Source organism: Wyeomyia smithii, chromosome 2 (assembly GCF_029784165.1).
Source record: "Wyeomyia smithii strain HCP4-BCI-WySm-NY-G18 chromosome 2, ASM2978416v1, whole genome shotgun sequence".
Lineage (NCBI taxonomy): Eukaryota > Metazoa > Arthropoda > Insecta > Diptera > Culicidae > Wyeomyia > Wyeomyia smithii.
This window is the reverse complement of record NC_073695.1, coordinates 105,540,028-105,592,095: the sequence shown is the minus strand read 5'-3', so window position 1 is coordinate 105,592,095 and position 52,068 is coordinate 105,540,028. Positions and strand designations below refer to the sequence as shown.

The 52,068-nt window shown below is 39.1% G+C and overlaps 3 protein-coding genes across 6 annotated transcripts; 2 read left to right on the top strand and 1 right to left on the bottom strand.

Moving 5' to 3' along the window:
- Positions 1 to 1,156: 1,156 nt before the first annotated feature.
- On the bottom strand, positions 1,157 to 3,507 carry LOC129722018 (F-box only protein 28). The gene is made up of 2 exons (XM_055675199.1): positions 3,261 to 3,507; positions 1,157 to 3,192 (listed from the first exon to the last, which is right to left on the bottom strand). Exons 1-2 carry the CDS (start codon positions 3,375 to 3,377, stop codon positions 2,131 to 2,133), a joined length of 1,179 nt encoding a protein of 392 aa, XP_055531174.1. The 5' UTR covers positions 3,378 to 3,507; the 3' UTR covers positions 1,157 to 2,130.
- Positions 3,508 to 12,064: 8,557 nt separating this feature from the next.
- On the top strand, positions 12,065 to 13,302 carry LOC129722629 (probable prefoldin subunit 2). Its single transcript, XM_055676230.1, has 2 exons — positions 12,065 to 12,432; positions 12,630 to 13,302. Exons 1-2 carry the CDS (start codon positions 12,269 to 12,271, stop codon positions 12,943 to 12,945), a joined length of 480 nt encoding a protein of 159 aa, XP_055532205.1. The 5' UTR covers positions 12,065 to 12,268; the 3' UTR covers positions 12,946 to 13,302.
- Positions 13,303 to 19,344: 6,042 nt separating this feature from the next.
- On the top strand, positions 19,345 to 51,494 carry LOC129723524 (ubiquitin carboxyl-terminal hydrolase 47). 4 transcript variants are annotated; one of them, XM_055677799.1, is made up of 15 exons: positions 19,345 to 19,935; positions 35,495 to 35,710; positions 45,698 to 45,805; positions 45,911 to 46,785; positions 46,852 to 47,122; positions 47,185 to 47,391; positions 47,851 to 48,018; positions 48,086 to 48,364; positions 48,426 to 48,873; positions 48,932 to 49,341; positions 49,397 to 49,548; positions 49,638 to 49,962; positions 50,023 to 50,152; positions 50,212 to 50,407; positions 50,464 to 51,494. In XM_055677799.1, the coding sequence occupies exons 2-15, from the start codon at positions 35,513 to 35,515 to the stop codon at positions 50,612 to 50,614; spliced, it is 3,918 nt and encodes a 1,305-aa protein (XP_055533774.1). In that variant the 5' UTR covers positions 19,345 to 19,935; positions 35,495 to 35,512; the 3' UTR covers positions 50,615 to 51,494. The 4 variants fall into 4 exon arrangements, with proteins under 4 accessions (XP_055533774.1, XP_055533776.1, XP_055533773.1 ...); XM_055677801.1 differs by having other exon boundaries at positions 35,492 to 35,710; XM_055677798.1 differs by lacking the exon at positions 19,345 to 19,935 and adding an exon at positions 20,302 to 20,343 and having other exon boundaries at positions 35,492 to 35,710.
- The last annotated feature ends 574 nt before the right edge of the window (positions 51,495 to 52,068 follow it).

The window sequence follows — 52,068 nt, the reverse complement described above, 5'->3', positions numbered from 1 at the left end:
TTTTTTTACTGCAAACGGTACGTTATAATCGACAGCAGGTTTTTCTTTAAAGTCAACATTTGCACATACCGCAGTATGAATATAGATTCGGAGCAATACCTAATAGCTACTGTGGGATTGTGCAGGAAGAAGCGCATCGACTGGAGGCAGCACTACCTACGGAAGAGCAACTTGGCGCTGCTAAACTTGAAGATGGTTGGAGGAGCATTCAATCCGCCATAGGTAGCACTGCTGTAGCGCTTCTACATATAAGGGCTCCGAATCTTAGGAACGACTAGTTTGACAGTGAATGCAAACAGTTATTCGAGGAGAAGAACGCAGCACGGGCAAGAAAGCTGCAACACCGTACGAAAGTGGACATGACAGCCAAAACTCAGTTCCGAAGGGAGGATCGCAAATAGGAGGACCGATATCGCGTAGCAATGGAAACGCTGTACCAAACTAACGACACTCGGAAATTCTTCGAGAGGCTGAACAGCTCCCGCTACGTGCCGCAAACCGATATGTGCAGGAGTTCGGACGGTAACCTTCTTACGGATGAGTGTGAGATGATCGAGAAACTAGAAGCAGCACTTCGATGAGCATGTGAACGACGATGCAGTAGAGCGCAGGGACGGTATGGCAGTTGATCTTAGTGCGCAAACAGAAACCAACAAGATTCCAGCTTTTGATCTCCGAGGCTGACTGGAAAACAATAAAGCTGCTGGAGTGGACAGACTTAAATTTCAGAATCGCAATGAAGAAAATTTGCATAGCACAGTGGAAACACTAAAATATGAAACCTACCAAATGCGTCGACTTCTGGTTCGGGTACAGAATAAACCAATAAACAATTGTTATAGTTCAGGTAAACAAGCAAGCTAGTTATAGTTCAGACAAACAAGCTCAGGTTATGTTATATTATGATGACAATTCATTAAAGAATAGTTATGAAAGTATTTTCATATCAAAGTTTCTCTAATTCAAAGAAGTCATCAATTCACCGAGACGAGAGAATCTTGTTGCGAAGGCCGTTCACAAAACTTGGATGGTTTCTTTACTTAGTTTTGTTGCTCTTAGGAAAAAATTTCCCACTTATTCAACTTTCAAAGTAAATTTATGAAAATAAAAAAGGAGTTACTAATGGAAGAAAAACATTCAAGAAAAAAATACAAGGTTTTTAAAGTCTAATTACAATTTTTATTTTATATATGATCATGAAGCTACACTTAGCTTAGCAAAAATTAATATTAAGTATAAGTATTTAGTATACCTTTGTTACAATTTTCAATCTGAGTAGCACAGAACCGATATCGACCGACTATACCTTACATATTCGATGATATGGTTTTCAACAATGACTGAATCAAAGAAAAACTGAAAAAAAAATCAGAAACAACTTCCGATATTGTTGAAAAAAAAAATACATTAACTGTTTTAACATTAGTCATTGTTGTTTTCGTACAAATCACATTCGTACGAGAGTATCGGAAATTCGCATTCCCATTTTCATTCGAATCAGCTTGAACGTTCGGATTCCCCTTTATCAAGCCCGTTTTCCAGTTCGTTCCAGTCGATCTTTTCGTACGAATATGGAATCGGCCAGTAAACATGAACAATGACAATCAGCTATGAACCCCAATTCAGTAATTGCATCAATTAATAATTTCCAATCACTGGAATAGCGATCAGAAAACTAATTACATTTATTTAAAAAAAAAGTTTTTTTTTTAAACAGATACGACCTTTAACTGTTTTCTTTTGATTTCTGATCAATTTGCTAAACCGATACAACGGGACCTGCAGTGTAATCGGTGGAATTGCCATTGAGATTGTGAAAGGGACAAATTTTCCAACTTACTTGTATTCTAAGCTGTATAAAATCATACCTACAGAATTTTCGTTAGTTTAACCCTCTAGTGCCCAATACCGCCATTTGGCGGGCTTCAGTCGAAGTTTTGAAAAGCTTCAATATGTACTTAAAAAGTGTTTATAATGATTCATAGTGATTTTACCGAAGCCCGTTTATAAATAAACTTGGGCACTAGAGGGTTAAAATGAGAGAAAAAAAACTGATAGATACAATTTTGTATGCTACTCTGCACAATGCAATGAAAAAGAGAGATGAGAGTTGAGTATTCGCGAGTTACTTCAATTGAGTTTTGATTTTTTTGCACTGATTATAGGTTCGTTATCGGCGGAAACCGATGCGGCTAGTGGCATTTGTGAAGCTGAAGATCCGCAACCATGCGCTTCTGTTTCGGCCAAAACTCGTTTGAGTATTATAGTGGCCGAGCGTGGTTTAATATTTCGGGTCACTAATGACCTGACGGGAGATTTTGCAGATTCGACTGACGGGTCTGCCAACTCCGAACTAGAGGGCGTTGAACCGAAACTAATTTGATTGATGTTCGCAATCAGTTCGCGATTTTTTGCTTCCGACTCTTCTAAACGCCGACGAAGATCTTTGATTTCCAGACAATTGCGCATAACTTGGGATCGCATTTGTTTCATTTGATTTTTGCAGCCTTGCATATCCGATAAAATCTTTTTAATGGAAAGCCTCATTTTGCGCGACTTATGACTTATGCGAGCGATTGACGCATTATTAATCCGGCTAGCACTGCAAGCCGACGAGGAACTTTTATGACAGTACAGCTGCTGCGATGGTCCACTTTTATGCGATGAAATTGGTGTTAGCGTTGGAAGAATTAATTTCTCTCCGTTCACATCACAAGGTAGAACAACTTCATTCTGAATAAAACCCGGAGTCGGGAACGGCAGATGACTTCCACTCGAATGATGCACTCCCATTATTCGCTTTAACCGATGAGCAATATTTTCGTCAAAATGTTCAATTGCCATTGAAGAAATATCTCTCAACTCCTGCAAAACTTCATGCGCCCTTAGAGGTTTCGAAGTGCCCTCAATTAACTTTAAAATGTTAAACACTTCATCAATTACTTTCCCGGGAATGAAACAGCACAAATCTTTATCAATATACTTCGAATAAGTCATCGACAACATTGAGATTCTCGTTTCAATGCAGGTAAGAATATCTGAATGCTTTGCTAGGGGATGATTCCTTCGCTCTGATTCTCGCCGAGGTAATTGCGACTTGATGGTCTTCAGATTGGCATTGTGCCTTTTGATCATTTTCATAAAGCCACGGTTAAGCAGCGATTGGCAAACGCGGTCTATTTTTCTGCAAATCTAAAACAGACCAAACATTAGATTAGATCACCATCAAGCAGGTAGAATGGAAAACAAATCTGACTCACAATTCGCTTCTTTGCAATTTCGTCGTAACTGAGATACTCAAACACTTGTTCAATCATGCAGTCCGGCAGATCGAGAAAATTCATTCCAACCTGAGACTCTTCGGCGCTATTAGCCATTCTGGTGGACGCGGAAGACCCGGTGATAGGTGTTAAAAAGCAAACTGCAAAGATTATGTGAAGAATTCGAGAAAATTTGTCGCACTGACAAGAAAAACAAAAATTTTTCACTTTGATAATGATGATGGTTAAGTTTTGACGTTTACTGAATAATCAACAAACATGGTTGGCTAAAAAAAGAATTTATGCACCATTCAGACATTACGTAACACAAATGAAAGAAGGCGGATAAATTCTTTTACCCGAAAAAAAGATGTTTCTATTTGTGGCGATTTTGTAGAAAACTCAAGGTTTTGTTTAGATGAATTGTTGTCTATTTCTTTTAAAACAAAACGCGCCAAATTTGCCGCAGACATCGTCGCCATACAAACTGTATGGCGATGATTCGTAGAGCAACATGTCAAAAGGATGTATCTGCTTTGATCGATTTTTGATCGATCGGTTTCTTTCAACCACCACGGCTTATCAAACACGTTTCATGATATGTCCTTTACACCATTTGATAGCGGAGAATCTGATCTAGCTTTTTAAATAAAAACCACGTTGGGAATAGTTACTTTAGCTGAACTATTAAAAAACAAATGAAAAGTCAATCAAGAAAATCGATGAAAGTAGATAGATCCTTTTGACATGTTACTCTACATTTGATAGCGGAGAATCTAATCTAAGCTTTTTAAATAAAAACCACGTTGGGAATAGTTACTTTAGCTGAACTATTAAACAAATGAAAAGTCAATCAAGAAAATCGACGAAAGCCAAAGTAACTATTCCCAACGTGGTTTTTATTTAAAAAGCTAGATTAGATTCTCCGCTATCAAATGGGTAAAGGGCATATCATGAAACGTGTTTAATAAGCCGTGGCGGTTGAAAGAAACCGATCGATCAAAAAATCGATCAAAGCAGATAGATCCTTTTGACATGTTGCTCTACATTTCTGCGTCGATTTGACGTATTTTTTAAACTATATGGCGTGGCGACGAATTCTGTGTCGAATTTGGCGTGATTTGTTTAAAAAATCACAGGAGGGTTGTGTGCAAAGCCACGACCGCAAGGTTGAAGTAGAATACATTTACAAGAAAGATAACCCGGCTGCTTGCGTGTCAGTCATTTCTAAATCGGATTTGTTTCGTATATACCGCTTGTTAAGCACAGTATCAACAAATCGTAATAAACATCATACTGCTGTGCATTTGCAGCAGCATTAAACCTCAGTTGCAGTTTATTAATAACCATTTATTATGCTCTTCCAAATACATTTAGTAGCCTTGAAAAAGGGCGATTGCTGCAATTGCAACTTTCATTCAACTATTGCATAAATGCTTCATGGTCAGATATACCAGCTGCAACTACTACGCTATACATAGCCATGCCACAGTTGTGGCCGCTATACGCTACCATTGGTATCCGCTGCTCCTGCATCAGCTGGCCTAGCTGCTATCGTTGCTGAGATCCGCTGCAACTGGTGCGCTATCCATTGCTATGCACAGTGGGGAATCGCTGGCCATCAGCCAAAAAAAAATTTTTTCTCGTTAGCTGTTTCATGATATCATGATCCATAATTTGGGCGCAATATCATGAAATCTGAATTTTTTATGTCTTTTCAAAGCTTGGCGAACTGACGTTTTTTGTCTTTTTGTTTGAAAAAAGTACATTACTTTGAAACGCTCTGTAGCTTCAAGGATAGCTTGGATTTTTTTGACGTCAAAGGAAAAGTTGTTGTAAATATTGTGCAAAACAAACCCTTTTCATTAGATATTGTAAAATTTGGTTATAGTAGGCCTGACACAAAAAAAATTTAAAAAACCTGATTTTTGGTAGAAAGTTGCCGCAGTTTGCCACGGTTGTGACTACATTCAAAATTTAGGTAAAACAAAGAACAGTCGTCGCACTCCGCATCTTTTCGTATTCATTTAGAACGTTGTGTCATTCCAGTGTCTTGGTTTTCAAATTCATAAATTTGTTGAATTTTATTATGGAGCCTTCAATTTCAGCGGCACCACCTAATTCACTGTCTAGTAAGTTGTCAAGTCATGGTGTTATACATGTATTTAAATGTCCTCTTTCAACCATAGAACCCTGATTAGGAAGATAACATATATATGAAACAATGAAACATCGAAAATCACTAGAAGAAATGAAAATTGCAGCGAGACATTTTTCTGCTGATAAGTATAATGAATTTCAAATTTTCTGGAAACAATTCAACACAAGATTCAAGCGATCACAGCGGAAGATGATGATGATGATGACTTTTTCAATTTGAAATTAGTTTGTATTACTTATGTTGCTTTAGTTTATTTAAAAAATATATATATATTTAAAATTTGTTTAGTTCGATGGGTCGTCCATAAATAACGTTTTTTTTTCAATGACGCCCGGTGGCACTACTTGTGGTCAAAGATCATATAATTCTATAAAAAGGAAGAAAGTGCCAAAAAATATTAAAAATTGGGTTTCGTGCTTTATGGATGGCCCCAAACAAAAAATGGATGCCAAATTCGTGTTCAGCGCCCCAAAATTATGTAAATACCAAGTTTTGGTCGCATTTATCGAACCTTTTTTTGCTTTGCCAGCCTTTGTATGGAGTCGCCCCACTGTGCTATGCCACAGCTGTGGCCGCAATCCACTTTCGCTGGTATCCACTGCACTGCTAGTGCTGCTGCTAAGGATGGACGACTACTGTTGTCGCTTTCTAGAACTTTTATGAGCGGCTTCGCCTGAAACAGGCTCTTATATAGGCCAAATAGCATATTTTAAACTGCAAGGTATATGATTATGTCGACCGTGCTTGGGAAGCAATCTTATAACGACCAATCAAAGTCTAATTTTCCGTTTTGACAAGGCTTAACTGTTTTCAATAGTACAACAGTTTGAATAATAAAATTACAATTATCTTCATTTTGGAAGAATCTTAGAAGATTTTCCAATCTATTGCTGCAAGAACGAAGGAAATCCATCGAATACTAACCGATTTATTAGCATTTGAAATTGGACATATTTTTCACTTTTTTCGGTTTTAGATTTTTATTTCACATCCCTATGTAGCCGAACTTCCTGAGAGAAGTATTCTACTTCAAAAAGGTGGAGCAAGATGGGTCACCTAAGCCAAATTTTCAATATCTCGTAACTAAAGATAGTTTCGGTCTACCTTTCGGATGACTATTTTGAAAAAGTTGTTTTTTTTTGCCCTGTAAAATAGGCGGTGCATGATGGATCATTTGAGGGGTAAGATGGGTCACCCTCTCAAACAGCACAAAATTATGATTAAATCTCAATGATATTTTTACGGATAGCAAGAAAACTGCCTTCTCTTCATAGATAACAAAAATATGAATCATCCCGTCCATGTTATACCGCCGAAAGGGTTAAATTTTCCTTGACGATTGCTTTCTGCAGTATTTGGTATTTTGGAGTATTTTGGAGAACTTCTATACTATCAGCTTATTGAAACAGTGAAAGTTTCTTTTTCCGGAGTGACAACACCGTTTGCCAAGCCTTAAAACTAAAACGTTAACGAAGAAAAATCAGCTGTCGAGGCGAACTATACTAACTCGTCTTTGGTGACCCATGCTGCCCAAATCATTAATTTAGTTTGTGTGTTTAGATTGTGATATTCATGATTATTTTACAATTATTTATTTTAAATAGCATATTACTTAGTACATCATGAGCAAAACTGCTTCTGCAATAAAAGATTACTTCAAATTATATAGCGTACGACGAGAGAACACGTTTTTTCAAAAGTGTGAATCGCGTAAAGAAACTTAGCAATTTATTATTTATTAAAAACATGCAATAGGCAAATATGAACAATGAACACGTGATACATAGTCGAAAACACGTTACGCGTCATGGAAAATTAGTGTCACCACAAAAAAAGTTATTTCACACTCAAAAACGGCACTGACCCATCTTGCCCCACCTTACCCTATACAGTGAATTGTAGCTGAATAAGCGCTTCAGCATTTGTATCATATCCCTTGAACACGATGGAACACGTTTTGTCAAAAAGACGGCCCTCTATAATTGGGTTTTTTACTCTACAAAAAGAAAAAAATATTTTCGCCAAATAGTTTTTTACTTTATTACTTTATTTTTCTTAGCAATTTCGGTGATCGAACTCGATGATTTTTATGACAATGTCAGCAAAATATAAATACTCTAGAGTCCAGACCTACATCGTTCCACTCTCTCATGCTGTATTACTGATCATTTATCAGTATCCACTATTTATCCAGCTGACCAACTGAGTACCCAATCCGACTCTTTTACCAAACTTTAAATTCGATTTCCTTTGTTTGATAGAGTCATGATAGAGCCCCCCATTCTATTTTCTAATTATACAACTTTTACCAAAATTTCGTAGTTATAAATCTGAACAATAGATTTACAACCGCCTGTGTTTCTTTTTTGCCCCCTTTCAGTTTAAGTAGTAGGAAAGTAATTTTAGGTAGATAATCAGTTTAATCAAAAAGCACATCAGACAGACCGGCGGCGCTTAGCTGCTGATAGATTATGATTGATTAACGCCTTACGCGCTGTAGACAACTAATGCAATAACAGGCTGTTATATTGTCTGTATCGCTGCCTTATCAGCAAACAGGTCTTACGCCTAGATTAGAGATTCCGGCAGTTCTACGCGCATCGATTGTTGAAAATAACGGTACATGCAGTGGCAGGCGTAGAAACGATATGAACTGTGATATTCGCTCTGTTACGCATCGGAATGAAGAGTTGATTTTTAATGACAGATTTATTGTGAAGCGTGAATTAAGTGATTACAAAAACCTGTCACTCGTTCCATTAGGTTTTTTTTTTCGAAACCATTATAAACAGTAGGTACAGATCACACTAAATGTTTTGATGTCAGAAAATCGACCTCATACTTTTATTCTGACTCATTTATAGGTACCCTACTTACGGGTTTGTCTGGATGTTAGGAGTGGAGAATACTCAAGTGGTTCTCTGAAGTAGTTGCGTATTTTGTTATCAGATTCAGTTTTACCGTTCTATTCACAACTTGAAGAATTTTTTATAAAGAGATTCCTGCTTTTGTTGTATGAGTTAATATGAAGCAAACCTGAGGCAGGCTTCAAAACGCTTACGAAATTTGGAGATAATAATACGAATAAATCGTCAATACTTTTCAATCTCATGCAGCTCGGTGGGAACATTTACTTTTGATAGGCAGCCAACTGCTGATCCGGTGGCAATATGCCCAGGATATTACCAGTAAAGGGAAGAACCACTTTGCAATTGAAGTACCATTGGAGCATGAATAGGGTGAACAAGAACACATCTGCAATTCATATGAATACCGCATGATAACAATATAATACTGCGTATAGTACACTTACGAATTGTCACCCGCTCCCAACTTTCAACCATGTATAGCTCGGTTATCATTAGATACCGAAACCACCAGTAGTTGATAAAGCTCAAAACCTTGTCCAACAGTTGAATCATTTCAGACGGGAACTAATTTGTTTAAAATCTTCCAATAATAAATTGCCTCTTCGGTGACCTTTCTTCTGACTCAACTTGAAGTCTCCAATTGCAGAAAATAGAACGATTGTGGAAAGCACCGCAAAATATAAATTTAATAAGCTTATAAACATCCACACTTTCACCTCTCCGGTAGCGGGTCTTTCCACTCAGTGACTGGACTGGTCTACGAAATAAACATTGAGAACAATGTTGCCATGAGTAGAAATTTTGAGTTTCGCTGCTTCGACGCCATTAGCAAACAACGTCCCATTCATTTGGGACCACGAAGCTGATAGAGAAGCTTTTAAGGCTGCTCACACTCACGTTAACTCTCATATATAGATTGTCATAAATATGCGTGATGCTGATGACGAAATCAAAAATGTTTCTTTCCTTTACTCTCTTATGCGAAAAACAAAACAAATATCAGCAGCTTCGTAGTCCCAAATCAAAGACAGAGTACAGAGGATGCAAATTGCAAAGCACTCAAAACACAGTCATTTCAATCCAAGGGGATGGCAGCCCTATCTAAACTCTACACGTTTGACAGTAGCCAACATATCGGGGCTTTATTTAAAGATAAAGCCCCGAGGCAGGCGCCCAGCAAAAGTTCCATATACTTTTCACTTTAGTCGGGAAGACTCTTCACTCATTCAACATAGAAAGAGATAGCATGTTGCCATTCCCCTGTTTCAATTCGGTTTATTCGCGTTAAAAGATATTTTGAAGGCTGTTCGCACCTACGTGAACTCTCGTATGTAATTGTCAAAATGTGCGTGATGACAAAAGCAAAAATATTTCCTTCTTTCTTTTTCGCACGCAGAAACCAAAATATCAGCAAAACCGTCAACGCCAATTAGCGAACCTATACATTGACAAGACAACGGATAACGGCAATGCAAAATGATACAACTCGCCCGTTTTGATGTTGACAGTTGCCTTAACGGTGAGTGTCTTGTCATTTCTCTAATGTATAGGTTCGCTAGTTTCAATCGAAACAATATGCGTATTCATCGTAACGGCAATGCAATCTCTCAGTTTTGGTTACTCGTTATATAGTTATAGTTATGCAAGGAATAGAGATTGGAATGAGGAGTCAATCCAAAAGCGCAATATATGGTATGGCATTTCCGAACTAATTGATTATTTTAGGAACTCACATTTTTGGCAACTGAATATTGTGCAGAAACGTGTTTTTAAGTTTATACAAAATATATTTAATTCATTCCAAAGTTAGCTCGAGACAGTATTATAATACTAAAAAAACTAGCAACACTGACGTCAATTCTCGTCTACACGCTCGTAAATAATAACTCATAAACTGAGCAACTCTGACTCAGTTTAGAACGATGTTCGTAGACGTCAAAAAATGAGTAGAAGTCCTTTTTGATTTTGAGTAACTTTGACTCACTTTTTGGGTTCCCTTCATATAACTTCTCTCTGAGTAACGTCGCATATAACGACGTCCATTTTGAAAGGTGATTATGATGTGCTTCAGTTTGTAACATATGTTTTTCAATTGTGTGCGCCTCAGATAGCATTGGCCAAAATCTGCAAAAGTATCGATACTCGAGCATCGAAAATTTTTCTTCGGTCGTATCGATACCCGGTTGATATCGAACGCGTAGCATCGATATCAGCTGTATCGATATTCTACCTGCTACTTAAAACAGGTCTATGAAAAGAGGCAATATTTTTTATCTTCATTACGGTCAGTCCGAGATGGCAGATGTTTTTGAAAAAGTTTGCAACTGCTCGAAGAACTGACAAAATCTGCTTGAAATTTGAAAAATAATCTGGCAGTGATTTGAAAAAAAAATGCGTTTGCTTAGGCAAAAGTCTGCAGAAATCTGCAAAGATTTCGAAAAAGTCTGCGCAAGTATAAAGAAACTCTGACAAAAACACAGAAATTAGGGAAAAACTGCAATTATTTGCGAATCAAAAATCTGAGTTTGGCAGACAAATCTGCACATTTGGTATCCTTGCGGTCAATAGACCTAATGGGACCACGGTGGGAATTATATGTCTCATACAAATCAGTGCAATAGCATAAGCGCGTCTGTGGCCTGATTTAAAATTTCGGGCAGCACAAAAGTTCTGGCGTTTTATTCTTTATTGTGTGCCTTCCTGCAAAAAAAAAACTAATACGAGTCCCTGCAGTGTTGAGGAGATGACTCATTGAAGAAAGAAGATACAATTTAACAATGTTAAGAAAATTTTAAATAGGGAACAAGAAACATTCTGCAGTGCTTCAAAACGGTACATGACATCGACCTAATTCAAGTTAAGCTTCCGTTTTATGTTTAGGCATACCCGTTTTACAAAGAAATCACAATTTCTGGTGAAAATGTTGCATTTTTGTCTTTAAACTGATCACTCTCCTATTCAAACATAGCAAAAAGATTTCAGAACGGTTGTTTTAGTAATCTTTTCAACTCAATTTACTAATATTTTACGCGTTTTCATAAAAATTTGAGACGAAACCCCCGCATAAAAAGACTGCTGTATAATTATTGGAATACTAAGCCATTCACCACAAAATGCTCGTCAGGTGAGTGACGCGGGGATTCCGGTTTTGCTCTGCATAGACAGTATTGTCAATTGCAAAACAATTTTTCTCGCAAGAGGCATGAAAACCATCTTAGAAGTGCGCGGGTATATGCAATCTGTTGGTTACTTTTACAAAAAGAGTTAAATTTCCACGCAGCTTGTTTAAGACATTCAGGCAATTGGTCGTATCCGTAAATTCTCCGATCTTATAGTTTCCCTCCAGTATCGAAAAAATATCGGGGCGAAAGTATCGTTCCAGCTAAATATCAGCGTCAGTTGCATCGATAAAAAATACCGATATTCAGGCCCCTCGGTATCGATACCAAAGGTATCGATACGGTATCGGCCAATGCTACTCAGAAGGCATCATAACTGTTTACTATTATTACATAAGGTAAAATTATTGATGAATATGTGGTATCGTTTATTGGTCGTGGCGGATTTCTAGCCAGTAATGAAACTGAGCTGTACCCAAAAAATGAGTAATGTCGTACTCAAATTTTGAGTAATAATGACTCTTTTTTAAAGACGCCTAGCGTTACTCAGTTTTGAGTATTTGTGGAGTTACTCAATTTTAGAGTTGTTCCACTTTTTACGAAAATGCGTCAAATGTTACTCATTTTAGAGTTATTACTTACGAGCGTGTATGATTTCATGATTCACATTTCGTTTGACGTTTTTTCATTACCCGAAACGGAAAGCACACCGAAAACATAAAAATAAGTTCCACAATTTTCACGAATTCAGCCGAAATAAAAGTAAAATAAGTGAATTTTTTAAGTTCGGATTATTGACCAAGCGCTATCCGGCCTACACCAACTGTGATCACTCTCCCGCACCAACGAATCAAAGTTATGGCCACAGCACAACAAACTACGTCCAGCGGCAGCGGCGGTGGAAAATCGAAGGATAAAAAGACTCAGGAAGAAATTTATGCCGAGTTTCAACAGCTGCGAAATCAACAGCGAAATTTGATTAACAATCTCAACACTCTCGAGTTGGACCTCAAAGAACACAAGTAAGCACTCGGGAAAATATTTAAATGCCGTTCTTCATAGCTTTGCAGGAAGACGTCGAATTGTTGCAGGAGGCAATTTGTAAATTCTGGCATAACCTCAAAGCATTTTCAATGCCAAGCTATTTTTGACCATTGACAAAAGTTTCCATATTGGGAAGCCAAATAAATGTTTTTTTTTTCCTATGATTCTTTTTTAGAACTGTAATTGATACACTGAAAACGGTAGAATCTGGACGGAAGTGCTTCCGGCTAATTGGCGGTGTCTTATGTGAGCAGACAGTGGAAGTAGTAATGCCGCAATTAGTCTTGAACAAAGAGCAACTCGAAAAACTAATCGAAAACGGCAAAGAACAAATTACTAAGAAAGGATTGGAGATTAACCAGTACAAGGATGAGCACAACATCAAAATACGCGGCCAGGATACGACACCTGCGGCTGCAAGCGAAAAGGAAAACATCGAGGACAAGTCCGCTGCGTCTGGGAACCGAAACGTCCTAGTAGGAAATCTGTAGTGTACGCATTATGTCAAATTAGTGCACCATAAAACCAAAACTTCCGCGATCGGCGTTTGTTTTTGGCAGTGAGACTGTCCTGTTGGTTGCAGTAACTTTTCTTCTCTACACAATCTGAAATCGGGTTTGATGAGGAGAAATGGCCAGATCACAGTTGCATAGGGCATCAATTTTAAGTAAATATTTATCGAACTATCTAACCAAATAGAATTCAACGTTTCTATATAGGTTTAGCAACCACAGAAAATCCAGATAATTACTATGTATGCTGCTGAAAATTTAATTTCAACTCCCAGCTTCGCTTGTCATGTTTTAGGTTGTTGTTTAAAGCATTGAATTTGAGTTTACTGGCAGTAATTACATCGTGTTCAGCTTAATGTTAAGTGAATATCACGATATACCTGATACCTCTATTCTACATTTTAATTATCGAATTTCTTTCAATATTTCGTTCAGAATTGCTCTTCTGATTTAAACGTTTGTAGTACACAACAATCATAAAAAAAATAATTCTGAATCAATTACTCCTAATCAAAATACATGTGAATCAATGAAAAACTGAATGTAGGATAAAATTACGATTCACTAAAGCAGCATCCAGAAATTACGTAACGCTCATAGGAGGGGGGGGGAGTATCCTCGAGCGTTACGATTTGTTACATAGGGGAGGGGGGGAGGTAAGATCAGCGTTACGTAACAAAAAATCTCTGAGGAGACTCTCTAAAAACGGGCAGTTTTGTTAAGCAAATTCTTCTACAGCGTTACGTAATTTTTATGGGGGGCAGGTGTTGGCGTTACGTTTCGTTACATATGGGGGGTGGGGGTAAAAAATTGGATTTTTTGCGTTACATGATTTATGGATGTCGCCTAAGATATAACGTCGCGAAGACACTGCTGCATTCAATATCTACTTTTATTTTTTAAGCTAATTTTTAAAATTAAATGTTACTTCAGTTAAACATTTATGAGCTAATATTTTAACTATAAAGTTCATATTTTGCGTTTAACAGAAAACATCGCTGCTGTACTACATTTTAATGATTTTGGCCTAATAATATTCCAATCTTTCTTTGACGTAGAACTACGTTTTTCTTTAGCCTACCACATAGGGATGTAAAAAGGAAAACTATTAACGAAAAGGGGACGAAATATGTCCCTTTTTAAATGCTTATAAATCGGTTTGTTTTCAACCGATTTCCTTCATTTTTGCAGCAATTGTTTGGAAAATTATACACGCATCTACCCAAATGTAGAAAATTGTTGATTGATTATGCAAACTATTGTACTATTGATAATTGTCAAGCCTTGTTTAAACGAAAATTACGTCCTCTGATTGGCCGTTATATGATTGCTTCCAAAGCACGGTCGACAGAATCATATACCTTGCAATTGAAAACATGCTGTTTGGCCTATATAAGAGCCTGTTTCAGCCGGAGCCGCTCATAATAGTTCTGGACAGCGACAAGTTGTCAACAGCAGTCGTCCTTCCTTAGCAGCAGCTCTAGCGCTGTGGTTGGTCACCACGTCTCAGGAGCAGCGCGGTTCTTCTCAGCGTGTGTCGCCAGACTGCCATTATTCCCCCGTGTTAGGGCAGCATGAAGATCGTCATCACCAAATCCAATTTTGAACAGCAAATGCCTTTTTTCAAGGCAAATAAACAAGTCATTGAAAGTTAATAATATTTGACAACGTAAGCAAGCATTCTGTGCGGATTCTAGCAGTTACGTCTGTCGCGGCCGTCTAATTTACAGAAGGTGAAATAGCTTCCACAGTGCATGTTGTTCGTGTATCTTAACTCCCCCACTGTTGGGGCAGCACAAAGGTTGCGATCAGCAACCGATTTTGAACAGCAAAATGCCTTTTTTCAAGGCAAATAAACAAGTAATTGAAGGGTGAAAATTTCCTAGCATCAACACAAGCAAACATTCTTCGCGGGATCCTAGCGATCAAATTCTGTTGTAGTTTATTTAGTTAATACCCCCACTGTTGGGACAGCACAAAGGCTGCGATCAACATAACCGATTTTGAATAACAAACTGCCCTGTTAGAACGCATTCACAAAAACAGTTAGTTCAACTATGCAGAGCTAATATGAAGTCGATTCAATCAATCAGCATTAACAGAATTTCGTCGTCTCCCAGCTGCCAAGTTGCAACATGATGCAACACGCAACAACGAGCAAACGAAATTTAATTATCCAGATTTTCCATGAATGATCCAGATTTTATCCAGATTTTATTTTCTCTGTTCCGCAAAAAGGTCATCACTTCAAATTTGGCACGAAATTTTGTAATTTTGTCACCTCAAATTTTACGTACCCCAAGACTTTTATCCGAAGAATTTACCTTTCACCCCACGAAATGACGTCCAGATTTTTTCCAGATTTTTTTGCCTTTTCCAGATTTTTAAAAAAATGACCTGGCAACGCTGGTTGCGCTAGTAGCTGGGTTTTCAAATTTGCATTCGGATTGAACATACTACTTGAACGGTTGGTCACATGTCTCTGTAGCAGTTCGTTACCTCTTAACGTGTGTGGTCAGAGTGCCGTTATTCCCCCATCAGCATATCCGATTTGGAAAAGCAAAATGCCTTTTTCAAGGCAAATAAACAATCAAATTTTGTCGCGGCCTTCTATTTTACTGAATGTGAAAACAGCTTTCAAAGTGCGTGTTGTCAGAGTGCCTTATTCATCACTATCAGAACAGCACAAAGGCTGCGATCAGCAATCGATTTGGAACAGCAAAATGCCTTTTTCAAGGCAAATAAACAAGTAATTGAAGGTAAATAATTTTCTGGCATCAACACAAGCAGACATTCTGTGCGGGATCCTAGCAATCGAATTCTGTTGTAGTTGTCTAATTTTTACTCTATTTAGTTAGTTCCCCCACTGTTGTGGCAGCACAAAGGCTGCGATCAGCATTACCAATTTTGAACAACAAACTGCCCTGTTCTGTTTGAACGCCTTAACAAAGGTGATTAATTCGACTTTACAGTAATAAACTGAAGTCGATTCAATCAATCAGCATGAACAGAATTTCGTCGTCTTCCAGCTGCTCAGTTGCAACACGATGCAACACGCAACAGCGAGCAAACGAAATCGCATAATGGTTACAAACCGCAACACGATACGGGTTAAAATAGTTGTGTGTGTGTGAGAGCACCATCGGTGGTTATTCGCTGTGTACAAAAATCAATAAAACTGAACAAATAACTTGCCCGGTGGTTGGTCACCATATCTCAGGAGCAGCTCGGTTCTTCTCGCTTCTCAGCGTGTGTCGTGTTATTGCCCCACTACTGAGGCAGCATAAAGGTTGCCATCAGAAAATCCAATTTTGAGCAGCAAAATGCTTTTCTCAAGGCAAATAAACAAATATTTGAAGGTTAATAATTTTTTGACAACTCAAGCGAGCAATCTGTGCTGGATAGTAGCAATTTAAATCTGTAGCAGCCGTCTAATTTACAGAATGTGAAACAGCTTTTACAGTTCGTGTTTTCAGTGCCTTTATTACCCCACTGTTGAGGCAGCACAAAGCAAGCATTAGTAGACTTTATGACTCATTATTGAAACATCTACAACAATGCATTTGTTAATAGTGTGCGTAGTTCTACGTCAGTTATGCGGTCGTGTCTTGGATACAACCTCCTACTTTTTTTCTGTAAGGTTTGGACCACTGCGACCATTGTTTTGATCTTTTGTGGTAAATATTCCGATCAGAACAGACGTAACTATTTTGGTTTTCAAATGAGTAAATAGCGAGAGGGTTTTTACTCTTAGGGTGTAAACTCAAATTTCTTCTGCATCTCATTAAAGATTTTTTAGATGAAGGTTATTCTTCTTATAACAAAAGCAAAATCAACCACCTGTGCATGGTTAATTAATTTGTGTTTTTGTAAGATATGTTTTTGGCCTTAAGGGGTTATATACCTTTTTGCTCGAGAAAAAAGATTTTTTTAAGCGTGTAGCACCTTTTTTATTGCATAAAAAAGATGGTAGCTTTATGAAAGTTCTATTAATCAACAACAAAAAAACGTTTGTTCAAAAGAAATACAAATTATTTGGGAAGTAATGGTTGTTTCCTCGAAACACTTTTTTTTTGCAGAGGGACCCAGCAGATCAACCGAAATAAAAAAAAATCATAATACACTAAGGTCGCTTTTTACGCGGTTTTTTTTATACGCGAGTTTTTTTTACGCGGCTTTTTTACGCGGATTCCGGAATTAACGCGGTTTTTTTACGCGGATTCCGGATTTACGCGGTATTTTTTTTACGCGGATTTCGATTTCCCTTCACTCAGAATGCAGAACTAACGCTGGTTTTTTTACGCGGATTCCGGAATTTACGCGTTTTTTTTTACGCGGATTCCGGAATTTACGCGGTTTTTTTTACGCGGCACGTATCCCCCGCGTAAAAAGCGACTTTGTGTATTTCATTAGTTTAGAAAGGTGCCAGGTTTCTGAACGATCATTTCCATAAGTATTTTGAGTATTTCATTTTCATTGCAAATTGGAACGTTTTTCCCCAAAAAAACCTATTTTGAGCGCCAAAAATTGCTTTAATTTATTTTTCGGCTAAGTTAAACGTATCAAAAACCGATCGTTCAACGACCGGGGTATTTAATAACGAACATTTAAAAAAAAATGATGAAAATCGGTTCAGTAGTTTTACCGCAATCGTAAACACGGCAAAGTCATTTTTCGAGAAACACCATCCCGAGACAAACGCGTATAAAGTCTTAAGTTTAACTCATGCGGTCGTGACAAGGTGCGCTTCATATCGCTCTAACTTTCTCCCTATTGCGTAGATCTTTATGAAAATTTGTGAAAATGTTCTCAAGAAGTTTTACTTAAATATAATACAATACATTTTTTTTAAACTTAAAAGGTATGTAACCCATTAATACCATCTCACGGTAACGAAAACAAAAAGTTTGAATTTGATGAAAATTTTAAATCAACCAACCCACTCTGCGGAGGGTGAGGGGCCTAACAACATCTCCGCCATTTACGCTGTTGGCCTCGGTTTGAATCCCAACGCCGACATAGGTGTCGATGGTTGTGGGGTAGCGTTCACTCAAAACCAACCCAACTGGTCTAGCTTTTCTAAGGCGCCCCCTAGGCTGCCGTGAGATGACTAAGTGACGTAAAGACCATTTTCTCGAATATGGGTTTGGGAATATTGGGTGTGTTGGGTGACATCTGCGACATGTATGTTATCCCTAAGAGATGACACCCATGAAATTTATATACATTTTCTACTATTGGTTGTAAGATAATGTCACTTCGACCTAGCGGAGTGACACCTCGCGGTCTGAAGCTGACACCCAAAATTTTCCGCCCTGAGTGTCACCGCCACAGCTAAAGACATTTATTACACTTGAGACGAAATCTTTCTAAAACTATGGTGTAGAGATTAAACCATAGTAAAAATAGCAGAATGGTTTCAAGCTTCTGAAAAAACTTCTGTTTGATTAGGTTATGTGAAAGTTAAAGACCGAGCTATTGACATCCCTATACTGAATAACAGTGAATGACAATGAACCGTTAAGACTCTCAGGTAGAGACCATCGCACGGCTACGTCACGCATTTGAGTTTGACAGATATTGGTAACTCTGTTTACATTCGGGTGATGGAGTTTAACTTTCAATTATAATAAATCATTTCAATTGTGACCAAAATACCCTTTAAATGTTGTGCGTAATGTACCAGTACACTAAGAACAATTATAAATTGAGCAGCATTTCCACTACGCACGGGATTGCTTCACCAGAAAAAAAGCAAAAAGTCCAAAACGTTAATAAAGTTACCACTAAGTGTCAGAAAAGTGAGGCTAAAGACATTCGGTTTGATAGTCTATACCTGCGTAACACGGTTAATTTTAACATGCTATTTCATGCAAACTCGAACAACCCGCATAATTAATAATCCTAAAACGTGTTTAACAAACTAATTGGGGGTATACATTATCGTTAAACCATATGGATTATCTTATGTTTATAGTTCCTGTTTATTAGGGAATCCTGCATAAGTGCGGTAAACAACTCTAACGATTTCTTTACGGATTTTATTATGGCGTAGACCCAAGATGAAAATTGAGTTCCCATCATCACTTAAGGTAGTTTGAAAAATATAGTGACCTCTGAGTGCCAACCACGTAATAATCGTATGTCTTAGTCATCTTAGATCTATCTTAGAAAAAATAACCTAATTGGTAATGTACAGTTGACAGGAACATATTTTGAGTGTAAAGCTCAACTTCACTTTGCCGCAAGCACCCCTTGATTCTGTCAAAGTATCGCTCCCGTTAAAAAATATATGTAGAATTTGACATTTCTCTGCTTCCTAATTTTCATCGTCTTTCTTCTCTTCTACTGACAAACGTCATATTCGCATAGCCTCCTCTTTTGCGGTACAAATCCGATGTGGGAAAGTTTGCTTCGGTCGCGGCTACTGCTCTGTTGCTGCGGCTTTTGTGTAACAAAACCTCTCTCTTCAACTTCATCATCGCGTTGCTGCAAGCGTTCCGTTCCGCTGCTGCTGTGCTAGCCTTCTTCGATTGAGAACGTCGTCGCGGTGCGTTTTTTTCCTCCGTTTCTCAGATGCAAATTTATTGTGCGAAGTGCGGCGAAGAAAATTAGTTGTTTTCGCTATAATCGTCGTGGGGCATCTTGGCCCAGCTTAAAGTGGTTTGGAACCGTCTGAGATTCAAAATGTTTCGCTTAACAGGTTGATCAAAACGGGAAAAATCTAAAAGTGTATGCTGGAATTTGACGATTTTTCGTCCGATTGGTAAGAGTTTACGGAATAAAAGTGAAGAAGAAATAGAAGAACAGTTAAAAGTTTTTGCTTACTGTGCACGTATTTTGTGAAAAGAATCGGAGTGAAGTTAAAGTTTTAGTGGCAAATCTGATTGGCATTGAAACAAGCCGGAAAATCGAAATAACCCCAGTTCCTATATTGGATATATTCTTCAAAGCAGCTTGAAACTTGCGGTAAGCAAGAAACATACACCCCATGTTTGTTCTCATAGGTATCAAATGGATGAAAGTTCTCGATTTTCATATGTTTAACTATTTCTGTGGCTCTGTCAGTGGCCGACTGATTATGATTGATAAAATATTTTTCGTTCGCTGCTTTGTAATCAGTCTGATGACCCAACTGCGCTTCGAGTGTGACGTTTTCTTTTCAGCGCTGACTGATAGTTGGTGTACAATACCATTGCTTGTAGCTACGCAGAAAAACATGTTCGGGAGCCATTTCGTTACTTAAAATTAGATTCTAAGAAAATACACTTCTTCCCGGCCTTGTCCTAATGCGTGTGTGCGAATGTGTTTTCTGGTCGACCTCAGGGTATTAGAACTTTTAAAAAGTAAATGCCGATCGGTCGTCCGCTAGAGAAGGTATTCCCTGCCTACGTATTTTTATAAACGTGTGCTCTATCGTGGTGCGGTATAAAAAAATATATAATACGTTTTCATGGACGAAGCCTTGCATAACGATAAGACAATCGGTCAAAAGTTTTCGGTTCCTGAAAACTCGAAACGATGTTGTTCTTTGTGTTGTATTTCTTAGTCAAATCGAGCGCAGTTAGCTCGCAGCTAGGGGCTGATAAGAACAGAAAATGATAAAATTGACATAGACGTGAATAACAGCGTAGAAAATCAGTTCAATATGTTGCAACTGGGAAGCTTCAATGTGTTTATTCATGCTGCTAACCACTAGGGTTCTAGATGTTGATGATTTTTCAGATTAGACGCATTCTTAACACCGAATAAAGTTAGGTACATATATGCACTTATCTACCACTTCATTCACATGCATCCGGTTAACAAGTGAAGTAGAAATGTTGATTGTTTTTATTTTGAAAACCCTATTAGGTAGTATTGAAACTCGGTTGCTGTTCTTAAAATCATTGGAATAATAACATTAAATATTAAGATAAATATTTGTTATAAAGAAATAAATTTTCGATTATTTTTAAGAGGAAGTGAGAGAACTGATTAATTTTAAGTAACTTTGCCTGAAATTTTTTTTCTCTATCTTAACTATCTATAATCTTCTTTATCTATAACCGATTAAGATTGAAAAAACACATTTTTCACTGTAACTGTTTGGTTAAAATTCACATTAAAATTGTCTTTGAACTTTTAGGGCTTTTAAAGAAAAAAACATTTGACTCTGTATGAATGAATACATATGAAAGTACACAAATTTATTTTTTTTTTAATATTTTCTCTTACAACTGGAAAAAAATTACCTTCAATTCGATCCAAAAATATCGAGAATCTACCAATTGGTTCAAAAGTTATGAATTTTTGAAAATAAAGTATGTCGAATAAAGCCGTTTTTAGGGTCACCCTACTTCGAAGCTGGTCGCCCTAACGATCCAACATGTGTAACATTGATGTTCACCATCCACCAATAATGATTACCTTCTACAGACCTGCTAAGGATCAGTTTGTAGAAGAGTTAGATCCTCCCAGTTTCGACTTTCGGCGGGAAAAGTATGGGGCTATAAGTTTAGCTCTGAGAGGTATCGATTGGATCTTTATCAACCAGTGTAGAAGCTTAGATGAGGCCGGATTTACTACATTGATTCAGGAACATATAGATTTATATATTCCCAAAGGTCGTCTTCGCTGTAAGCCTACTTGGGGAAACGGGCATCTTACTAGGCTCAATCGTGTTCGTAAATCAACTCTGCGTGCCTACCAAAGAAACAGAAATCCCGTCTATAGGATCCGCTTCACTTCTGTCAGTCGATCGTATAAAATCCTGAACAGAAGTCTATACACGTCTTTCGTGCGCAGAACAGAACACAATCTACGTTTGAACCCGAAAAGTTTCTGGAGGTTTCATAATTCGAAACGTAAGGAGGATGGATTACCATCTAGCATGTTTTTTTTTCAAATAGTGAAGCGTACACGAATGACAGTAAATGCGTTCTGTTTGCCAAGTATGTCACTGGTGTTTTCAATAGCGAGTGAGCATCCCGGATGAAATTACTGAAGCCATGTCTCCTGTTCCTAATGACATATTTAGCGCTGATATCTTTACAATTTCAAACGAAGAAGTTGTTGAAGCCGTTTGCAACCTGAAACAATCATTCTCTCATGGACACGATGGTATTCCTGCCGTAATTCTGAAGAAATGCACTGCAGTTTTAAAATCACCGCTAGCCGCTAAATTCAACCTCTCGCTTCAATGTCATCAATTTCCTCGCAGCTGGAAAGAATCTGTTGTTCCCGATTATCAAAAATGGTGATAAACGTAATGTAGAACATTACCGTGGGATCTCTTGTTTGTGTGCTTGTTCAAAAATTTTTGAAACGATTGTCCACAATCATCTCATGGTCAGCATAAAAAGCTATATTTCAACTGCTCAGTATGGTTTTTACCCTGGTCTATCCGTTTCCACTAACTTGCTGGAATTCTCTTCCCTCTGCTTGCGCGGTATGGATCGAGGTCTTCAGATTGATGCTGTCTACACGGACCTAAAAGCTTTTGATCGTGTTGATCATGGATTGCTTTGCGCCGAATTCAACAGGCTTGGATCTTTCTTTTGTTTATTGTTTCTCGTCTTCGAATAGAAATCGTACAGACAAATTTCAGCTTATTATAAATTCTAATTCTATTTTTAAAAGCCGTTTTCGTCATGGAGGTCACTGACATCATTATATGCCTTCAGACATGCATTATATGCACTATCACGCCCGTAGATAGTTCTGCGGAACGGTAAATGAATCGCGGGACAACTTCAGAGGGCTCGCGGGGGGACATTGAAATTGATGTGCTGTAAAAGTTCTGGATAGTCGATAACATAAGAATATTTTTTTTTCGAATTTGGCCTAATCAATGACTTCTAGAGGTGTTTTAGAACACTTTAGTTTTTTCTAGGACTGGTAGAAGTGTGCAATATTTATTTTGGGTTCATTTTTATATGTATAAACAAACCGCGATTTTGGAACGCCTTTAGGAAATTCATTTTTAATTTGGTGAAAATCAAACGAATTGGTAAGTTTTTCATCAGGAAATTTCAATTTAGGACCTACTGTGTTAGATTATACAGTTTTTTTGTTAGAATACATGGTGTATTGGTCGACAAGTTTCAAATTTCTTCCTAATTTTTTTTTTCAGGATGCCACTCGAATAATTTTTTATTTAGATCTTTTACATGCAAAATTACTTTATTTCCTACTGTTACATTACTATGTTGTAGTGACTATGATGTTTAATTTTTTCATAATCACAAAACAGCAAGCTTACAATGCAGCTGCAAAAAATTGCTTCCATCGTTTTTGGGGTTAACGGTCAGTGGCAACTATATTGTCATCAATTTTTTCAATTGATTCAATAGTGATTTTTTTAACAAAGGTACAGATGTGTTGTTCTTCCTGTAAGCAATATGTTTTACTGAAGTTGTTGTTGATTCCTTCCGTAGTGAATTAAGCTGAGCATCAGTACATCGTATGAAGCACTTTGCAGTCTTATAATCATGCAATCATCAAAAGTGAAACTATTGCAAATTTGACACACTAATTTGCAATAGTTTCACTTGTAAACGATATCGGCACACTTTGACAAATCGGAGATGAACCAGCCGTGGGCTGAAATTCTCTTTAAAAAAAGAAAAAAAAACACTTTGACAAAACTAAATATTTACTATGCCAATTCCTTGTTTGGCTTTAATCTTTTAAACAAAAATCAGTCTTAAAGGTTCTAAAACAAGAATACGTAAACAAAATGTAATCTACCTTCAATCAATCATCCTGCTCTTAAAGCCACCTAATTATTTTTAGCGGGCCGTTAGAGTTATTTTACGAAAGGCGTTGCCCTAATAAATAACAAATTCCTATGCGATAATACTGAAGAAAACGCTATACGAATTATTTAATTCATTATGACCATGTTTCTACCACTTATTGTTTCGATTCTATTGACAGTGGAGCTGTCTCCCTGTTCCCACTACATTTTCATCTCGTATTGCATTTCCACTCACATCCATTAAACATTCCTAATTTATTGCATCGCATTCATTTCGTGTGATGCGACTACGTTGTGAGACGATGATTGTCATCCTTACCGCAGTGGATGATACGATTCTACCTCTGAACCAAATGAATGAATGCGCTTTCTGTGAAATAACAATCGACTATGGTTGCGAGAATTAAATATCGTTTTTGGTACATTTTACAAATCCTGCGGGATAAGCACAACAAAACGTACACTTCACCGTTTATCGATCATAGCAGGTGGAGATTGTTACCTCCGTATATTTTTTTCCGGCAGTACAAAATGCGTGTACCAAATTTTTAACATTTTACAAGTCATGTTTATAGTACCTACATACTTCCTTACTCTATTACAGATGATTGGAAGGAAGGCATGTATGACGTCTTCCTTGTATCGCTTGTCATGTATATGACTATTTATTTTCTTTTCTTCATAACAAACACTGTTGTTGCAATTCGTGTCCCAAATTTGATTCAAATTTCCAAACAATTTGTTGTGTCAAACCGTAACAGGAAAATTTACTTTCGGCGCTTGTGATCTTAAAGCTTTTTTTTTTTCATTTTTGAAGTAAAACAACACAATCGTCATATTAGTCGAACTTGAAAGTAACATTCGATTGCGATAGTCTGGTCAAATGTAGCACACTTGTCTTCCTTGGTCGTTACCACGTGGGCTGCGAAATACAGTGCAAGTCGGACCGCAGCGAAATTCGCAAGTAGAAACACCAATTACTGCGAGATTAATAGTCCATTTTACGCTATGGCTTGAAGTAAAATACATGCTACGGAATTTGTGACAACATGCAATTGCATGTATATATAGAACGGTGCGGGAACCGCATAAAAGATACGGGAAAATATCGAAGTCGAGTAGCTCCTAGTCCCAAATTTGCCTCTGTCAGATTTATTGCTGCTCTTGAAAAAAAAAACAGCAAGAAACTTGTAGCAAAGCAATCAAGAAATTTGCCTTTTTTTATTCTCATGACAAGAAACCAGATAAACCATGTTAGCTCTATAATCTAGTAAATCAATTTATAATAACCGTTTTTGATTGCAAGTAGCGTGTCCAAAAAAATAACCGTTGCATAAAAAGTCAAGGTGCTCAAATCTAAATTGAAATTTTTCATTATTCACGTTTGGGCAACCTGTAAACAATTTTTTAGAAAGTCGAAATGTTCTACAAAAGTACTATGAATAACATTATCCTACAATTTAAAGTTGAGCACCTTGACTTTTTCAACAGCGACTTTTTTGAGACACCCTACTGCAGAGCAATTTCAAACATGTCCCAATTTTAATATTTGCGTTGAACTGTTCGAATCTTGATTTCGAAAAGTGATTTGAATGGCAAGGTAAACTCGTCGTTCTACTAACTTTAAGAATGTATCATTTTAGAAAAGAACTTTCAGTGAATAATTTATAAATTCATATAAATTATTGGAAAGGTTGAAAAGGCTCTTGAAGAAAAATTTTGATTTGAATTTTGATTCAAATAGTTTAGAAATACTAAAGATTATGGCTATTACGCAATATTTACGTATGCCAGATTTTCGGCCAAATATAAAGATATGCACTAGAAATGACCTTTTCAATTTTTGTGAGAATCAGAATCCGAAACATGGTCACAGCTCCAGTTTTTTTTTTCATTCTACACGTGAAGTTCAAGGGTTTATGCCAATATCCCTCCATAATTTCGGATAGGATGCAAAAAATCGTGGTCACGATATTCGTCAGAAAGTGTCTTTTTGAATGAATTCTGCAAAGAGATTGCAAATCTAATCCGAGCTATCCACAAGACTTTCTTCAATATGCAATATAAAAGTTGACAGATTTTAGTTCAGTTTAGTATGATTGTTTTTGAGACAGAACTTTATTTCAAGTTCAGTCTTTAAATTATAGTTGATTGCATATCTCCTAGTGTATTGCTAACTCTAATGTAATGTCTTTGTTACGTCTTCTTTTTTCCGATAGTATTTTTTATGTAATTGTATGGAACAAAATAACATAGCAGATATCTACAGCGGATCCGATATTTCTTCTATAGAATAAGTAGCCAGTTACGTTGCTTAATCAATGTCGTTGTTTGCGAATATTTTTATCGTTTGCTCTTCCGTATTTGAAGATTAACTTGTAACAGTCGTACGGTCCTTGGTGTGCTTGTATTTTCGACAACGAATTTGATGATTCAGTCACACATAAATCATCAATATTCGTAAGTAAGAAGTCTAGTTAGCAGATTCGTTTGTTTTTTTTTTGTTTGGTTTGGTTCAGTCTCAAAATAGCAATTTTGTCGGAAATAAATTGTAGTTTTTTTTGGTCTTCACCGACTGGGAGTTTCTATGGGCATGATCAGGATGTCTTCCGATGCTCAAGAAAATTCCTGTCATTTCTAAATACACAGTACCTTACAGCTACCCATTTAAATATATGGAAATATATCCACTCATAACAATTTCCTTTTTTGAAAGTAAGATACAGTATTTCTAACTCAAATGAACTTTCTTCTCGACTATCGTCGCTTCCGTATGTAGACTACAGGGCCTACGAAATGATTATCAGAAAAAAATGCTGCAAAATCTTCAGAAGAAAACCGTAGTCGAAGTGATTCAATACTCTACATGTTTCTCTACTAGAGAATCTCTAGTACAAACGTTCTATTGAGCAATTCCATAAAAGATGTCGCAATATTAACCTTTTTTTATTGTAATTGTTCCTATGGGCTAGAGATTTCATTTTATGATATCAGTATTTCTTTATATTCACGACTATTTTTTGAAAAAAGCTTCTGTAAAATTGCTATTGATAATTACAAATATTTTCAGAGCCAGAACGGTTTGTTTGATCGGTGTTACGTCTTCGGCAAAGTTGTCTAAAAAATATTACCCGTGTGAAAAGAAATTGTACTCAACCATTTTAGTTGCCCTAAACAAATATATAACAGACGTAATACGCTTTTTACACTTGTCTACAAAATAGGATAATGCATTGAGCTGAGTTGATGACTGATATACAGAAAAGTTTATTTCAATGTATAAATCAGAATGACATAACTTGTGTCAACCTCCGTTCATGCTCGCGTATATTGTAACACAACATAACAAAGTAAACAATAATAACTCAATTGTCTGAGATCCTTGGCTACTCTATCAAACGTTCTCCCTGCTTGCAAATATAGGGTTAATAAAGAAAACATAGAACACATTCATCTCTCTCGGTTTGTATGAATCACCACCGCGTCCGGCTCTCACTTTCATACGTCCCCGATCACTGTAGGAAATACCTGAAGCTGTGCATAATGAAGTGATCCTATCTTAATTCTATGAATGAGTGGAAGTGGAACAGACCGGCCGATCTGCTGTAGTCAGGTTGTAAATTTTGCGGGAGGAGGATGGCGTGCGTTGTTTTCGTCGCTCATTTTACTGCCTTGAGCTTTGCCAGTAGAAGGTAATCCTAGTCTAGGTGTATATCGGTGTTGGTATATAGTGGGTGTTGTTTTCCACCTACTGTGCTATTTTCAATCGGACCGTGTTTACGCAGGGTGGCAGAGGAAATAACCTGTCTGCCAAAACACTTGCGCCGTGACAGCGAATGTATCGCGCATTTCTCTGAATCATATCGTTTGCATCGTTAAAATTTGATCTCTGGAGAAGCTACATGTGCCAAACTTTCTAGAACGTTCTGCGTTTGTTTTTCCATAATTTGGACCATGTGATACATCAAATTCGCGATGACCTTCAAACTTGTTTATTCCCTCATTAAACTTTTCCATTGTTGCTGAGCATAACAAATTATCAACAGAAGAGTTTCAAGTAAATCATCCATGGCCATGAGCAATTTCAGCTTAGAACGCCGAAAGAAATGCTATTTTTGTTAGCACAATTTGTGGGTGGAGATAAATTCCGTTTGTGTGGGGGTATTACTCACAATTTCAATTATCATTAATCATATTTTTTTCGTCGAGAATAACTTTTCTAAAGAATTTAAAATAACCTCAATACCTTTGATAAAATTTAAATTTACCTATCCGAGCAAAATTATATCGAATGTAAAGCTGTTTAGAAAACAAATCGATTTTCAGCAAATAAATTACACTGGAAGAAGATTCTCAACAAACACATGGTTCTCAGTGTGCACAACTCGGTATATGAAGTTATTCGTCTCTGTTACATAGAGCGATCAGATCTTGTTATATTCTTATTCATTTGACTCATGAATATGATTTTTTTGTCATAAAAAGAAAGAAAATAACATTGCTTCTCAGAGCTAATGTAGTCTAGTCATGTGTTTGTTTTATCTCAGATACCTGTGCACCATATCATCGTTTCTTTATGGGTTAAGAGGATTCAAGTTCAGTCGCGTTCTGTACATTTCATGAAGTGCACATGTGGAGAATAAGCGACGATTGCATCATCTTCGTTTCGTTTCCATCACTGGATGGGAGTGCTGCTTCCTGACTTATATATCCATGTTCGACAGGAACTTTTTCACTGTTTGGCCGGTTGCACCGACCTCTCGTCCAAGCGCACGCTGCGATGTAGCCACTTTTCCCTAGGTCTTCCTTTCCAGCATTCTTCGAAGCTTCTAGTCGCTCAGGGTCGTCGTTCGTCCGGAACCGGGCTTTCTTTCGATGCTATGATTGTTGTCCTGTAGTGCCAAGATGTTGTAGATGCCGGAACGGGCGTATCCTGTGCCCTCGAAGTGCCACACGATGTCCTTCTTCGACACGAAGGGGTACCGTTCTTTGAACGCGCACTTCTGAGCGTAGTAGCTTCACTGTTTGTGTCAACACAGCTAGAGTTCGAATGATAGAGCTGTCAATTTTTTTTGCTGACTCATGGGTTAATATGTGCGTGTTGCAATTTTTGTCCATTTTTTTAGCTCAAACGTTAATACACCATTTGTGCAAGATTATTTTACGTTTTTCCGGGGAATGGCTTCGCATTTTCAAAAGTGTTTAAAACCAACGAGTTGCAAACGGCTGCTGTCTCTCGATACACTGGAACAACGAAGAAAACTACAACAAACTTTGTTCGTAGCAAAAATGTTGCACGGTGAAGCTGATGCCCCCAAACTACTTGAAAAGATAAACTTCCGCATACCTTATAGGACTCTCCGGAACATTGTTCATACATTCAACCTTTCAACGGACTTTGTTTGGTTAAAATGAGCTGATTTCAGCATGCATTCGAGCGTTTACGGCTGTTGAAGAGCAGTTAGATTTTATTGAGACAATTGGACGATTCGTGAATAAGATTAGATCTGTGATACATTAGACCAGCGGTTCTCAACCTGGGGTACGCGTACCCCTGAGGGTACTTGAAAGCCTTCAAGGGGTACGCGGAAGAAATATCAGTAATGAGGGAAAACAAAATTTTTCTTTATAATACTTTGTTGCAGCTGCCTCTGAGACGTCCTACAAGACTGTAGCAATCATTGTTTGACCATAGTTCAATTTGAAATCTTAACTAGACTTCCACAACATGTTCTATCATTACTCTCTCCCACTCTGCGAGAAAATTCCAAGCCAGGGGGTACAATCGATATGAAAAATATTGCCAAGGAGTACGCGGACAAAAAAAGGTTGAGTACCGCTGCATTAGACTAATTTTATTCAGATGTGAACCTGGCTCTGGAGACAAGCCAAAGTTAAGGTTGGCTAGTCAGTATGCCCCTTGGCCCGAGGTGCCCAACCGGTGAACCGTCCACGGGCGAAAGGGCAACACAACTGAACCTGAAACACTTTTACACGGCCAAGCAGCTGCCTCTGAGACGTTTTCGGACATCGTCATCGTATCGGACTCCTACCGCATCGCTACCGGAAACGATAACTGGTTGCTAAGGTAACTGGAGTGTTCCTTTGCAGTTGTTACGCTTCGCCACGTTGGTCGATCGTGTGCCAACACGAATCCGTGGGATAACGCCTACAGGATCGTAATGATCAAGACCAAGGGCTCTTGCAGAGCAATAACGTTGACGTGTATCATCGAGGGACTCTTAACGCCATGAGCCAAGTTCCTGGCCTCCAACAATCGAGTCGCACATCCACGCCATGAGCCAAGTCCCTGGCCTCCAACAATCGAGTATCACGTCCGAAGTGCCAGCATCTCAAACACAAACCAGCGATGGACGGCCAACCTGCCGGACCTTCAAGTTGTAAGCGACAGTTGTGTCTAGGCTGAGGAGGAGGCAAGAGTTACGAATGGGGAACTAATCGTCATCACCAACTCCTTGAAGGTGAGCAAGGTACCGGGACTGGATGGCATCCCGACCCTTGCCAATAAGACGGCCATAAAAGTGGCCCCAAGGCTGTTCCGGGTTTTCATGCAGCAGTACCTGAATGAAACTGATCCTATTGTCGTAGGGTGGGAAACCAACATCTGTCTGCTGGACACTGCCGGCAAGGTGGTGCTTGAGAGGGATATCCTCAACAGACTGTTGGAGTACACAGAGGGTGTAAACGGTCTGGCAAGTAACCCGTGGATGCTATTCTCTTCGTCACCAAGACGACGGAAGTGGCAATCCAGCGCAAAAGAAAGAGCATTCGCTATTGCGCAATCATCACGCTTAACGTGATTATTTCTTTTTGTTACTTCTTTCACCTCGAAATAAAAATTAAACTAACGGTAGAATCAACAACAATTCTTAAGGCAAAATGTTTTATTTCTACTGCATCAAACAAATATACCAGTTATTCAAGCATGTGCTTAGGTTGACTCTCATTGTGTACTATTTTTTTGCCAGCCAAAAAATAAAACATTTTCAAAATCAATTTAATACTAGTCGAACAAAAAAGTGAACTTTTTGCTGCTCCGTTAGTGAATAGAGCAGCTGCATGGCTTGATGGCCGCAGGATGGAAATTCGCACATAACAACTGTATTAAACTATCATACCGCTACGTAAATTGGATTCCGCCGGTTACTGGTACCATAAAAAAAGAACTAGATATTTTGGTATTTTTTCTTTAAAACTAGTGTAACCATGTAGCGCTAGGTTAGTTTTGGCGCCGACAGCATGGGGTTGCCGAATTTAAAAATTCTGGCGATGGACTTAACAATTTTCCTTATAAACGAATGCTCGTGTTAATTCAGTACGTACACATCGGATTGCTCTCTGCCACTGCCGAATCAAAAATAGAAAATCTCAGTTTCTGCCGCTCTAGCGTGCGTCGCTGCTGGTAGGCTGGGCGGAAAATTTGTCGGTATTATATCGCCAAAAATCCCTACTATTGCGCTCGCGAGCACGCTTACTGTACTAGTTTCAATGTCCCTTTCGAGAAGTCTGTCATCGCACACTGTAGTGGCAAAAGTCGCTTTGTGCTCTGCAGTTTATTTAATTTTGTGCGTCGATGCCTGCATTAATGCGTGGTTGCATAAAGCATAACTAGATTACGAGGAACAAAAAAACGTAGACTGGTAGACTAGAAGATTGAAGATTTTAACTTGCGAGTATCTGTGCGTGTATGCTTCGATCGCGAGTGTAACTGCTGCAGTTTCCGAGTGTTGGCCAGAAATCTGTGCTAATTGTGCTCTCAAAATATCGCACCACTACTTTCTAGGCCGCCGCCGACGCCATGTGCTTATTTTAAACACTTTACGGGACTGTTTCGTCGGCTAGTCTCCGAAATTTTGAAACGGATTACGTCACATCACGTAGAGTTTGAATACTGCGCTAGGTTCCTGCTATTCGCCAAACAGGGAATGCCGGCAGCATCATGCTGTGGTGTGTATCTTTGTTAAGGAATTAGAAGAAAAAAAAAATCACAGGAAGGTTGTATGCAAAGCCACGACCGCAAGGTTGAAGTAGAATACTTTTACAAGAAAGATAACCCGGCTGCTTGCGTGTCAGTCATTTTTTCTAGTAAATAAACGTTGACCATTCATTGGCAGTATTGTAATTTCTTTTTGTTTGATATTTTGAATGAAGTTCATTGAATATTTTTAAATTTTGTGCAAATGAGAAGTTGAAGTGCTGCCGAATTGTAATATGCACATTTAATACGACATCATTAAACGGGAACGGAGCAAAGGCTACGGTTATGCAGAACGCGAATGACGGCGTGATGTGATTCGCCTTACCGTGGTGAAATGTACAGCTCTTTTTAAGGCGAAGTAGAGCTATACATTTTAACACATTCCGTCTTGCCGAATCGCATCGCGCCGTTATTTGCGTTCTGCATGACCGTAGCCAAACACTAAGCGACGCAAACACGTAATAATAGTCAGAATACGCATGTAAATGAAGATAATTAAATTTGGATTATAGCGCAAAACGAGAAAATATTAATACTTCAAATATTCATTTGTGTTCTTCAAATTTCAGTTGCTCAATTTAATATCCGATGAAATGTCTGTTTATTATCTGATGAAGCTCTTATATAGGCCAAATGATGCATTCGCAATTTTCTAGGTCCATAACTCTGCCGGCCGTGCTTGGGAAAGTGCGGTATAACGACCAATCAGAGGTCGAATTTCGTGTTTTGACAAGGCTTAAGAATTTTCAATAGTACAATAGTTCGAATGATAAAATTGCAATTTCATGCATTCGGTAGGAATCTTAGATTTTCTAATCGATTGCTGCAAAAACGAAGAAAATCCATCGAAAACTAACCGATTTATTAGCATTTGAAATTTTTCTCATATTTTTCAGTTTAAGATTTTCATTTCACATCCCTATGTAGCCAAACTTCCTGAGAGAAGTATTCTACTTCAAATTAAATCTTCATTAATTCATTTGTTGTCCTTATAAGGACAATTGTTCAATTTATCATAGGATGTAGTGTTTATCTTACATCTCTGTGTTACCTTGACAGTGAGGACTAAGGCGCACGGTCAAACACAATAAGAAAGGTGTTTTCACATTGAAAACTAGACACGGCTTTACTGGAGGAAGTGTTGGCAAATGCATCTACCGCTAATACCGCCGCTATCATACGAAAGGGCGTCGTTTCATGTGGGGAATTTCAACAACGAAAAATGACGCGCGTCTAAGCATAACCCGAACTGTTTCGCCGTGCTGCTTCCTTTTACTTCCCATCGGCCTCAGGGAAGTACCGGCTGCATCTGCATCTACCGCTGAGGCTGTCACTAAACTGCTATTGGTACCGAAAGCTATAACCTCTGCAAAAAATAAGTGTCAAAAGAACAATTGTTGAATTCAAAATCGGATTTACGCAATCGCATCTCTGTAATATTACCGACAATAATATTCTTCTGAACAAAATGATACAACTTTCCCATTAGGCCTATGCCATAATAGACGCGAAAAGCGACGCGAACCGATTCGCTCGGCTGTAGGTTAATGTACAGCCATCAGTAGAGCTGTACATTTACCTACGGCCGAGCAAATCGGTTCGCGCCGCTATTCGCGTCGTTCGAAAATAGGAATGAATTATTTTTCGTACGTGGTGATGATATAACTTGAAAAATATGTGTGACTTCATTCTGGCTCAGAGCGATCATTTGATAAGCTCCACCTCTTTTTTCAGTTTCTAAAGTTTTTCCTCAGTTTCGTAGCACGGATGTACAAAAATGATTTCTTGTGGACATTCTGTCGAGCCGGACCGATAGCACTCTCATTGAAGCAACAAAATAACATGTTTTGTGTCGTGTTGCGCAGCATGATTGAAGAAAATGTTCTCGTTCCCGTGTCGCATGGAAGCAGATTATTGCGTGTTTGATATTGCCGATGGTAGACATGAGCTGCTGTAATGTTAAACTTTAACCGTCTTCTACAAGACGTTACACCCTTGTTCATGAAGGGTTGTGAATTTTCTAAAATAGACTCAGCATCGTGAGCAGAACGTGCTGACTGCTGTACATTTGCAGCAGCATTAAACCTCAGTTGCAGTTTATTGATAACCATTCAATATGCTCTTCGAAATACATTTAGTAGCTTTGAAAAAGGCCGATCGCTGCAATTGCAATTTTCATTCAATTATTGCATTATTTCATTCAAGTCAGATAGCGTGCAATATCCGCTCTGAAATAATAATTGTTTCGAATGTTGTGGAATGATATACCTTACTTGAAAAATATGTGTGACTTAATCATTTCCAGTTATACCATACACTACAACGTTCGGAAAAAAACTGTGGAAGCTATTTCACATTCAGTAAACTAGACGGCCGCGACAGATTTAACTGCTAGAATCCGCACAGAATGCTTGCTTACGTTGTCAAAAATTATTAACTTTCAATGACTTGCTTATTTGCCTTGAAAAAAGGCATTTTGCTGTTCAAAATTGGATTTGGTGATGACGATCTTTATGCTGCCCCAACAGTGGGGGAATAATGGCAGTCTGGCGAGGCACGCTGAGAAGAACCGCGCTGCTCCTGAGACGTGGTGACCAACCACAGGGCTAGTGTTGCTGCTAAGGAAGGACGACTGCAGTTGACGCTGTCTAGAACTATTATGAGCGGCTCCGGCTGAAAGAGGCTCTTATATAGGCCAAATAGCATGTTTTCAATTGCAAGGTGTATGATCCTGTCGACCGTGCTTGGGAAGCAAGCATATAACTACCAATCAGAGGTCGAATTTTTCGTTTTGACAAGGCTTGACTATTTTCAATAGTAAAATAGTGTGAATAATAAAATTACAATTATCTTATTTTGGGAAGAATCTTAGAAGATTTTCCAATCTATTGCTGCGAGAACGAAGGAAATCCATCGAATAATAACCGATTTATTAGCATTTGAAATTGGACATATTTTTCACTTTTTTCGGTTTAAGATTTTCATTTCACATCCCTATGTAGCCGAACTTCCTGAGAGAAGTATTCTACTTCAAAAAGACAACTAGATAATACCGCAGACTTACGTTTGCCGATTAGGAAGTCCCCAGAGTCAATGACAATGGGTGACAAGTGGCATTGCCACTGATGGATATGGAAAGAAGTAACTCTAATGCGAACGGATTGCCTGCCACTTGGTGCTAGGAAAAGTGGCACACACAAATTGTGTATTTTTAAAATGCGAAAACATGTTTCGCTTCTCGATTTCATTTTGGGTTTGTAGCGAGAAACGTCGCAGGGAAGTGCGAATACTTGCATACGTCTAATAGGAGCAGAAATGAATCGATTGTATTGGGGAGACAAACCGCCTATTTATGTCAGTGTTAATAATCTTTCTGTAACGAGGTGGCTTCGAAGAAAATATCAGTCACCATCGTTTGCTTGACCAAAAACATTTTAATTTGTCTGCGTAGAATTAATAAGAATATGGTAAAACTATAAATAGATGATTGTGCATTTGGCATTAAACACTCAATGCAATAAGTTAAAGCTGTTATCGATGTTTAACCCAAACGTAATCGCTTCTTTTCATTCTTTTCTCTTTTCCGCGGCTTTCCTGTAACATCACTGCACCGTGGCTTTTGTAACACAAACTGAATTGAATGTTTTATGTGCACCAAATACTTGCATTCCTTTGACCGTCCAACCGAATGAATCTCTGAATTGAAAACAATGTCGCCCCGATATGACGCCTCCCCGTACCGCCTCCGCATCTTCATTACCGGATCGGATAATTCGACCATCAAGCAGAGATTCGCTCACAGTACGATGGTATGTTCCGAAGTCGAGGAAGCACAGTGCGTCATCAGGGATCCGCGTTCTGACTCCCAGCAGAAAAGATTCATCATCAAAGTGCGATCGCATTATACGGTGGCTCAGCTTTACAACGATGTAAGATTGCAAACCATTTTCCCGGACTTTGAGCTAGTGCTCCCGACCAGCGAGGACACATCCACCACTGACGGGGTAAGTACTATAAGTGTTGCTTTACTGCTGCTTAATGGAGATACTGATTGTGTATGTATGTATAACAAATAATATACGGTTACTGTTCCTGGGGTTAACAACTATGCACTTGACGGTTTGACGAGAAATTGCCAGTGTGAATTGAAAATTGTCACAAAAATTAAGCGCTGAGTTTTTTCGAACCAATCTCTTATCAATGGTTGAGCTCCCAAGTTGCAATTCTAACCGGATCATTTTTCGAAATCAAGTTTGCTTAAGATTAAGTAGATCACTAGTGTGGAGATCAGCAGATCCAGAAACTATTTCAATTTTTATGAAACTGTTTGATGACAGTGAATGTATTACTGATGTCTCAAATGTGATTGAAGTATTACAATTGATACAATATGTTGCCAACCTTGTCAACCATTGAATTATTTGACAGCTTATGTATATCGTCAACGAATTACCGGCTTCATTCGCATTATCTTCCCCCAGTCTATTATCTTATCTTCTTTATCGACTTTATCTTGATATATCACGCAAGGTACTGAGGGATAAAACGTGCTATGGTCGCATAAGTTATCGAAGGTTCTAACCAGAGCTCTTCAGTTTGTAGAGAAGTCTGATGGAAGAGCCTGAGAATAAACTTTACTTGAGTCTTAAGTGTTATACATTAAAGTAGTAGTAGTAAATTTTTAAACTACGTGAAGCCCTGTTGTCTTCACTTTGGAAAAGTCCTAAATTAAGTCTTCAGTATCTATACGAGCTATGCTCAAGCAAACCGCTTTTTTTGTGTGTGGAAAAATAGGCAACAGAGCAAGCAGTGACGTAACATCTAGAATTGTTGTTGGCGTAATATACATATGTTAGTCTCGCTCGTAAGCAGCATGCAACACCTCATGTGAGGTTCTCGTTGCTAGCGCTATCACACACTGGAGAATTCTCCATTCAATCGAAAAATAGTTTTTTTTTCGCTTTCTCTCTTGCTCGCCTTCGCTCCCGAGATCATATGCACACACTCCCGTCTACTCTCCTCGTGTGTACCTACTCCCCTACTCGCGAGAACGACCAGCCGAAGACAATTGTTTCAAGATGAGCGGGGGCCTAGCGTGGTTGGTAATGTCTCCGCCAACCACGCTCGACGCCTGGGTTCGAATCCCACCGCCGACATAGGTGTCGATGGTTGTGAGGTGGCGTGATCCACTCACAACCAACCCAACTGGTCTAGATTCAATCCTAGCCGACACCGGGAGATTTTCTGAGGCGAAAAATCTCTGGGATCACGCCTTCCATCACATGAGGAAGTAAAGCCGTTGGCGCCGGTCCGTTAATCAACGGGTCGTGAGTTAGGGTCCTGGGTGGAGTCGCCTCCCCGGGCGTCGGTGATTGGCACAACAACAGTGGCGGAAATAGACCGACGGTAAAAAAGCGAGAATAAAAAAAAATTGTTTCAAGATGCTTCGCGATGGTTGCAGAAGGATAAAAAAATGATATGGTGTCGGACTACTTCGGCAGCGGTTTGCTTCGGCTGGTTTTGCATTAGACTGCTGTAAAAAAAACTTATTAGAGCAGTCCGATACCCTACACGTTGCGATACTTAACATATTCTTCGGCGCCACTGTGGCACAGTTTTTCAAGCAGTCGAGTAATTTTAGTCGAGTACTCCTACTCGCAAGCAGGAACTCGCGTACTCTTTTACAGTCGCTGAGTAGCAATACGAGAGAGTTTTCGCGTGTCGGAGCCCGCTTGCTGCTACTTAGGGGCAGGCTTCGAAATGGTCACGGTAGAACCACTTTTCACTGCGATAATCGTCTTCTTCTTCCTCTGACGCTACCAAGGCTCGCTGTCGGAATACGATCTTAAACAAACATGTCAAATGAGTATCGCCATCACGACGTTATTTTCCTCAAACGTATTTTGACATTTTTTCTAGAAATGAGAATTACGCACGCTGAGTGCATGTGTTCTGGAATTAATTTATATCATTGATCTTGTAATAATATTTTTCAACCTAAATGAACGAAGTAGACAGAAATAGGCCGAAATAACATCGCGCTCAGGGGAATGCATGAAGAATAAAGAGTATCTCGAAAGAGTGTGTGCAAAAGACTTGAGAAGCGTAGCATATGTCTCTTTCTCAAGCAGAAAGGAGGAGAAATGTTTGCTTCTCGCTCGCTTTGCAACACTGATGTATACAGATAATTATTAGAGTGGGACAACGTTATATTGAAAAAACGAAACTTGATAGCACAAACCCAAAACTAAGTTTTGTTCTATTTGAAGCCCTAAACAATCCTAAATTAATTGGAAGTCGAAAATTTGCATGGGAAAACCTGCTTCTTTGCATTTTCCATTCTAAAGACCAGAAAATGGATTGAACCATATGTTCCATGGCTTCAAAAGGTAAGTTTCTCGATGGTTAAAAACTTTACCGAAGACACTAGGGTGTCCCTAAAAATGTTATAGTTTTTAAAAATTTAGATTGTCGAATTGAATGCAGAGAATCATTTTTTCTACAAACCTACCAGTGTACCGGCGTAGTCAAATTTTCATCAGAAGTTTCTTCTGCAACATGGTGTATATCCTATCTGGGCCCATACTGTTGACCTACATTTGTTAGCTTGATCCAGCTGAGTGTACTAACTCGATACAAATGATACTTCTGATGGTAATCCTACTGACGCAGGTACACTGGTAGTGTTGGCAGAAAAAATGATTTTCTGCATTCAAATCGACATACTCAACTTTAAAAAGTCATAACTTTTGTTACTAAGGTCTTTAGAAAGGAAAATGCAAAAAAGTAGGTTTTCCCATACAAGTTTTCATATAAATTTGAAATGCAATGCGCCAAGTGGAGATGAAACTAATCGCCCTCCGGTAAGCTTACGATTGTTTGGGGCCTCAAATGGACCCAGCAAAACTTGGTTCTGAGAAATCGATCACTTTTTCCCACCCTGATAATTATGCCTGAAAAAATCATGCTACTCTGGCTTCGAGTGGTTTGTGACTTCCATGACACATAACCCCTCCCCCCTCTCTTATTTTTTTAAAAACTACGAGAGGCAAATAATTACTGTTTGCCTAAATTCTGGAAAAACATATAAAAAAAGTTAAAATTTTAAGAAATAGAAAAAGATTTTAAAACCCTAACTGTTTTTCTGATTTTTTTTTCTCTGTATGCCTGCAGGGCACTGGGTACTGAAATGCCACTGCGATATTCTTGCTGATTGTCTTTTGTGGCGGGCCCTGATTGCTGTGCACAGGTTACGAATTGCTCGTACTCATTGATGGAGAAGAACTGTTTTGTTGTAAACCTGTACCCCAATTAGGTACAACATAGTTGATGAAACTAATTACCTGTTTGGGATTAGAGCTCCACACTTGATATGGAGTTAAAAGGTAGCTTCCTGAGAAGTTGTACCTAGAGGAAGCAAGAGCTTCGCAAGAGCAAAGCAAATGCTCTGAACTCTCTGGTTCAGATTTGCAGAATCGGCAGGTGTCGTTCAACACTACACAGATTTTCTTTAAATGATAAAAAGCGTGACAGTGTCCGGTAAGGAGTCCCGTGATTATCCGTAGGTCACTACGATTTAGACTAAGTAGCTTTCTGGCGGTTCCAGGGTTCGGATCCTGTTTAGCTTGTTTACAACCCTGTGCCTGTTGCCATTGGGATACGTTTTCTAGCCTTTCCCAAGTTAGGAGTTCTCTTTTGATAGCGGAAATGGACGTACCCAGAAACGGCTCGGGGCCAATAAACCGTGGAGCTGATGCCTGTCTTGCTAGGTAGTCAGCGTGTTCATTACCCTCGACTCCGCAGTGTCCGGGCACCCAAAACATAAAAACTGAAATCTGTCGGGAAAGCTCCCGTAGAGTTTCAATGCATTCCCTAACAAGTTTGGAAGCGCATTTGACGGACTTAAGTGCTAGTAGTGCTGCTTGACTGTCCGAGAATATACCGATTTTCGCATGTCTGTAGTTGCGTTGCAGACATATTTTTGCGCAGATATATATGGCATATACCTCTGTTTGAAAAACGGTGGGCCATTTTCCCAGGGAAAACGTTTCCCTGATACCGGGTCCGTATATACCAGATCCCGTTAGGGATCCCATTTTCGAGCCATCCGTATAAAAACTGATGATGCCAGGTGGAAGATCAGGCCCTCCATTGTTCCACATAGAGCGGTTTGTTTCAATCACTCTATATGGAATATCCATGTTGGTCCTAACGTCCATCCAGTCGGAGACTGTGGTTAATAGCGGAGTCAGTTTGAACTCCCTAAGTATGCGAAGGTGGCCGATTTGGTCCCCTTCAAGTATAGTTTTCTTCCTTTGCAACCTTAGTGCGCCAAGCTCTGCTTCCTTTTTCACATGAAGATGTAGAGGTAGTAGGCAAAGCATAGCTTCCATGGCTGCAGTTGGAGTTGTTCGCATAGCGCTGGTAACCGAAAGACATGCAAGTCTTTGAACTTTTTTGAGTTTGGCTTGCGCAGTCTTTTAGTTCACCTTGAGCCACCACACAAGGGCAGCATAGGTGATTCTTGGTCGGGCAATGGTCTTGTAAGACCAGAGTGCCAAGTCTGGTTTCAGTGTGCAGGTCTTACCGAACACAGTTCTGCAGGCCCAGATCGCTGAGATCCCTTTCTTAGTGGCATGATCCAGTTGTGCAGACCAGTTCAGTTTCTTGTCCAGAATAATTCCGAGGTATTTGACTTGATTGCTGAAGCCCAGTCTAACTCCATTCAGTATTGGAGGAGTGAAGGAGATCTTCCTTCGTCTGCCGAATGGAATTAGGACTGTTTTTAGGGGGTTTATGTTTAGTCCCTCCTGTAAACACCATGACATGGTGGTATTTAGAGCCGTTTGCATTCGGCTCGACAGAGTTGCGTCATCTTTACCTCTGACGATGAGGACGATGTCATCGGCGTATCCAATGACCTCGTAACCAAGCTGTGAAAGCTTGTTGAGAAGTGCGTCGACAACTAGTGACCATAACAAGAGCGAGAGAACTCCTCCTTGCGGGCATCCCTTGATCTCTGACGTTGTTACAGACGAATCTCCCAAGGTTGCTGTGATCACTCTGCTATAGAGCATTGTGTGTATCCAGATCCTTGAAGTGTGGTCGATTCCCTTATTGGAGAGAGCCGTATTAATTGATGCAAAGGATGTGTTATCGAAGGCCCCTTCAACATAAAGAAAGGCACCTAGCGCCGTCTCCTGATAACTCAGGGACTTTTCAATCAACGTCACTAAGCTGTGAAGAGCAGTTTCTGTTGACTTGCCGCTTTGATAGGCATGTTGGTTCCTATTCAGCGGAAAGTCTTTAAGAAACTCATCACGGATATATTTATCCATTATTTTCTCCATCAACTTGAGAAGTGATGAAGTCAGACTTATGGGTCTGAAAGTTTTAGGTAGGGTTTTGTCCTTTCTTCCAACTTTGGGGATAAACACTACCTTCACCTTCAGCCAGTTATCCGGAATATGGCCCAGGATAAAGCTGGCTCTGAAGAGGTTGATGAGTTCGGACATGATAACTGCGGCCGATTTTTGTAGAAAGATGGGTAGTATTAGCAGAGGCGTCTCGTCCACCTGTTCAACCTGTTCATAGGACAGGTAGACAATCTCAGAAAAAAAAGTGATTTTTTCACATTTGAGAGTGGATGAAAAATCATCGGAGTAATTTTTTTGTAATTTCAATGTTATCCCGAACATCCTTATTTTATTTTCTACATAGTGACCTTTCAGACCTTTCACCTGAACTAACCGTCGTTCAACACTTCTCTGCACCTTCAAGTGCGGCAGGGTAGACGCAGTCATTTATGCTCACCACTACTAATGCGACGCCTCGCGTAAAAATGACATTTTTGGTTCAAACTTTCTGCTGAACAAAACCGATGTCAGCGAGAGAAAACATTCATTACACACCACCTCTCTTTAGTGTCTGGTAATCTGTTTCGTTATGCCTTTCTGTTTCTTCTCTCGACGTCATTAAAATTTGAGAGAGACCACGTGGCCGCGAGAGTTCGCAGATCCATCTTCAGAGCTTTCGTAGTGCAAATGAAAAACGAGCAAATCCATTCATTATTTCTGTCAATGTGGTGGAATTCTTCCGTCGATGTATAGTTTCATTCAAACCTCTACACCCATTGTGTTCATTCGAAAACTTGAACCGATTACCGATTCCAGCTCTTGCTACATTTCATTAGAAACTTAAGAGTCCAATACTTTTAGTTTGTTTAAGATAAAGCTGTATGTTTGGCAGCCAGATTTTAGAGCATTTGAATGCCTTCGTAATTAATGTGAAATCGCGGCCACGACCCAAGTTACACTGACTGAGTTTTATTAATTTATTTATTTCTGGTCGCATTGATTTACGGGTTTCAATTTTTTTATAAATTTACAGGTTTCAATATTTTTTGTCAATAAACAAAGAAAAAATCAAGCAACTCTCCGCTTAGTAGTAAACTCACTAGCAAAAAAAGACATGAGACGAAGAAAATTAATTATTAATTCCCGGGATTGCAAACCCTAGGTAGTATGCCGTCTGGACCTGGAGACTTCATAGGGTCGAATGACCTTAGAGCACAACCTATTGAAGCTTCCGTGAACAGTCGACGGGCCAGCAGGATGGACTCCCGAGACGCCATATGTCTCGAATAGTCCTGCCGCGACCCATCACTATTCAGTTCTTCGGTTTCTGTCGATCCAGTGGGTGTTCATAGGAACCTCCAGCGTTTTTCTTGGTAGTGACAGTGAGGCATCCATCCTCTTTCCTCACTTGTCCTAAACCGTTAGTATGGTCTTTGGACATCGCCTTTTGGAGCCGCGTAGCTTCCGGCAGAGTTTGGATTCTTTCACAGAAACTAACTCTGGATTTCCGTTTAGCCTTGCGTAGCTCGGCGTTGTACTTAGTGAGGGACGCCCTGTAGTCGTCCCAGTTAGACGTGACTTTTGCCCTGTTGAACAATTGCCTAGTTTCCTGACGAAGGTCACTAAGTTGATCATTCCACCAGGGTACGTCACGGCATACTGACCGTTGTGTGTTAGTGGACAGTTAGCGTCGAAGGCATCCATGATTCTGTTTTGTAGATCATTTGCTGCCGAATTCAGGTCAACTGAATTTCGAATGTTGCTGTAACTGAAAGTTCGTGAATCGATCAGTATTCTCAGGATTAGGAGTTTTTCTGATTGGTTTAAAATATTCGGCAATTGTTTGGTGTGATACAAATTGTTACGATTTGTAGGTTGCCGAACATAACTAGAAACTTCGGTTCTCCTGTATGTAGCGATCGTGGCACGGTTTCATTTATATCGTCTCCTGGTGGCCGGTTGCTCAGAGACCGAGAAGTAACCATATCGGGCGCGAATTCGTGTAGAAAAGATCACACCATCAACCTCGATGGATCCAGATCAATTCCTTTCCACTAACACTAATTCTTTCCTTTGATACTTGTGGATGATGCAGAGGATTCCTCGGTCTCTAGTAGCAACAAGTATTGAACTAACATTCCCGATATCCCTTCCTCTATTGATCTGCATTGGGCGTGGCCAACTACGTTATTGACCAGTGAAAAGAAAGATTACCAGGCATTGTACACTGAAAATGGCTTGCTACTCCTAGGCACCATTTTGACGGTTCTTTGGGCAATTTCAGCTGATTCTGGTCAATCGCGGGCAACACACGGGCGATCAAATATGCTATGCTATGCTATGCTTGGTTTAAAATATTCGGCAAAGTTGTAAACAGTAATTATGTCCATTCAGAAGAGAAAAAAGCACTTTTTTATATGAAAATTACGCAATGTTACATGAATAGTTGTTTTAACTTAGAGCAACAAAAAAGTTAAATTTCCCAAACAAAATTATTTTGATGACACCCCGTTAAGCATACAGACGCGAGGCATACAGACGCGAGGCATAGTACGCCAGGCATAATGGACGGCAGGCATACGGACACGAGGCATACGGACGCGAGGCTGAATGGATGCGAGGCCGAATGGAGGCGAGGCCGAATGGACACGAGGCCGAATGGACGCGAGGTCGAATGGATACAAGGCCGAATGGACACAAGGCCAAGGGGAAGTGATGCGGAATATGTTATTATCGTCATCATCATCACAGACCTCTTTCAATAACATGTGTTTCGCTTCAAAATGTCATTTGGAAACCTTAGCTAGGCTTAGTGCCGCCTCGTTTCCTTGCCCTCTATTATGCGTCTTCGCTGCATGATTTCAAGGAAAGTATTATACCCAACTTAAACTCTTTAGGAATATATTTACACCTGAACTACATAATTGGACCTCATGCGATCGTACAACATCGCATTCGGCCTCGCGTCTATTCGGCCTTGTGTCCATTCGGCCTCGCGTCCGTTATGCCTTGTGACAGTGTGCCTCGTATCCATTATGCCTCGCGTCTGTATGCCTAGTATACTATGCCTAACATCCATATGCCTAGCGTCCATATGCCTCGTGTCCCGTCCCCAATTATATTAGCTGTGTGTTCAAATCTTCCGCCTTTGCATTTGATTACGTCTCATTAAGGCTTCTCAAAACGATCACAAGCCGCACTCACGACTTCGATCGACATTTATTCCAGATTTTCAGCAAACGGTTCTTAAAACTGTCCAAAGTCATGTGGTTCCCTAGCATCTGAATGCTGAATTCCACTGGAATCAAATCGGGAGAGGATGCGACCCATTCAAAAGAGCTGATAAAACACGGTAATTTTCGTTGAACCACTTCTGAACAACCAATGCCTTATGCACTCACGCTGAATCCTGTTGAAAGCAAAAACTTTCTTCTCCAAATAGTTCCTTGGCACAAGGTAGCGAATGGTCTTTGATGACGTGTTGTAAATAATACTTTTTTTTTAATTTTCACACCCCCGTTGATGAATAGCAGCGGCAACTCTCCTCTGTTGGATATTGCTCCCATCACAGCTGAAGCATTCTGAAATCGTTCCGCCTTTCTTTTATCGTCTGGAATATCACGAAGACATGCTCCATACACACGATATATCTGCTTATTCAAACAGCCTCCAACGTGAATAATTTTTCATCTGAAGATAATATGTTGTAAGCAGGGTGCGTCTTCAATAGCAATTGAGATCTGGCAATCCTTTCGCCAATATTTCTGTGAGATAATCAATAAACAAAAGATTTTGTTTCTTGAAAGCTTCGTATCCAAAATCATTTTCGATTATCTTATGCATAGTGTTATGACTAGTGTTCATTTCATTTTTTCTTGCCGACCGAGCTCGATTTTACCGAAAACGTTCTTTAACTGCTTTAATCACCGATACAGTCCGCAGACTACGTTTTTTAATCGGTTTCTGTTTGAGAACTACTGTGCCAGTTTCCTCGAATCGATGGTCCTGTACACGAATAATCGCGATGCGAAAAGAGACACTCAAATGGGTGTATCACTTTCACGGTGACACCCTGTACCTATAGAGAAATTTTTCACTAATTACGCATTAAACCTATACACAGGAGTGTATTCAATCTTTTATTAAGACATATTTACCGTATCAGGCAAGCATTAGATTTGGGCGTAAACACTCAATTCGTGACCTCTCTGCCAAAACAATCCTAGAAGTGTCAAGTGCATGCGTATAAGTTATTCTAATCAGTTCTAATCACCAGAGAAGTTTCTAACCCAACTATTATCTCAAGCGTGTCCCAAGTGTGTTTCGTTGTGATGGCTTCTCATTAATCATTTGATTTTGGCAAACAAGCGGCACATCGTCGACTAGAGTAGGAGGGACCACGGGGAAACGGATTAAGATGGGTATCATCAGAATTTTCCATCATACGATGGAGAACAGCTGTCGCAACTGCGATCAAACCATCATTTCCATTCGCACTTCCCACTGCGCTTGTATTTATAGAATTAGGGGACAACCGAGGGAATGTTGTCAACTGAAAACATTTTTGTTGACACCAAATTATATCGAAAATGACTCGAAATAGTTCGATTTTTGAAATTCTTTTTTTATTTGTAGATCACTTTGCACGATAAAAAGCACCGAAAATTAGCAGATGTAGGTATAAAGTTTGGAGGTCGTAACAACCTGATTATCATACCCAGAGTGGAAGATTATTCATCTACGGTAAGTAATTAACGTGTTGCTTAGATTATCTCACGTTACCAACACTAGGTGAATTATTATTATTTGGTAATCACAACATATACACTTTTCTTTGTTCAATCACAGGACATAACAGTCGAGACGGAGATGTCTTCCGATGATGATCTGGTTCTAGGAGCATCAGCAAGCCCAATAGAATCGTCAAATTATAATATGCCTGCCCCGCCGCCACTTCCAGCACCGTTCGAAACGACGGTGCCGCTGTTAGACACACAGAGCTCCGTGTCACAATCACGGCTACGTCGCTATAACGGAGAGCACTCGCAATATGCACAGCGCAACTATCGTGGTCTAGTAAATCAGGCCATGACATGCTACCTGAACAGTCTCCTGCAGGCACTTTTCATGACGCCGGAATTCCGCAATGCGTTATACAATTGGGAGTTTGACGGAGAAGACGAGGGAAAATCCATCCCCTACCAGTTGCAAAAGTTGTTCGTAAATTTGCAAACCTCACCAAAATCTGCCGTAGAAACTACGGATCTGACGCGTAGTTTTGGATGGGATTCCGCAGAGGGTTGGCAACAGCATGATATCCAAGAACTCTGTCGAGTCATGTTCGATGCCTTAGAGCGGAAATTCAAAAATACCAAACAAGCGGATCTAATCAATCGCTTATACGAAGGTAAAATGATCGATTATGTCAAATGCTTGGAATGTAACACCGAGAAGCAACGCGAGGATAAATTTCTCGATATTCCACTACCGGTGCGACCTTTCGGAAGCATTGTAGCGTACGAAAGCATTGAAGACGCCATGCGCGCATTCGTCCAGCCCGAAATACTGGATGGTAACAATCAGTATCACTGTGAGACATGTAACAAAAAGTGCGACGCCCATAAGGGACTGAAGTTTACCAAGTTTCCTTATATTCTGACGCTTCATCTTAAGCGGTTTGATTTTGACTATCAAACGTTTCATCGAATCAAACTAAATGATAAGTATGATCACGAACTGTATGATGTTGGACTAAAACTGCAGTATTAAAACTGATTTTTTTATTACAGAGTTACCTTCCCACAGTCATTGAACCTGAACAACTTCATCAACGCCGTCCCAACGCATGGTGTTGATAAATGTGTATCTGTGGGGGCGGATACAGCCAACGGAAATGGTATTCCTCCGATGCAAATGGAAACGGCGGAAAATTTCATGAAAACATATGACGAATGCAGCACAACCGACAGTGGCTCTGCTCTGGAGGAGGATTCTTCCTTCCAAAACGGTACTTCTGTATCATCAACGACAACCACTCCAAACGATCATTTCATGAATCAGGTAGATTCCACTGCTAAGAGAACACCACTCAGAAATGAACGATTTTCTTTTAATTGAATTAGGATGATGATGAAGGCATCGATATGGACTTGAATGGAGACAGTAAGTCACCGTCAGTTAGCAACTTCAACGCGCCAGGTCCGTATGTTTATGAACTTTTCGCAATCATGATTCACTCCGGCAGCGCTTCTGGAGGACACTATTACGCGTACATAAAAGATTTCCAAAGCAGTAATTGGTACTCGTTTAACGATCAAACTGTGTCGACGGTAAGTGACTGGTAGTGTATAATGTGTCATAGTAGAGCCTTAGTATCATAGGAGCTGATTTTCAAAAAGGCTTATTAAGGAATTGTGATCATCGTTTGCAATGTTCATTACCACGATATACATACGTGTTATGAAACGTTGCTGATGATACACTAATCAAATTTGATGGGCTAAAAAAATATAAAGTTGATGTTAGTCTTTCAAATGCCGTTCTAAAAGTTTAAATGACAGTATTCTAAAAGCAAACAAGCGTTGAAGTAAATTCTCTGTAATGTAGATTAGAAAGCCCAGTTAATTTATATACTTAAAAACCAATCTCTATTTAAGTGAAGAGTGAACCACATTTTTTTAAATATAATCTTGAGTACTTTGCTATCAATTTTCAATTTGATGTTTTTCGCCGATAGTATGTGCAATACCGAGTACAAACGACGAACTAAATATTTTCCTCTTCCACAGATTACTCAGGATGACATTCAAAAATCGTTTGGTGGTGGTGCTTCGAAGACATACTACTCTGGTGCGTACAGTTCCAGCACCAATGCGTATATGTTAATGTACCGACAGGTTGATCCATCGAAAAATAAGTCCCCTATAAAGGAGGAAGAGTTTCCAGATCACATAAAGGTGCGCTTCCATTCAAAGTCGTGAACATACCTAACATAATATAACCTAACATTATATCCTTTGCTAGAAATTGATGTCGAAGATCAGGGAGTCGGAAGCTGGTCGCAGCAGAGTTGATACGGACGCTATTCAAGTCAAAGTTTACTTCGATAATCCCAAAACGCGGGCCATTAAACACTATAAAATGTACCTGCCAAACGAAAGCACCTTAGCCGAAACACTGAGAGAAGCTTATGAAGTGCTAAAAGTGAAGGGTATTGTTCCCATCGAACGCTGCCGCTTGGTCGCTTACGATCACCAAAGGGAAAACATTGAAAGGAGTTTCGAAGGACGAGATGAGGAAACGGTAAGTCTGTGAAGCATTGGGTTACTCTTCTGACTTTAGCTTATCATCCTCATGTTTATAGATTGATGACATTATGAAACACCTGCAACAGAGTAGTGAACTGCTGCTGGAAACTCGCGCAGAGCACGAAGTTTTCGAACCCTACCTTCTGCAGGGTGTCATGACTAAAGTCTATAAATTAGAACTCAGTACGCGAGATGTCGAAGGACCAATCTCGATACGAGCTAGCAAGATACAAAGCGTGCTGGATTATAAGAAGATTATTGCCCGCAAACTGCAAATGAATACAGCCAACATGATCGTAGCAATTAATGAATACAAGGAAGGTGCAAAGTTACTGACAGACAACGCAGCAACTCTGGGAGATGAGGGCTTTATTCAGTATTGCAAAGTGTTTGTGACGGTTAACAATACAGACGACCCTGACTTTATCGCCAAATTTAAGGATTTCGCGAATCGGTTGGATCACGTAATAAGCTTGTTCTTCGTGCTACCAAATATGGACACAGGTAAACGAAGTTTCTTGGAAAAATTTTAATATTATTATCAAAGTATCCACATTTACAGAAACACTGAAGAACCTAGCGATCCCAAGATTTGTGGCCAAATCTTTCTCGAGTACGTTAATGAACGGCTCAGCGGTACAAGATGTATCGATGGTGGCTGTTAACAACGACAGCAATAGTGAGGATAGCAGTCTAAGTGATAATGATCGAACGTTGGTAGAGGATGATGTGGTACACAAGCAATTGAATGGAGATGTTAGCAATTTGCATTTCACCAATGGTATCAGCACTAATGGATTTGCTGGCAGTGGCACTGACATCGAGGAAGATGATGAGGAAGAGTCATACTTAGCGGAGTGCCGGAAGAATTACTATTTCAAAGTCAGTCCAGTTGAGTACCATAATCAAAACTCCGATTCGGGCGCGGAAGAAGACACCAGTAGCAGTAGTCGTAATGAGAAAGTAATCGTGGTTCGTAGGGCTCATATCGATAAATAGTACCGGATGTTAACTTTCTTGCTTCTAGGTTCTAATCGATAAACGATCAAGTCATGGATTCCTAAAATATAAGCTGCAATCGTATCTGCGTATACCAATGGAGTATTTCAAGTTGTTCAAGACCGCTGGTGTTGGGCAACAGGAGGCTACAAATCTGAAAGAAGAGTTGAATGTTTACAAGTAAGTTTTGAAAGATTTCATTATTTTTAATTCTGAGTTGCTGAAAACGGTGTCGTTTTATTGTGTTCCTCTTATTCTACCCCATACAGCGATGGCGAACGACTCACTATTGAATTGGGCCGAGTATTGCGCAAAGGTGAATACAAGATTAACTTGTACTATTTCAACGTGAACGACTTGACAGACGATACTGAAAAACTTCCCTTTCTCTGTAACTGGTTTGTTCGAAACGGAGAGCTGGTGGGACAAATAAAACGGGACATTCTCGCACATCTCGTTTCCATAGATAATAAGTACAGCACACTGACTTTTGATCGTTGCCGGTTGCGTAAGAAAAGCTGGAAAAGCATTTCTAAAGTGTTCACAGACGATCAGAAAATCGGTACGGATGTGTCGCTATCCAGCACTTCTGACGTGAGTAAAATGATATTGATATTATCATAAAAAAAATACCGATGAATTTGTGCGTTCTAGATGGTTTTGCAAGAAGTTGACGATCTTGATAGTTGTACTCCTGTACACTTTAATGATATTGTGATTCTAGTTCGAAGATGGAGTCCATCTGAAATGAAGTTAGGGAAAATTCAAGAAATCTTATTCCCAGGTATGGAAACTTTTTTACTTTTTGTCATCAACGTTACATATTTGAATCCATTTGCACAGATAAATCAGAACTGAAAAACCTCCTGTCTCAACTAAGTGGAATTCCTGAGGAAAACATTGAATACGCCAAACTACAACTACGAGACTCTGTCTCTGTGATGCAGATCCATAATATTCTACAATGGACTTCTACACCTGCTTTAGCCGCTGACAGTCTAAGCAATAACTTCCTGGATGGTAATATGTTCTACTACAGGTATACTAGTAACTTTAACGCCGTATCGGTTATTCACTAATCTTATTCCTCATCAGAGACAAAACGGAAGTGCTAAAGGAGCTGACACCCGAGGAGCGCAAAGAGCTCACTAAAAAGGATATTCGAAGCAGTAGCACCTACTCACCACGGCGGGAGCGCGCCCTTAAGATTTATGTGGACGCTTCCCCGAAGAAGGTCGATGACTGATTGCAGCTGCTGGAATGCAGCGATGCTAAGCGGCGCAAGTGTTGCATCTGATTAAAAGGGAGAAGCAGAAGCCTGAGCCAGTAGGAAAATATTGCATGGCAACCGCAGCAAAAGCAGCTTTTCGAAAAATGGTAATTTAAGCTTGCCGCACACGCCAGTAAGTTAGATTTTGTATCAAATGTGTCCAGATTTGTATAGAACAATACACTGTGAGAATCAACCGGAAAACTCACCTGTCCAATCAAAGCTAACTATATAAGCCCGCTACTTGTGACAAATGAACAGGTTCCTTTTAAACGGATATTTGTTTTCCTGTTGTCTTTGTTCGAAATGAGGAAATCTTTTATAGTTGAGTTGATTCTATATTTTTGTTGATTGATGTGCGGGCATGATTCGATCGTATTCTGTAGTATTTTCATTGTTGCACAAAGGTTATCATCGTACGTAATCTTCTCTTTAGTTGTCAAATTTTCACGTTTCAAACAGTTAATGGGAATTTCCAGTCGAAATCGCAAGTATGTACTTGTAACTGTGCATAGGCCTATAAAAATATTTATTTATATCATAGTATTGTCTACGTTTACAGTGTAAACTGTCCTATTTCAACACGCTCATATCATACTCATAACATGATCAAACAGTAAAGATTTATACATTGAAATATCGTATTCATATTTGTGTTTTTTCACATGTGATGGTGTATTTTCACAACTTACCTGATTGTCCGACAAGCTAGCCCCACATGCTCACTCTGGTTCTGTCATTCTTCAGTTCAATCATCAATTTTTTTTTTTGAATATTATAATTATATTGACTTTTCTAAATTGCGGAAGCATGCAAAAAGAACGTAAGAATAAATTTATTTCTTGCTCTAAACATAGTTATTGTGGCAAATTTTCGTCTGTTTCGTAAAGTATCACAGTCCGGTCGTTTGAAAAGTTATACTTAATCAAATTTGTTTTTTGTTTTCATTTATATAACAGTTTGTTGATCGTTACAACTAGACAGGTCATCTTTGTGCAAAAATACGAAAACCTACATAACGCATTGCAACGTGCAATGGACCTTATTTGGTTGCAAAATGCCTCAATCATAGGCATATATATATATATATATATATATATATATATATATATATATATATATATATATATATATATATATATATATATATATATATATATATATATATATATATATATATATATATATATATATATATCGCATCACTTTTAACCTGTACGAAATACAGTTTATTTTTATTGGCCAAAATACTCGTACAACTGGAAAAAATAACTATTTTGATTAGTAATAATTATACCATGAGGAAACAATTTTTCCACCCTGATGCAAAAATTGTCAACACCCAAGAATTTTTAGAGCTTTTTTTAATGGATTGAGTCCACCTAGCGGTAGGTTTTTCCATTCAGCTTTCTAAATATGTGTTCAACATT

Excerpts from the sequence above, each read along its gene's own strand:
- LOC129723524 (XM_055677798.1), top strand. The coding sequence starts at position 20,317 with ATGCCGATCGGTCGTCCGCTAGAGAAG. Across the intron at positions 47,392-47,850 it reads ACGATCAAACTGTGTCGACG|ATTACTCAGGATGACATTCA; the intron begins GTAAGTGACTGG and ends CCTCTTCCACAG. Across the intron at positions 48,874-48,931 it reads GCTACCAAATATGGACACAG|AAACACTGAAGAACCTAGCG; the intron begins GTAAACGAAGTT and ends CCACATTTACAG.
- LOC129722018 (XM_055675199.1), bottom strand. The coding sequence starts at position 3,377 with ATGGCTAATAGCGCCGAAGAGTCTCAGGTTGGAATGAATTTTCTCGAT. Across the intron at positions 3,193-3,260 it reads AAATTGCAAAGAAGCGAATT|ATTTGCAGAAAAATAGACCG; the intron begins GTGAGTCAGATT and ends GGTCTGTTTTAG.
- LOC129722629 (XM_055676230.1), top strand. The coding sequence starts at position 12,269 with ATGGCCACAGCACAACAAACTACGTCCAGCGGCAGCGGCGGTGGAAAA. Across the intron at positions 12,433-12,629 it reads TTGGACCTCAAAGAACACAA|AACTGTAATTGATACACTGA; the intron begins GTAAGCACTCGG and ends ATTCTTTTTTAG.